This window comes from Martes martes (genome assembly GCF_963455335.1).
Source record: "Martes martes genome assembly, chromosome: 8".
NCBI classification, from domain to species: Eukaryota; Metazoa; Chordata; class Mammalia; order Carnivora; family Mustelidae; genus Martes; species Martes martes.
The window spans coordinates 52,445,503-52,514,637 of NC_137895.1; the positions used below are offsets into that span (position 1 = coordinate 52,445,503).

At 38.6% G+C, this 69,135-nt stretch overlaps 1 protein-coding gene across 1 annotated transcript; it reads right to left on the reverse strand.

Annotated features, from left to right (window-relative positions):
- Positions 1–6,805: 6,805 nt before the first annotated feature.
- On the reverse strand, positions 6,806–48,812 carry LOC308348454 (alpha-2-macroglobulin-like). The gene is made up of 36 exons (XM_080812512.1): positions 48,041–48,812; positions 45,659–45,842; positions 44,683–44,842; positions 44,450–44,502; positions 40,591–40,611; positions 40,145–40,313; positions 39,455–39,539; positions 38,019–38,139; positions 37,162–37,276; positions 36,904–37,013; positions 34,552–34,713; positions 32,199–32,426; positions 31,884–31,947; positions 30,448–30,590; positions 29,687–29,836; positions 28,045–28,212; positions 27,452–27,560; positions 25,975–26,095; positions 25,123–25,351; positions 24,250–24,373; positions 23,739–23,860; positions 23,311–23,362; positions 19,684–19,767; positions 19,231–19,407; positions 18,827–18,914; positions 17,282–17,438; positions 16,686–16,760; positions 16,117–16,297; positions 14,104–14,327; positions 12,018–12,236; positions 11,762–11,889; positions 10,509–10,599; positions 8,734–8,802; positions 7,663–7,765; positions 7,285–7,326; positions 6,806–6,951 (listed from the first exon to the last, which is right to left on the reverse strand). The coding sequence occupies exons 1-36, from the start codon at positions 48,124–48,126 to the stop codon at positions 6,935–6,937; spliced, it is 4,431 nt and encodes a 1,476-aa protein (XP_080668638.1). The 5' UTR covers positions 48,127–48,812; the 3' UTR covers positions 6,806–6,934.
- Between the last annotated feature and the right edge of the window lie 20,323 nt (positions 48,813–69,135).

Here is a 69,135-nt window from a genome sequence, read left to right on the forward strand (position 1 = left end):
AGTGGGGAGCCTGCTTCTCTCTCCCTCTCTGCCTGTTTCTCTGCCCATTTGCGATCTCCGTCTGTCAAATAAATAAAATAAAAAATCTTAAAAAAAAAATAATGTTCCCCAAACTTACCCACATCACGGCACACATGGAAAATGAGAATATTTGCTCAGGATAGTAGTAAGTCAAAGGTTTTGTTTTGTTGCAGCTAAAGGTGACTGCTTTGAGGGCTGAGGGGTTCAATATTTGGGACACACCTTGATACTTTTTGCAGCACATTAATGTAGTTAAGAAGTGATTAGCATTTCCCTGAGCAATATTTTTTCACCTTTTACAAGTCTCCTCTCCCAACACTTTCTTACAGAGGTCTTTCCTGAACCCCTATGCAGAGCTGTAGCCACGCCCCATCCCTACTTCAGTCCTTCCCGTTTCCCCCTCCATAGCAGGAAACATTTCTTATTTGCAATTTAAATTTCTTGTTTATATTTTTGTTTTTTTAAAAAATCTTTCTCCATCCTCCAGAATGTAAGTTCTCTGAAGGCAGAAATTTTGCCTTCTGTTCTGTTTCCTGTTGGTCCACAGTGTGGCTGCTCAATGAATGACTAACCATTGAATGAACACGTGGTTCATTAACATGAAAGAGAAAGCAGGAATATTTGAGAGTGGACACAAATGGGGATTATGAGGCTAGATGCACAGCAAAGCTGTAGGAAATGTTTGTTTCCCATGACAATTACAGTGTGGCTGGATTAACTCTCCTGTCTTCCTGCATTCTAGGAGTCTCCGTCTTGTATTTGAACTTTATTGGAATAAATGACACGAGAATACATTAGCCGCACTTTGCCCGAGTCCTACGGTGGCTGAGGGACATTTCATCTAGTTAAATTTTAACTGCTTTCAAATGCAAAAAGCCCAATAAGTGGACAGGACCATTTTTTTCTTCTTGGAATGCCAGCCCAACTATGCTATGATGTTAACTCTCTGTACTTGTTTTTATGGGAAGCTAATCCGAATACACAACGTGAAAAACCTAATAAACATTTTTCAGACCATTGTTATTCATCAGGTTATAATTCTTTCATTTTAAAAATGAATTTGGTAATTTAGGTAATTTCATTCATTTCTAAAAGTGATAAAAATATACTTTGGTAACCGTGTCAACCTCTGAGCATTAAGATCTTGTTTCTTTAATGTTATTCCCCAAAATGACTCAAGCCCATTGTCCAGTGAAAACAATGGCTCGTTTAATCCCCTGCAAAATTTTTGACTAGGGGAGTTTTAATATCTCTCCATCTTGCTTTTTTTTTTTTTTTTTTAAGGATGCATGAAAGACATCTTTTGTGATAGTCCACAAGCATCGGGTCAGTTATAGAGGGCTAAAAACAAAAACAAACAGACAATGCCTGGAATCCAAACCCAGCCTTTATTATTGTTTTCAGCTTTTTTCTGGGTTGTAAGGCAAATTAAACAAACTGACTCACTGGACATTTTAAATGCAAATCAATTGTATTTACTTTTTTGCCTAAGGGATTGCATAAACTTCCCATCGATTTTGCTGAATTTTCTCTTTCCTTGTCCCAGCTGGGTAAAATCTGCCATTTATGTGTAAAGAATTAAGAATTTCATCTAATGGAAGAAGAGTTTCTGAATGTTCTAATAAAAAATCAGAGATAAATTCATAATCACAATTCACAGGTGTAGTAATAACAATGTTTCAGCCTTAAATATTGCTTATAACTTGGGGAAGCCATTCAGCATTTAAAAACTGACAAAAGTAACATATGAATACACACTGGGTAAAAATGCAGAAGATTAAAGAGAAAAAAATAAAAAAGGCTTCCGTTCATCAGTCCTACTCTTCTACTTCCGGATTTAGAAATATCCACTGTTAATTTATTTTGTTTCTCTCCAGGAAGTTTTTTTCCTATTCTTTTAAAAGCATAGAAAGCATACTTAGAAAAAAAAAAGGATGATTGCAAGTGAAGAGAAAGTTCTCTGTGACTACCCTCCATTTGCTGTCTTCCACACTCTCCAGAGAGATATTTAGAATTAAAAAAAAAAAAAAATCACGGTGTGCCTGGGTGGCTCAGTGGGTTAAGTCTCTGCCTTAGGCTCAGGTCATGATCTCAGGGTCCTGGGATGGAGCCCTGCATGGGGGGGGGGGAGGTCTCTGCTCAGCAGGGAGCCTGCTTCCCTCTCCCCCTCTGCCTGCCTCTCTGTCTACTTGTGATTTCTCTTTCTCTGTCAAAGAAATAAGTAAAATCTTTAAATCTTTAAAATCACTATTTTACATCCATCTATGTGTCTCAAGAGAAAAAAACTCACGGCTGTGTGTTTTTTTTTCTATAACGGTAGCATTATGCATATAGTCAGTCTGAAATTTGCTATGTTCTCCCAGTTGTAGTGTTTCACGAGCCATGTATAAAGAGACAGATAATTCATTTTAGCAGCCCTATAGTGTTATATTGTGCAATACTACATTTTATTACATTTCAATATCCAAATTGTGGTTCCTATTTTTTTGTTTTTCAAAAATTGGTGGTAAAAAATATTAGTATAAAATTTTCCATTTAAACCATTGTTTGTTTATTTATTTACTTATTTATTTATTTTTCAAAGATTTTGTTTATTTATTTGACAGAGAGAGAGAGATAACAAGTAGGCAGAGAGAGAGAGGAGGAAGCAGGCTCCCTTCCGAGCAGAGAGCCTGATGCAGGACTCAATCCCAGGACCCTGAGATCATGACCTGAGCGGAAGGCAGAGGCTTAACCCACTAAGCCACCCAGGCGCCCCTTAACCATTGTTTAAATGTACATCCCAGTGACATTAATTACATATGCAATGTTGTGTAACCATCCCTACTGGTTCTGAAGAAGACTTTTTCTTTTCTTCTTCTTTTTTTTTTTTAAGATTTTATTTATTTATTTGACAGAGAGAGACACAGCTAGAGAGCGAACACAAGCAAGGGGTGCGTGAGAGGGAGAAGTAGGCTTCTCACTGACCAGGGAGCCCGATGTGGGGCTCGATCCCAGGACCCTGGGATCGTGACCAGAGCTAAAGACAGACGCTTAATGACTGAGCCACACAGGTGCCCCTGAAGAAGACTTTTCATCATTCCTAAGACATAAGACAAACTCTACTCACTATGCAATAGCCGCCCCCCCATCTTCCACCTTCCCCCAGTAACCCCTAATCTACCTCTTGTCTATGAATTTGTCTATTCTAGCTAACTTCATACAAGTGGAATCAGGCAGTGTTTTTGTCCTTGTGTGTCTGGCTCAATTCACTTGGCATAATGTCTTCAAGTTTCCTGCAGTTGCAGTGTGTACCAGAACTTCATTCTTTTTATGGCTGAATAATGTTCCAGCCCAAGTATACACCACATTTTGTTTGTCCATTCATCTGCTGATGGACGCTTGACTTCTACCTTATTGTGAATAATGCTGCTGTGAACAGTGGTGTACAAGTATCCGTTTGAGCTCCTGTTTTCAGATCTTTGGGGTGAGTTGGTCCTTAGGAGTGGAGCTGTTGAATCATACAGTAATTCAGTGTTTAATCTTTTGAGGAATCACTAAGCGTTTTCCTAGTGGCTATGGATTTTACCTTCTCAGGAGCAATATATAAGGGTTACAATTTCTCTACATCCTGGGCAACGACTTTTATTTTCCTTTTTTTTTTTTTTTTAATTACTCGTCCTAGTAGGCATGAAGAGGTATCTCATTGTAGTTTTGATTTACATTTCCCTGGTGACTAATGGTGTTGAGTGTCTGTCGTGTATGTATTTGTCATTTTTGTATCTTCTGTGGAGAAATCTCTATTCAAGTGCGTTGACGTTTTTAAACTGGGTTCTGTTTTTGTTGTTGATTTATAGATCTCTATATATTCTGGATGTCATACCCCTATCAGATAAGTGATTTGCAAATATTGTCCCCCATTGTGTGGGTTGTTCTTCACTCTTTGAAAGTATCCTTTGGGGGAGCCTGCCCCCACCCCCGCCTGCCTCTCTGCCTACTTGTGATCTCTGTCCGTCAAATAAATACATAAAATCTTAAAAAAATTAAAAAAAATGAAAGTGTCCTTTGATGCTTGAAGTTTCTAATTTTAACGAAGTTCAGTTTACTTATTTTTTCTCTTACTGTCTGTGTCTTTGGTATCATATTTCAGAAACCATTGCAGGAGCCCCTCAGGCTCAGGCCTGATGCACCCTCTCCTCCTGCCTTGTCACCTCCCCACTCCCTTCTCTACCAGCACAATGAATACAAGGACATTAACCCAATTACTTGCATTCTCCAATATATTTTTAAAGCCTCAGATTTCTATTAACTCTGTGCACAGGAAATTGGAGAAAATGATTGGACTTCAAAATGTAATTTTTAGGGGCGCCTGGGTGGCTCAGTGGGTTAAGCCTCTGCCTTCCGCTCAGGTCATGATCTCAGGGTCCTGGGATCGAGCCCCACATAGGGCTCTCTGCTCAGCAGGGAGCCTGTTTCCTCCTCTCTCAGCCTTCCTCTCTGCCTACTTGTGATCTCTCTCTCTGTCAAATAAATAAAATCTTTAAAAAAAATGTAATTTTTAAAATGGTAAGCCATTTCACATTTGCTTTTTTGTAGTTAATTGCTTTCCAGTGCATGGTTATTATTGTTCAGAAACGACCTTGAGCTTCCCCATTTCGGAACAGATTTCCCTTGGACAGATCATGTTATTACCGGCAGGCTTTAAAAGATCATTTAATTGGGGCGCCTGGATGACTGAGTTGGTTGGGCATCTGCCTTCCACTCAGCTCCTGGGATCGAGCCCCGCATTGGGCTCCTTGCTCGGTGGGAAGCCTGCTTCTCCCTCTCCCTCTCCTCCTGCTTGTGTTCCCTCTCTCTGTGTCTCTGTCAAGTAAATAAAATCTCCCAGTGGGTGTCTTTGCACCCTCACACACACCTGTGGAGGGTGATAATGTTTTCCTTCTTTACAGACGAGAAAACTGAGTTTTTGAGAGGTGTTAAGTGTGGGTAAGGTTCCATAGGTGCTAAGTAGCAGAATTGAATTTTGAGTCCATTCCATTTTCCACATCTTTGAAGACGTGTGCTTTTTTCCTACCATATGACACTGCAAATAATGTAAAATGTGGAAGGGAGAGGATTCTCAGAAGAGGGAAACCCAGTCCCTGACCACTTCACCATTAGGATAATCATTTCTTCCCTGTTTTTGGAAGGATTTTAGCTTGGCCCTGGTTGTTGAGTTTGTGCTGAATAAATCTTATGCTTCCTCATCGCCGTGAATTTTTCTGTGTGGGGTCTCGGCTGTGCTATTGCAGCTGGGCAAGCGATCTGGGATTCAAGTAGAGGTGGGGGAGGGGTGCCTGAATGTGTGGAATTCAGTGATAGCTTTTATCTTTTACTTTTGCCCAGTCCAGGGATAGAGCTAAGAACGCTTGAACTTCAAAGTCCTTGAGAGTTCTTAGCTGATACCATCCAACCTTCAGTCACACTAACCCGAATGAAGAAGACACGGACTCCTAGGACAACTCCAGAGATCTCCGTGAACTTCTGAGGCTTCTGTCCCTCCGCCCATAAATAAACGCTTTCAATACTTACCACAGAGAAAATGTAGAGACTGGGTATTCTGGAGACACTGATTTCTTTTTTTTTAAAAGATTTTATTTATTCATCTGACAGAAGAGATCACAAGTAGGCAGAGAGGCAGGCAGAGAGAGAGGAGGAAGCAGGCTCCCTGCTGAGCAGAGAACCCGATGTGGGGCTCGATCTTAGGTCAGATCATGACCTGAGCCGAAGGCAGAGGCCCTAACCCACTGAGCCACCCAGGCGCCCCAGGACAGTGATTTCTGCCTCTGAATTCCTCCTTGAGTTTACACCTATCCTTTGATCCTGGCTTGATGTTCTGGGAAAAAAAAACATTCCGATATAACATACTTATTTGGGCTTTTGAGTCCTATATACCCTTTCTTCTAAGAGAGCTCACTTTTTTTTTTTTAAAGATTTTATTTATTTATTTGACAGACAGAGATCACAAGTAGGCAGAGAGGCAGGCAGAGAGAGAGGGAGAAGCAGGCTTCCCGCTGAGCAGAGAGCCAGATGCGGGGCTCGATCCCAGGACCCTGAGACCACGACCCGAGCCGAAGGCAGAGGCTTTAACCCACTGAGCCACCCAGGCGCCCCAAGAGAGCTCAATTTCTTTTGAGAGAAAGAGTTGGGAGGAGGGGGCGTGGGAGAGGGAGAGAAGGAGAGAGTCCCATTTGGGACTTGATCCCATGACACCAAGATCATGACCTGAGCCAAAATCAAGAGTCCGGCAACTCATCTGTCTGAGCCACTCAGGCGCTCCTAAGAGAGCTTGCTTCTAACGCGTCACCCTTTCAGCATTTTCCATCTGTCATCCTTTATTGAACCTGAGACCCACAGTTAACTGACAAATCACTTGTATCAGTCAATGGCAGATTTGGTTCTGAGGACATGTAACCCCTGTTCAGGTAAAGTTCTAACTAATGATGATGCCTCCCAATGTAACTTATCCAACATTGTATTTCATTATTTCCCTTTAATGTGGAAATTCTTTTCTAGTCCTAAAATGCACGCTGACTTTTTCTTAGGGTATTCCTGTAACCAAACACCCTTCACACTGTCCTAGGGCATAATCCAATACTTTCTTTGGAGCCCCTAATGAAGGCTGCTCAGACCAACATCGCTGTAATAGTTCTCATTTTCTGAAGTCCCTCAACCCTTGATTGCTGTGAATTTTTAACCCCAGGAACCTACCGGGAATTATATGGAAATGTAATAAATGTTCAATGAATGAATGAGGAAACAGTGATAAAGATCGACCAGAAAAAAAGGTTTATTTCAAATCTTCATAGATCACAAAAATTCTTTTCTTCCACAGAGACCTCAGTTCGTGGAACAGGGACCCCAGCAAAGTGGTTTTCATTGTCGTTCGTGATCTTCAGGCATTTCCATGATCTGTGATAGTGGAAAGAAGAGAGAATCAAGATGGACTCGGGCTTCCTGAGCCGTGACTCTTCCATCCCTCAGATCTGGGTAGCATACTGTCTAAGGAGGCCTGATTAGTATAGTGGGAAGTGAGATTTATTACTTACATGTATCCAACAAATAATCCTATGAGCTATATGAAGTGTGACCATCAGTAGCCCTTTCCCAATAAATGCATTTTTCTATAATAAGTTGTACTGTGAGCAAGATGATGTCTATGAAAAATAGCCAGAATTTTATGGAGGGATGTAAGGGACAAGCCAAGGGCTTCTGATTGCATTTGGAAGAAAGTGCATTACTTACCTTTGCTGCAAGGAGCATCATACTCAGCAATTGCAAACTCATCTGAATGAAAACAAAACCATTAGGTGAAGTGAGAGGGATTTATGGAATACAGGTCAGTTAAAAAATATTTTATTATGGGAAGAATTGTATCAGAAACACCAGCATCATCCATTTCATACATTGCTTGCTGTTTTATATGTTAACTCTTCAAATACAGTGTATTTCTTTCGCCTAAACTTCTGAAAGACAGTTCAATATGTATAGAAAACGGAGAAGAGTCAGACTTGATGGGGACAAAATTAAAGAACAGTGTAATAAGTTGCCCCCACACATTTCTCAAATCTAAATTTTTGTGACCAGAAATTTAATTTCTAAGTCAAAGTTGTTCACACTCACCTGTCTCATAGTAATCATAGACTTTCACTATGGCTGGCTTCAGCTCTCTCACTGGGACATCTTGCAGAACCATGAAGGACATGCTGAGTGTCTGATTTGTCACCTAGAAAGCAAAAGGGAATTACAAGCTTTCTTCTCTCTTCTTTGAATGAGTTTATAATTAGTCATCTACTTTTGGAGAGAAAAACTTTTTATCGACTGACAGTGTCCTTAAGTGGCACAGAAAGCTCCCAGGGTGAATGAAAATATCCCTAAATTTTGCTTAAATAACCCAAACAATTCATATACTCTGATCAATACTGGTCCATGGGCTCTGTGTAAAGGGTAAATGATACATGATTTTGTTGGATGAATGGCGATATTTGTTTTTCCATATCCAGAGATTTGGTATAGTTTTACTTCTCTATCTTGTAGAAATACTGTGTTGGCTTAACAAGTCATATAAAAGATCTATCATTACAACCTTATTAAAATTTCACAAAACTTGTAAAATATAATGTCCGTAAATATAAGAACGAATAAATTGTTAGAACACAGAACTATAAAATGAGATTGGCTTACTGGTTGACTGATCTTATCATTTTATGGTGTATCCTTGCTGAAATGGTCAGCATTTCCCTCTTATACTGTTGATATAATAAATGAGATATGATTATATAATTGATATATTTGAGGTATGATATATGTAATGTATAACATCAATTATTATGTTGATGTTGATATAATAATGTTAAGGAAGAAGCCATTGGGTTTCTTTCTTACATTACTTGATATCTTCAAAATAGCTTATGTACATAAACACATGGTGCAGAGAATTTTTTGTTTATGAGGTCCAAGAAGTATTCATATCCCCGTATTATAATAGTCATTTTTTCCCAGTGTCTTACATGAATTGCAAATAAAGGAGAGGAGAGTATTTACTGGAATTAATATTAGAATGCTCCAACTTTTGCCATGGAGGCAATGTCTCCAAAATGCCTTCATTCACTTCCCTTAGCACAGGATTAGTGTATCTCCCTTCGAGAGATTATTATCTATATTTTTTTGCAATTAGATTGGCGGGGCTCTCACCTTATCCAGATAAATCAAAACATGGTTGTTGCTGACTTCTGTTCTGCTCACATGGTTAGATCTTTCAAGCTGAAGAAAATTAATACATCACAAATGTTAATAAACAGATGAAGCCTCTGGGAAGACCAGAGAAACGAAGAATTTTTATTACCAAATTAAGCCTGAGGGTAAAGTTTCTTCAAGGGATTTTTGTAAGTGAAGGTGATAATGTTTTTAAATTAAAAATGAGAGATAATTGGGAACCTGGGTGGCTCAGTGGGTTAAAGCCTCTGCTTTCGGCTCAGGTCATGATCCCAGGGTCCTGGGATCGAGTCCCACATCGGGCTCTCTGCTCAGCAGGGAGCCTGCTTCCTCCTCTCTCTCTCTCTCTGCCTGCCTCTCTGCCTACTTGTGATCTCTGTCTGTCCAATAAATAAATAAAATCTTTAAAAAAAAAAAAAAAAAAAAATAAAAATGAGAGATAATTGGGATGCAGGGTTTGATATTAGTAGGACACATGACCTACGTGTAAAGTCTATATATCTGAAGAAAAGTGAAATAAGTATCCTAAACTTGGGAATTTTCCATATTTCAATGTTCAGTGTATATTCTATTCCTTCATGAAGGAGGGTTTTTCTTAAGACCTTTTTTTTTTTTTTGCTTGCTCTTACAGTAATCTCATTTTTCTCTGAACTTCTATAATAGAGTTTATATTTATTGGTCATTTTTATTTATTGGTCATTTTTGTATTTTTTACCACTGGTACATAAGCTTTATCTTCTTTTTTTTTTTTAAAGTTTTATTTATTTAAGTAACCCTCTACACCCAACATGCGGCTCAAGCTCATGACCCTGAGGATCCAGAGTTTCATGCTCTTCTGACTGAGCCAGCCAGGCCCCCCTAAGCTTTATCTTCTTAAGTATCTAAGCTCCATGAAAGCAGGAGCTTGCTGACATTCTTCTTCTAGTAGATGTGGCTCTTGGATGAGAGCTGTTTGTAACGTGAAACAGACAGTCTCTGTGGGTGTCATCAAAGCAGTGGACGGGAAGCCTGCTGGAGCTGGCAAGGTCACCACGTCTGCCCGGAGAGCTCAGGAGGCTCAATGAATTTATCCCTAATGCCTGCCACCCCAGTCCTAACCAGCCGTAGAAGAACGATCACAGTACTGTGTGTCTCAATTGGCCATTTAAGTTTAAAAGGAAGACTGGTTAATGATAAAAATGCCCCAGAAAACCTTCGGAGGGAAGAGAGAATGTTTTGTGGATCATTCATTTGTGTATATGTGCGTGTGTGTGTGTGAGAGTTTTAACTTACTAGTTTTAAAAACAAGTACTTTCTAATGGGAGCAACTTGACCAAAAAAATCTGTCAGAGAATTTTGAGACCCCCTAAAACAAAACTTAATGAGGGAAAAAACCACACAAACCAAAAAACCTGTATAAAAACATGTTAAATTATATTTCTGATTTTGGAGAAAGTATTTGTGTTTGATAGAAGTGATTGAAAATATTTTTTTTTAAAGATTTTATTTATTTATTTGACAGAGAGACAGATCACAAGTAGGCAGAGAGGCAGGCAGAGAGAGGAGGGGGAAGCAGGCTCCCTGCCGAGCAGAGAGCCCTATGCGGGACTCGATCCCAGGTCCCTGGGATCATGACCTGAGCCAAAGGCAGAGGCTTTAACCCACTGAGCCACCCAGGCGCCCTGATTGAAAATATTTTAATGTTTTCTTAGTCTGGAGATACCTAAAACATTAAATAAAATAGAGCCTACTGGACGTACACTAGACAGACCTACCATTTTCACTGTTGGTTTCAGGGGAATGAAGCCGGACACCATCTTCACGTCAATAATCACCATGTTGGAGGCGGGACGACTCCCGGTGTAACTGAAGATTCAGGGAAGAAAGGAGTTAGGGTTTTCTGTGTTACTAAATATTCTCCTTTGCTATGTCCAGAGCAAGCCCTCACTGCCCTCAAAGGTACATAGAGGTCTTCCTAAATGTCCTCCCCAAGCGGAAGCATTACAACCTCCAGGGAATGTGTTGAAGCCACAAAGACCAGGCTGTACCCTAGACCCGATGAGTCAGGACTTCACGTGTGTGGGCTCGAGGTGGTGCAGTTTGAGAAAGCACATGACGCAGAGCTGGGTGAGATCTCTAATCTCTGCCAGTTATTTGTGACATATACTTTAAGTTTTTTTCCTGAATAGTATCCCCACCCAGGTTAGAATATTCTTGTGGACAGATACATTTTTTTGGTTAGCCCTGGAGCCATCTGAATACTGCTGCATATATATCTTTTTTCCCCCAAATTGATTATTTTGTATATAATTTGAGATTTATTTATTGCCCGTAGGAATTCTAACTAGAGAGTCACTACTTCCTTCTACTCATGCTTTTCAGGAATTCTCCATCTCTGCCATGGATAGAGCAAGGATGATATCAACTATCAAAAGGTCTACCATTACAGCCTTATTAAAACTGCATAAAACTTATAAAATATAAAGTCCATAAATATAAGACTGAATAAATTATGTTAGGACACAGAGCTATAAAATGAGATTGGCTTATTGGTTGACCGATCTTACCATTTTATGGTGCATCCTTGCTGAAATGGTCAGTATTGACATTCTATTACAATATTATAATATTCTATATTACATGTACATATACATACATGTACACGTACACATAGAATATACATTTTACATTCTGTAATAGAATGAAATCCGAGAATGAATCAATGACATTAGTATTAAATCAGGAATTCAGGTCAGAGGCAAGGATGAATGTTCTCTGTTTTTAGCTATTATTGAGGGGAATTAATCTTTAAATAATGAGGTTCGACAAGCAAAGATCCTGGAGACAGGGGACGTACAATGAATATATACCCCACCACGGAGAAATTCTGTATGAACCCGAGGATACACTGCTTTCTCAATAAACATAGTGCAGATATTTATGGACATGCTGCTCAGCTTAATGATGAACTCCAGTAAGAGGACTGGTTGTTATAACCAGAATTAGATGATTCAGGCAGAGGTCTTACCTGACATTCAGTGAGATCTGGAAGCTGGTGTGGGCTTTGAGTCCATCGCAAGTTTGGGGCAGAGTCTGTACCTCCAAAGCAAATGGGAACTCTGCTTTTTCTGGCAGAATATTGTATTTCAGGGATGTCTGTGGAATATCAAAGACAAAAATCTGTGTTTCTCTCTTCTCCTCCCAATTTCTTCAACTCTTTCTCTGACTTGCCCTCTCCTCTGCCGAGTCAGAGATTAACAGCTAATGCAGACCGAGTGTCTCACCTGGAGGTAGACACAACCTTCTCCTGTCACCGTCATGGTATATTCCTCAGGCACCTTTGGCAGTGAGGTCTGCTGTAGTAACAGGCGGTTGTCGTCGTCCACTTGGAATTTTGTGACAAGTGTTCCCGAATGTTGGATGGTCACCTGTGTAGGCTTCCCAGTCCTGGTGAAGGTGGCTGCTCCGTATCTGGACAAGGCCTGGAGAGCCACCACTGTGTCCTGTAAGAGAGGAGTGAGAGAACCTACGTAGGCTTGGTAACCTTCTGAAGCCCAAAGGCCCACGTCAGCAGCCATAACGGGGGCCTTGATTCCCTCTCTCCTGCTCCCCTCACTACTTAAATGCTGGAGTTCTAATTTCAAGATTGATTCTAATCCTTAGATAGAACCGTAACAGTCACATATCTGCTTTAGGAGCACATTTTATTTCTCAGAAAATTGATCTTTTTCTATCTATAAATACTTGTGGGATATGGAATGTGGAAAATATACATGAGTTGGAATCAGTTATTAGCACTAGCTGTTTGCCTAAGAGATCCTACTTGGTAACTGTGGTCATACCCGCCACCACTCAGCCAAAATTCAGTCTGGCTCTCATCCCAGATGAAACTCTGCTCTGCGGCGTGCCCTGAGGAAGCCCAAGGTCCTTTGCAGCCATGATCAGGGTCATGCTTAATTGTAATTATTTTTGGTTCTCCCTTTTTTATTGGAAGTCTGGATTCCTCCCATCCCCACATGTCATATTCTCCATTCTCATCAGCACTGAACCTGAATGAGTCTTTAAATAAATAATAGATTTCTTTTTTTTTCCAGGTTTTAAAAAAATTATTTTTATTAACATATAATGTATTATTGGCCCCAGGGGTACAGATCTGTGAATCATCAGGCTTACATATTTCACAGCACTCACCATTAAATAATAGATTACTAAGAAAGAATGGCTTGTAATAAAAGTATTCAGTTTTTTCCATTCATATGGAAAAGTAAGAGATAAATTACAATGGAAAAAAGATGGGATGCCATTTTGTCACTTTCTCTTTTAGGTTTAGCCTGTAGGCTAACCTCTAAATTCTCTGAAGATGAAATGTCCTGCTGTGTACTTATTGATGAATTTTTCAAATATAAGATTATAGAGTTAGGCTTAGGATGTTGGCCCAGTAAAGAAAATTCTTCATGCTCCTGGTGAACAGATGTTAGTATAGTAAGAGGTGAATAGTGGAAGTATAAAATGTGTCCACTTTAAAATGAGCCAGTTAAAGGGGACCTACGAATGGAGAGATTTGCAAGGAGAGGTTATTGGGTTTTGAGCAGCATTCCTGGGAACAGTTTGAAAGGCACTTTTGAAAGGCACTCTTAGAACTTCCAGAAGTTTCCAGAAGGTAGTTTTGTTGTTGTTGTTGTTTTTTAATTCATTCTGCTGTGGCCATTGCATACCAGGTCCCATTTCTTTAGGGAGGTAGAGTTTTTATCGGGAAGAGAGGTCCATGATGGTAACAAGGATGGGGTCCCAGGATTGCAGACATTTCTTTTTAGCCCTCTTTGACTTTCATTTTTCCTTATTTCTCACTATCCCTCAATACTAGTAATATTTACCTCATTCAAGTTATTCTCAACTTCAGTTTTTCTTCTTGAGTGTCTTTATAGCTTGTTCAAAACTTTTTTTTAAAAAGATTTTACTTATTTATTTGTCAGAGAGAGAGAGCGAGCGAGTGCACAAGCAGGCAGAGTGGCAGGCAGAGGCAGAGAGAGAAGCAGGCTTCCTGCCAAGCAAGGACACTGGGATCATGACCCAAGCCAAACGCAGCAGCTTAACCAACTGAGCCACCCAGGCATCCCCAGAACTTTTTTTTTAAAAAATATTTTATTTATTTATTTGACAGACAGAGATCACAAGTAGGTAGAGAGGCAGGCAGAAAGAGAGGAAGGAAAGCAGGCTCCCCACTGAGCAGAGAGCCCGATGTGGGGCTCAATCCCAGGACAACATGACCTGAGCTGAAGACAGAGGCTTTAACCCACTGAGCCACCCAGGGGCCCACCCCAAAACTTTTGTTACCTAAAGGTGAAGTGAAAGGTTCTGGGAAACACAGACCTGGGTGGAGGAAAAGCCCCCGTGGGAATTCTGTTGCTTTGTGATCCACTTCACGATGCGCGAGGCTGAAGTCAGCTCCTCTGACGTTGGGGCAGGCTGGGCCGTGAGGTAAGCCAGGAGCACATAGGATGTCATCTCCACCTCAGCTGAGGGAGCCGGGGGTTTGTAAAAATGCTCCACTGGTGCCCTGGGTTTCTGAGGTCGCTCCCAATGGACAGAACTCTCTGGAGATGAGAAAAAGAGATTTATGAGTGACTACCTATTCTTATTTAATTTAAGTGAAAGTGCCTAAGCCAGAGCTGAAATGAGGAGTACACTCTTGAACCTTATCTAGATGCTTTTCCTTCTGTGTAAATCTGAACTTGGTTTGTTTCGGTTAGGTGACGGCAGATTTGTTGCTGGAGTCAGAAGCCCACAGCCATCGAAGTTTCCAAAAAGTTGCCGTGGTTGGGTTGTCGGGGAGAAAGAGCAGAGCGAGATCCCTCACCAGCTGGGGGGATTTCCTCTTTCTGATGTTAATCAGACCTTATCTAGGCTTTGTTAAATTTTCTACACATTTTTCTATAGAAGTTTCTTGTGAGGATCACAGATGACATGAGATAACGGAGTTCATACTCCTTAGGCCAGAAAAAGTACATAGTCTTTAAAATACCAAAGGCTGATGAAGATGGGAAACAATGGGAACTGATTTACGCTGCCGTGGGAAGGAAACTGCTCTTTGGAGAGCAATTTGGGAATAACCAGCAAAGAGGAAGATGTGCTTAGCCTGCTAATCAGCAATTCACTTCTTGGAAGTGTAGCTTAGAGAAACTCACACAGGTACAACGAGGCATGTTTTTGAGTGTTCACTGCAGCATGGTTTGCAATAGCCACAAATAAGAAACGAGAAAACATCCTCGAGGGAGACTCCTTACTATAAATCATGCCCTATGTATATATCATGAGATATTACGTGGCAGTGAAAATAATGAACTAGAGCCACAGGCACGCATATGGGGCCTCCTCTTCCCACAAGGTTCAATGTCAAAAACAAAAGGCAGACAAATAGGCAAGAAAACAAGATGCAGAAAGACTCAAAAGTGTGATACTGTTCATGTAAAGATGAGGAACATGTAAAAACTCCGAATATTGTTTAGAAATAGGTATGTAGGAAAGATAAAGAAACCCAGGGAAATTACAAAGACAAATTCAGGATAATGGTTACCTTTTGGGGTAGGAGTGGTACACAGGGAATTTTTCCTGCCCTGGTAATTTCGTATTTCTTAAACTGGGAGGAAAGTATAAAGTGGTTTACATATCTGAAATATTCCCAATACATTTTAAGGATAAGCAATTAATGGCACTGTCAAGGGCGAAAGGTAGAATATGTTTTACTGGATAAAATATTATTTGCATTAATATTTTCTATTTCTTTGACCCCTCATATAGACCACCGTACACATAGAAATATCGTGAATATGAATAGATTTGTCAATATTATCAGACTTTTGATATGAGCATAAAATACCAGAATTTATTTATGAGGTTACTTCCTTCAGTCTTTTCTTATGTTTAAGAAGATATGACGCACCAGGAAAGGACTGGGTGTATCTTAAGAATGGCTTTTAAAATCACAATAGGTAATCCTTTCACAGCTCTTACCTGTACCATATTATTTACTATGCGCTTTGCTTGTATTCATTCATTTAATATTGACACAGCCCTATGAGGTAAATACTATTATCCCCATTTTATCATTGCAGGAACTGAAACACAGACATGGTGAGTGAGTTGTCTAAGGCCTCGTAGGTTAAGACGCTTTGGAGCTAGTCTCTAGAGGCTGGGCGTCTCACTACTACACTACACTGCCTCTTATCTTTTGATGTGACTTGCTTAAGAGAACCCAGATTTTATAGTGATATAGACAAAAGAAGACAGGGGAAAGGGGTCACAGGATGTAGGTGTGGGGGTTTTGTTGTACGGTTCTTGATACAGAGAATGGGGGCTGGGAGAGGACCACAGATGTGCGCTCACCTTCCTTCACGGCTTCCTGATGAAGTGAGCTGAGTGCTTCTCTCCTCCTCTCCTGGTTCCCTGCCAGGGCGAAAGCATAGGCCAACAGTGCCTTGGTGTAGACATGCTTTCCATGGGGTCCTTCATTCGCTGACTTCCAGGCTGACTCCAGGCAGAACAGGGCATTGCGGACAACGGGGTGCTGGGGTGGGGAACAAGGAGGGAACCAAGTAAGCACAGGTCAATTTTCAAATGCATGTGTTCATCTATTCTCATTCTTGGGGATGGAGAGAATAGTATCTTCGTGTTATCATGACATTCCTAAGTCAGGAACACAGGCCACATTTTTAGAATTCATTTTGGGTGTGTCTATGGCAGCAGTGGGAGGTCTCTAGGGGAGAAATCGCTTAGGGGCATCACCGGGATGGTGTAAATCTTAGCGGATTGTCCAAATTTTCTGTTGATCTGGGAAGCACCGTCCTGGCATAAAAGGAGAGCTGACACCGGACTTTTAGCAGAGGGATGGTTCTGACAGCAGGGCAGCGATGTCACTGCATCCAGAACTATGCAGGGGAGGAGGCGGTACCTACAGTGGCAGGGAGAGGAATCTCCAGAAGGGCAATGGTGACGTAGGCAGAGAGGGTCACTTCGTCTTCCACGCCACCCTGTAAGTGAGAGTCAGAGGGAGAGATCAGAGTGATTTAACTTCTGAGCATGCTCTTCATCAGCTCTTTGCCTTCCGCTGTGTCCTGGAGCTTATCCTCACTCATATTCATCCCCATTGGGCCAATTATCACAATCAAGCTAAGTCCCATCCCCTCTTTCTTGGTGCTATCCAGGTTTCATTTATTTATTTTTTAGTTAGTTAGTTAGTTACCTTTGCTAAGGAATTCCTATATTATTACCTCCTCTCATCCTTGTGAACATCATAAATGGACAAATCAAAACTAATTCCAAGGGCGCCTGGGTGGCTCAATCGCTTAAGTGTCTGCCTTCAGCTCAGGTCATGATCTCAGGGTCCTGGGATGGAGTCTCACATCAGGCTCCCTGCTCAGCAGAAAGCCTGCTTCTTCTCCCTATGCTGCTCCCCCTGCTTGTGCTCTCTCGCTCTCTCTCCCCCAAATAAATAAATAAAATCTTATTAGAAAAAAAAAAAAAAGAAAAATGAACTGTGAGAACACCTCACCTTAATGGCATTGTTGAGCAGAGACCCGGAACTCCTGAAACAACCATTGTCCTTCTGCCTTTGGGAGAGCCAGATGAGGGCTTGGGTGATGTATGCATTCTCGATAAAGATGTAGTTTTGAGCCTGGGCAAAAGTCTTCATTACAAAGGCAGTGAGCCTGAGCAGGGTGGAGGAGATGATATTTATGTTGTTACAATAGTTTTATAACTGTGGCACAGAATATGACACTGCTTACATTGATGTGAGTCACCTGACAACTATTCCTGTGTATTTAGAACTCCCATCGCCTTTAGACTGCTTGATTCGTCGGCTACATCTAGTATTTCCTTGCTGACTGATTTTCTCATTGCTATAGAGAGTCTAAGAACTTCTTCTTCTTCTTTTTTTTTGAAGATTTTATTTATTTATTTGACAGACAGATCACAAGTAGGCAGAGAGGCAGGTAGAGGGAGAGGGGGGAAGCAGGCTCCCTGATGAGCAGAGAGCCCGATGCGGGGCTCGATCCCAGCACCCTGGGATCATGACCTGAGCCAAAGGCAGAGGCTTTAACCCACTGAGCCACCCAGGCGCCCCATAAGAACTTCTGATGTTACTTGTTTTTACTTATTTGAGTAAGGCTTTCTTCTCTTTAGAGATTTCCTTCTGTAGATGGCAGAATCTCCTTACTTAGAAGATTGAATAAAAAAAAGAATAAAAAAAAGAAGATTGAATAACTTCAAACTGCTTTGGTTTGCCTTTGGGATTTTATTTATCCATTTATTTTTAAGTAAGCTATACACCCACCTTGTTGCCCACCACAGGGCTTGAACTTGTGACCCTGAGATCAAGACCTGAGCTTAGATCAAGAGTCAGGTGCTTATCTGACTGAGCCACCCCGGTGCCCCATGCCTTAAGGATTTTAAAACAATGTTGCTTGTCACTGGGTTCTCCTCTTTTCTTTCCTCCTATGAGTGAATTTATTCACAGTCAAGATGACTGTGATCTAAAAACATATTAAAAGCTGAAGTGAACATGGTTTATCCAGAAGTTAGATGATATGTTCACTGGCCATATATTAAAAAACTCATGGCTATGGGAGCTATTCTAGAAAAGAAGTAGCCATTAAAAAGATAGCTGTTTCTGGGTGTCTGGGTGGCTCAGTCAGTTAACCACCTGAAATTAACTGTCTGACTCTTGATTTTTGACTCAGGTCATGATCTCAGGATCATGAGATCGAGCCCCACGTCAGAGTCTGTGCTGAGTATGGAGGCTGCTTAAGATTCTCTCCCTCTGTCCCTCCCCCTGCTTGTGAGCTCTTCCTCTCAGAAAACTAGCTGTTTTAGAAAGAATACCTTGGTTATTACTAACAGGATGAATTTGGGGGACAAGTCTAACATATATTTGAATGTCAGCTTTTCTGCTTGTTACCTTGCTATATTTGTCGAGTATAACCAACTAGAGGTTTAATAATACATATCTGATAAGTTTACTGTGAATGTAATTGTGATAATATACGTAAAAGAGCTGGCAAAAAAACAGGACCTCAAAGAACTGTCAATCACTTACCAGGTATTGCCCTCATTCCTGCCATATTTCTCCCCAAAGGTGCTATAGGAGCCATCATGGTGCCTGTAACTCAGCTGCCTCTGGTAACCTGAAGTGGAAGGTTAATGAAACAATATGACAGACTGTGTATGTTGCGGCCAGAGAAATTACTAAAATGCTTTGGTTTCTCTTGTGGTATTTCTTAAATTTTGCTGTCGTATGTTACAAGGCTCTGCATTTTAAACATTTATTAGAAGTTGGACCCTGGATAATAAGCTTAAAATTAACTGTCCTTCTTATCATAGTAACTATGATACTATGATTCGCTAACATATCATAGACTTGGTAAGTAACTCAAGCCTATTAGGAAATCCAATCTATTGTTAAAATGACACTGTGAAGTCTTCACTCATTTAATCACTCACCAGTATTGAGGTAGCCAATGGCCTTGGACTTGACTTCTGGAGTCAGCTGTTGTGTTTTATTTAGATAATTCAGAACATGGATGTTGGGAGCGAAGAGGACCATATTCTGCTCTCCGCAGCCATAGGGCATTCGGAGGAGATTTTGTATGTTTTGCATGGCAGAGCCCAGTATGTCTCCTAGAGAGTGAGAGAGATGGGATGTCATAAAGCTTATAGATTATAATCTATGTGAATCATTAAGAAGAAATGAATAATTTTAGGAAGATTGAAAAATAAATATTTTTAGGAAGGGTGAGCTGTCCGGGGACAGAAGTATGATTGGGAACAATACACAAGCCCAAAGAAAGAGGAAGAACCAAGTTAATGTTACAATTGTGATTTCGAGTATTTATGGAAAAGAATACAGGAAAAACTATCAATACAGCAGAATAATTCACTAGGGCTGGAGCTTACCCAATACGAAGGTAGAGGCTCGGGCAGATTCTTCTACTACATTCTCTGGCAACTTCAAAGATAATTGTTCAGATACCTCAGCACCTAGAGAAATAATGGAAATTACTTCTGCCAAGTAACTTCTTGAAGAGCTCCAAACCCAGAAGCCAGAACTGTGCCTTACACTTAAACTTCTGAAAAGTTGTCACTCTTTTAATATGCTTGTGTTATGTGTGTGTGTGTGTGTGTGTGTGTATTTATCTTAAATGTGTAGGAATGGGAAACTGAGATTTCCAGAAATTCTCCTTCCTCATCCCTCTTTTTCTCCCATATGTAGAGTGCATTCCAGAAAAAGGCTACAGATTGAGAAGTGTCCATGATGTTGTGACTCTGTTGTGGTCATCCTGTGGCTAGCATGAGACGGTTATCACAAGATGATCTCTTTAGTGTTCATCTCTAACCTCTTTATTCAACAGTGTAATGAAAAAAACCCTAATGTATACATAAGCAAAGAAAAAAATCTCTGAAAGTTCCTGAATTCTATAATAATGCTCTGTCCTTACTGTCATCAAATTTCACCAGATATGAAGATAGTATTTTTATGGAAGACGTGGAAGTAGGGGGTGAAGATGAACAATGTTTGACTCACTGAAAATAAAATAATTGCTGGTGACAGGCATATATGTACCGCCGTTTTAGTACTGGTAAATTTCAGGATGATGAGAGAGAAATGTAGTATTTATTTTCATGCTGCCCGCCCTTCCTCATGAAATTAATATTGAAACTTTTGTTAAAGGGTACAAAATTTCAGTTATGCAAGAGGATTATGTTGTAGAGAACAGTGCCTACAATTTAATTTAAATTCAACTGATTAACATATAGTGCATTATTAGTTTCAGAGGCAGAGTTCAGTTTCATCAGTCTTATATAACACGCAGTGCTCATTGCACCATGTGCACTCGTTAATGCCCATCACCCAGTTACCCTATCCTCCCATCCCCCTCCCTTCCAGGAACCCTAAGTTGGTTTTCTGCAGTTTTTTTTTCTTTAAGATTTTAAGACAGCACAAGCAGGGGAGAGTGGCAAAGGGAGAGAGAGAAGCAGACTCCCCACTGAGCAGGGATTGCGATGTGGGATTTGATTTCAGGACCTGGGATCATGACCTGAGCTGAAGGTAGACGCTTAACTCACTAAACCACCCAGGCGCCCCTGTTTCCTCTAGTTAAGAGTCTCTTATGGTTTGTCTCCCTATCTCATTTTGTTTTATTTTATTTTTCCCTCACTTCCTCTATGATTCTCTTTTGTTTCTTAAATTCTACATATCAGTGAGATCACATGATAACTGCTTTTCTCTGACTGATTTACTTTGCTTAGCATACTACCTTTTAGTTCCAACAACATTGTTGCAAATGGTTAAGATTTAATTTTTTTGATGGCCGAGTAGTATTCCATTATATATATATACACCATGTCTTTTTTTATCCATTCATCTGTCAATGGACATCTGGGCTTGCTCCATAGTTTGGCTATTGTGGACATTGCTGCTCTAAACACTGGGGAGCATGTGCCCCTTTGGATCATGTCATTTTTATCTTTGGGGTAAATACCCAGTAGTGCAATTGCTGGGTCATAGGGTAGCTCATTCTTAATTTTTTGAGGAGCTTCCATTTTGTTTTCCAGAGTGGCTGTACCAACATACATTCTAGAACAGTGCCTACTATTAACAATATCATACTGTACACTTAAAAACTTAATAAGATAGATCTCACATTAAGTGTTCTTATCACATAAAAATATAATAAGAGATATATACCTGTAATACATACTGATGTATGTATTATTTATATGTTAAAGAAACCTCTCTTACCTTCATTCAAAAAAATAAGAAAACAGATGCCATAAACAAAGGTAAAAGACAAATTGCCAAGTGAAAAAAAATTGCAACTTATTCGATAAAGAATCAGTGTCATACAGAGAAAGCAGAAAGAAAGACAAACCACTAGAACCTGAATGGTCAAGGGATATGAAGTCATTCATGAATATGTAAAAATAAGCTCATATTCACTTGTGAGTATAGAAATTAAGATCGAAACAACACTATTTTTCATGCAAATTTTTCAGGAAAATTGAAAACTCTGATGGTTAAAGATGACAGTGATTGTGCAGGACAATATAAACTGGTGGGGATATTAACACATTTAGGTAATAAAGGAAAGGTTTTTAAGTTCTATTAAAATTTAAGAATATACATGTTCCCTCTTAGGAATTTCACATTTTGGTATCTACCTTAAATATACTTGCATGTGTATATAAGGAGGCATTCATTCATTCATTTATTCTGGCAAATAGTTAAAAAAAATTGAGCAATAGCTAAAAAACAATCAGAACCATGATATATTGATAGTATGGAATTAAAAGGGACTAAAAAAGATTACCTAGTTCTATAATTTAATATGGCTAGATTTCTAAAACAGGTTGCTCAGTAAAAAGTTATAAAATGTTAGTTATAGAACGAAACATATACCATTTATATAAATCACATATATATAAACAAATTCATGCGCATATTATTTCTAAACATACATGGATGATCATTAAAGCATTGAAAAAATTTCCCTCTAATATGAAGTTTTGTTTTATCTTGTAAAGGAGAATGTGTTTTTATATTACATGGGCAATTAAGTTAATTTTAATAGAACTACTTGATGATTAGCCCTAGATACATAAGAAATAAATAAAAATGAAGAGCTCAGTAATGGAAGACATACCAAGATAAAAGGATTTGGTGGCAAATTTACTTAAATGTAGAAATAAGGCTAAACAACCAGGCAATTACGTTTTTAGAACACGTTTTATATATTTGAAGTCTTGAGAGTATAATAAGCATAATAAACAGAACTGTTTATTATACAAACAGAAGAGAAATATATACATAAATATTATATAAACTGAATATTATATAAGCTGAAGAGAAAGGCAAAAAAGACATATATGATATTGATTTGACATTGTTTGAGGTGAGACCATATTGTGCTGATAACTTTCTTAGTGTATTAACATTCTGTGTTTTTGTTTAGACTAGAACACTCTCCACCAAAATAAAGTTATATCTTCGGCTGTGAGTTTCTTTAGTATCTTCTCAAATGACTGATAGAACATTAGGTACAAGATTGGCATCAAACAAATATTGGTATGACAATAATGGTACAGGCTAAGACAATTCTTTCTTTAGGACATAGCATGGTGCCATTATCAAATGCTCTTGCCTATGCAAAACTCAATGTTGAGGTGGCCTGAATTTGGCTACCCATATGGTATGTAACTGAATATTCAAGGAAACATTCCTTTTGGCAATATTCATCGATTCTACTCACTTTCTATGTAACCATGTCATACATGGAAGGACCTTTGGGCGTTTGTACAGGTGCTGTAACAGATAAAAATTTGGAAAGCATGGGCTAGGGATGGTCTCCTGATCAAATTACGTGGCTTCTCTAAGAACTAGTTGCCTCATTTATCAAATGGGTCAATGGTTCTTTGGGTCTTGGCTCATAGGGAGGTGTAGGAATAAGATACAGGATTCTCTGAACTTTAAATATTATAGAAACTTTAGTCAGTGCTATTCTAATTATGATGAATGACTCTTACCTGATGGACAGAACAGGGAATTAAATGTTGCTTCCTTCTCTAGTCCTTCAGGCTGTAGATGGAAAGAAAGAAAGGTGGAGGTGAGAATGGACAATTATGTTGATAGTGGAACCACCAATTTCTTGCTCATGAAGAGAAGAATTGGAGCTGACTTCCAAATGTATCACATAAAGAATCGATAAGTATAAGCAATATGAAGGAGATAGGTTGATAGAGGAGAAAATGAGGAAAAATTATGTAAATATCGAGAGAGAAAAAAAGAGAGAAATTGAGAGACAGAGAGAGGAGAGACAGAGAGAGGAGAGACTATTGTCAAATATTCTGTGCTTATGTATTATTTAACCCTTCTTATCTAAAACTTGGAACCTTCAAAGCACCATTGATTTTACTGGCTCACTGTGACCTACCAAATAGTTAGGCTTACTTACTTCCACCAGCAGGGACTTAATAATGGTGTCCTTCTTGCCATATTCAGGGACCTCTGCCACCTCAGTCCCACATAGCTCTTCAGACTCCTGTGCCTCTGCACTCACGGTGAAATTCACATTTCCTAAAAAAGGGGCAATACTGATGAGCACCATCTCCTTCTTTCTCTATGCCTCCAAACCTCAAGATTTATAAGTGTTCATTATTTTGCAACTTTTTTTTTTGTTTTATGAAAACACAGGAGCAGGAATGGAAGCAGCATCAACTAGAGGCTAGTGACCCTGAGAAGCCAAGGCAGACATAGATGGAGGCAAGCAAGGGGGGGGGAATAGTCTTCTAGACATTCTAGAATAAAAGACAAAGGAAAAAATATCTACAAGGCAGTGGTAGCAGGGGTGGGGTGTGTGTGGGGGGGTAATGTCTTTGCCTGAGGGAAGTAGCTTTAGATGTAAGTATCCAACTGATATATACAATCCTTGAGTAGAGAATTGTCTCTAGGAGACTTTTCCTCACCTAACGCCTTTGGCCTTACTGCCCAGGACACGGTTTGCCGGCTGTTCCCACAGATGCAGTGAGACTCCTCCTGTTCCTTCTCCTGGACTAGGAATGCAGGATTCAGGTCTAGCTGCACACTAACCTGAAACCACAGGTGAGACAAAGAGACAGATCAGAGGGAGAAGGGAACCAAAGGTAGAATGGTTTGAAATAAAGCATATTGGGGGACTGGTTAGATATTAAGTTGCCTAATACTGAAGCTGATCTAAATATAGACTGACTACCTAACAGTGGATCTAACATTGAAATCTTTGTATTTTCATACAAATAATCTGCTCTTTTGTGGGGTGACACAAGAGGTCAGGAAAAGTAGAACCCCCCTGTCTGTGGGACTTCTACTTCTTTGGCTGGGATCTTGACCATTCCCTCAGCTCTCTCAGCAAAGTACTCAAGATTTATATAAACTGTTATGGGTTCAGCAGAGGTAAGATGCTCACAAATAACTTTCAAAGTAATCTAATTAATGCTTTATGATGTAATGCTTTATGGTGATATATAAAAGTTAAATATGTGGAACGTACAAGTCGAAAACTTGGATCTAGGACATGAGAATGAAGCCTACCGATTTTTGTTCACTATGTCAGGAATCTTCATACTGTGCAAACTTCCTAATCTTATGGGGTTGGGGCAAGGGTCAGAAGCTTGTTTGAAGTTGCAAGTATATGGAAATATCAGCAACCATAGCTTCTATCCCATCTGAATATCTCAGAGTATTCCTCCTTGGGTAAGAGCCCCTTATACACAGGAGTTTGTCAGTATTTCAAAGAATAGGATTTTTAATTTACTTGACTGCCACAACTTGTGTTCAATTTAGGAAAGAGAGTTCTTTACCCGGATGCATTTGGGAAGGTAGTTGAGGACAGTGGCCTTGAGGGTGAAGGCCTCTCCGCGGATCACAGAGTAGGGCATTGTGAGCTCCACAAAGAAAGGCTGGAAGGCTCGGAGGGAGGCAGGAAGAGAGAGACCAAGTCCAGTGTCGTTGGACAGGCAGAGGGCCCCTGCCTTCCACTCTGTGATGGTGTCAGGGACTGTTACTGCCACTTCGGCCACTCCTGATGAGCTGGGGAGGATGGCAATGTGAAGAACAGAAAGTGAGCAGTTAAAGAAATCCTTTCTAGGAAGAGAATCCCTATAAATACTTCTATTGTCATGACTTATGCACCCAGTAGAAATGTCAATAAAGGAGAGTATCATCAAGACTCAAAGTGGGAAAGTATAAGAAGTCCTTTATTTCCAATTCTGTTTTCAATTCTAGTCTTTACCAGAATTTCCTATAGACACAGAATTATAGCATTTTCTATTATAGATACTATTGTTATGAAATAAATATGTATTTTGAGATTGCTCTTAAATTTTACTCTTTAAAATACTGTTCTAATGAGGGCAGGCTTTTTAAAGGTTTAATTCTACTACTACGGTGTGTAGTCAGCCTGACTGATTCTGTTTTTAACTCAAGATTGTTGGCCAGTGAAGAATCTCTTATAGGTGTTAGTCTGTGCAGGGCCTGGTCATATTTACTCCTTATTCCCATTTTCTGGAAGTCTTAGAATTAACTGTGTGCAAAATTTGTCAGCTCTGATGCAATGTGTCTAAGAGATACATGGGTATTGAAAAATTGGCTAAAAATGGAAAATTGTGAGAAGTCTGTATCATGGCCTTTTATATATAAAGAAAGTTACTTACTCTAACACCACCAAGTCCCAGATCCACGTCTCAGGGAAGTACTTTCGCACACTCTCTGCGGGAGGCTCGGAAACAGAGGCCATCTCTGTAAATTCATTGCCTCTTTGCAATTCAGATACGACTATGGTGGGTGAGGGGGGGAGACAGAAATAATAAATATGCAGATAAAGAGATTATAATACATGCTACAAAAGAAATAAACAGGGTGATGGAATAGACAAGAACGGGAGAGGATGCTTGGGTGATAAGGGAAAGCTTCTTTGAGGAGGTGATCTTTTTGCTGAATCCTGGAGTCTTAGGGTCAGTTCTAAGGGAGCTGGAAGAAAGAATCACAAGCAGAGAGCAGAGGCCTAGAGGCAGAAGGAGCTTAGGATGGCCTATGGAGCAGAAAAGAGAGTCCTCTGTGGTCACTGCACTCTGTCTCAAAAGGAAAGTGACAGGAAGTGTGTTGGGAGGAGGACAGGACTCAGTTTCCATTTGGTGTGCTCCTCTGTGGGATCAAAGAAACATCATACCCAAACATGAAGACAATGGCTCTGAGAAAGTTTATAGGAGTGAGGGATCAAGGATTAAAAAAATTCTTTATTTCCACATGCGCCAGAAAGTCAGTCAGGTTTTCTCACCTATTTACCTTCTGTTAATGGTGTACTGGTAAATATTCAACAATCAGTTCTCTGAAAAAAACTTGTACATATATATATACCTTGTACATACATAAGTTTACTATGAATTCTACTGTAAAGGATGGTAGACTTTTATTTATAAATAATAAAAATATATAATAATATTTACTTAAATTCCACATAACCAGTTAATTTTCACCAAACGCTTTCCTTGATTTTTGACACATTCTCTAGATGTACTCAACCTATATTCCACCATGATCTGACGATATCAGACTAGAAATAAATGGTTGGTTACTATCTGATTCACCAGTAAAGTAATCCATTTCACTGACAAATGAATGTGACTTCAACATGAATATTGGCTGCTAATTTCGGTAAGTTAAAGAGCTTCCTTATCTAACCAGTGAGAATGTAGTCCCAACTTGTAAACATTTGTTTCAGTTTATACCCATCCTCTGGAAATTATCTTTCCTTCTCAACCTCACCCATTCCCACATCTCCATTTACTAGAGGCAGATTCTTTTATGAATGACTTTCCTGATTGCTCAGTCAGAATTAACCCTTTCTTTTATTTTGCTTATCTGCCCCTCTTTCTTTTTTTAAAAATGGAAGTATAGTTGACACACGATGTTACTGTACCTCTCAGAAAACATCTTAGTCTGCCTCATGTTCTCTTCAGCATGTGGGGGCTTGACACAATCAGAAATTTGGGGTTTGTATCGCTATGTGATCTTGAGCAAGAACTTCAATATATCTGAATCACAAGGACTTTTTGGTTAATTTTATCACATTTTATCTTTTAAAATATTCTTTTATTTGACTCAATATATTAACTTTCATTAGTTCTCTACCTGGAGAAGCGAATAGTCTTCGAGATGCGTATACTGCTTTGTGTTCAGGCTGCGAACATACTTTGGGTTTGTGAATCTTTGTGTTGGTGAACACCTTTAAGCCCATATCCTGTGAAGGAGATTATCACCTAATCAGTACCTAAGTATTCTAAAATATATATAGGCACACATTTCATTGCCTTTCACAAATAATTCAATTAACTTAATACTAAACTTCCAATGTTCACATCTGTAGAAGGGATATTGGTATACATATGGAGGTAATTTTATTCTGTTGTTAAAATTTTTTTAACAGTAATATTTTATATATATGATTTTATAAATAGCACAAGGCAATGAATTTCAGGAAAATTAAATTAAAAAAATTAAAACTAAAATTTAAAAAATACTTGATTACTAGTCCAAAAAATTCTAGCCCTGGCTCTGTTGCTATTAGCAGATCTGCAACTATCAGTGACCTTGTAGAAGTCACTTAACCTCTCTGTGTCCCATTACCTTCAATTATGATATGAAGACATTGTAATAAATAACTTTTTCATATATAATATTTTGTAAATCTTTAGAAGGGATCATCTATTGTATAAGGAATTTACCTGTAGGAAGCTATACATATCTTTTTCATTTGTATTTGATACAGGGGAATACATGACCCCACTGATATAAACATTATGGCGATTGACACAGTCTCTGTCATCTTCCTCCTGCTGATTCAAGCTTCCAGGGAAACCAGTGAGGTCCTTCACGGGTAGCAGGTTATAAACCTGTACAAATGCAAAGGACAAAAGGACAAACTTATTTGTGGCTTATTCTTCTTAAATGCAAAGAGAAAAGAATAATCACCATCAGTCTTTGAGTGCCAGTGTTGCTTCAGTCATTTACAGAGATGACTTCAAAGCTGTTTTAAGAGTTTTTCTTTTTAAAGATTTTATTTATTTATTTGACAGACAGACATCACAAGTAGGCACAGAGGCAGGCGGGGGGGTGGGGAAGAGAGAGAGAGAGAGAGAAAGCAGGTTCCCTGCTGAGCAGAGAGTCCGATGCGGGGCTTGATCCCAGGACCCTGAGATCATGACCTGAGCTGAAGGCAGAGGCCTTAACCCACTGAGCCACCCAGGCGCCCCAATAAATATGTGTTGAATGGATGGCTTATGCTGTTGGGAGCGAAGTGTTTCATTAGTAAAATGTTATCAAGGCTGGGGAGGATTGGGCTAGTGTTCTAACCCAAGTCTACTATTAACCACCTAAAAGTTTCTGCTTTTTTTTATTAACCAACCAACAGGAAGGACATTCTGCCTTATCCATCTGCCAACACTGTTATAATTTAGAGAAAAACCCTGAGAACTATAAAATTATGTTATATAAACATAAAACATCGTTATTTTCCCACATATCCTCTTGTTCCCATTGAAATTAGTAGAATTCCAATATTTTCAATTAAATTCCATTTGGAAGGACCAAAATGTTAAATGTCTTTTCTTATAACTTTCTTTTTCAGGGAGTAAAATATTCATTTCCTTTTGTAAAATTTTGATAGTAAGCAAAAAAGATACCTTTAGTAAGAGGTTATTTCAACTGACCTCATATTGAAAATTGGAAGATGTAAGCAGGCTACTGTTAACTCGTGTTGTTGTTTCTCATTGTTCTATTCCGGCCACACCCTTGTGCTATGTCTTCTCTTCACCCAACATTTTAAAGGATTTCATTTACCAACGTAATTGGTAAGTGAAAGTAATTCATTTTTACAAATTTTTATTCATCAGAGACGGTGTTTCTTCCTTTAGAAATGGTGTTCATCTTGGGACATACAGTGTTTGATATAATTCTTATAAAAAGAGAAATGTGATATTTAATATCAGTTTCAGTGCAGGTCAGTGCACCACTTTTGTTAGGCTTTTTCAAACATTACAACTAGCTTGAAAACGACTGTTACTAGTTTCATCAAGCTCTAGGATTTCAGGAACTTCGAATGGTGCATGATTTTATTAATATATATATATAAAAACATACACATATATATGTTTGTATAAGCATGTATATAAAGTTATGTAAATAAATATATATGTATTCAAATGTAATATATTTCTTATCAAAAAAGTGCCCATGAAAGAGATAAAAACTATGAACTCCTAGATAAATAAAAATTTAATAGATCCGATCTTACTCAGGTAGGCATTTCTCCTTGCTCTGAGCCTCTTGTGTGGCCTTTCCTGACCCCCAAAGCTGCCGGGAACTCACCGAGGCTGCGGACAGCTCTGCTTCGGGCTTCATGAGCAGCACACTTTGGTCCACTGCACGGAGGGCGCACAGGGATTGAGGAGAAGCTGAAACTCGCAGGTGGGCATGTGAAGCCGGAAGACTTTTTGCTGGGCGGAAGCTCAGGTCCACCTATGGAATTGGAGAGAATGGTCGAAAAAACAAATGTCCTCATTTAACTGTGCATTCACAAGCATTTCCTGAGTGTTCCTCACATTCAATACACGCTCACTTTGTTTGACTTGGTGGTGGTTGGCACCATGTGAATCTTGGGGCTTTTGTCCCTTACACATCATTCTGATGCTCAAGAATCAGTTGAGCCATTATAATGATATGTAATTATTCTTATAAATTGTTAAATTTGAGATGCCAGTTTTTACCTTTGGCACATGGTAAGGTGTTTATCAAGTGCGGTTGGAATGCAAATGGTTCTAAATGCTCTTGTATTTTTCTTTTGGCTCTTTAGTAGCCTTAAAAACTCGCTTACATATTTTCCAACACTTCATCATAGAAAGGAGCAAGGTATTCTGAACTGTCTCATATAGTAAGAGACAATGCATGAGAATTTTGAACCAAGAGTCAAATGACATGTCTTCTTAGTGTGACTCTGCCATTACCTTGCCGAGAATCTCTGGAAAATTCATTTAATCCCTATGGTCCCAGTGTTCACACACAGAACATAATTGATAATAATATCAACTTTTGGTTTTAAATGTTGAAAATTTCATAATAAAGAAACCCACCTTGTTGGCTAGACAGTTTTCAACCTCGTATTTTGCAGAATCCCCGACCACTTCCCCATCAGGTAAAATGGTGAAGATGAGCAATCGAGCCACGGGAGCAATGTCTGTCTCCACAGGGACTGACACGGAAAAACGGCCGTTCACTGGAGCAGAGACAGAACGAGGAGGTGATTACGGCTTAGACAACTCCCCAGGGCTGAAATGAAATTTTTCTGTTGCACAGAGCCATTTTTAGGAGCCTGGGCTGGTGAATGACTGTTTCTTCTAGCTGGTATAACAGATAAAAGAAAACTTAGATGTGATAAACGAATGTTTATGTCTATGAATTCTCTACCTCTAAGACCTCTAGCTTTAGAGAAAACTTTATTGAAGTGTTCTCTCATAAATCACATAATGATTTCACACCAATTTTCAGCTTTAGCTCATCTCTGTAAAGTTCTGATGCTATCTGAGGATATGGAGACATCCACTTGGCTACTATTTGATCTAGACTTCACACTAGAGGAGGGAAATGAAGTTGTGTGATGTAATCGTCAGAGTTCAGCACATTGTATTTATCCTTACATCTTCTTTAACTTTCTATGAACAAAATATTCTACTTTTTTTTTCTTAAGGGGAATACTGTGCTCCTTTGATAGTTGTTTTTTGATGCCTACGTAGTCATATTAAGGTTCTGTAAGTAAGGCTACAATGGTGCTTTTCTGTTGCTATGAAGATGCATCAAAAGAGTAGCTCACTGATAGTTAAGAGAGTAGCTCACTGATAGTTAAGAGAGTAGCTCACTGATAGTTAAGAGAGTAGCTCACTGATAGTTAAGAGAGCAGCTCACTGATAGTTAAGAGAGTAGCTCACTGATAGTTAAGAGAGTAGCTCACTGATAGTTTTCTTGTAAGTGGTCTTTCAAACTTCCTTAGAAGAGCAGAAAACTTCACAGGTTTATATTGCTCCATATTTGTTCATGCGAGAGTCCAATTCAATGGTGGAAGTATCCAATTCAACTTTCCATAAATCAGAACTATCTTCAAAAAGGAAATATGGTACAAAGAAATGACTCAGCCAAAGACCTAGTGTATAGGAAGCATTCCAAGATTTTGCCTTCTGTTTCCTGAAACAGTTCTAAAATACCATTTTGAGAAGAAGCTCCGTGAATATTTACAGTTTGAAAATCTGGAATAAGCATAGATTTTAAAACAACCACCTCAACATTTTAAGTAATCTGAACAGAAGAAGCTGAAGGATAAGAAAAAAAATATTTCATAAACAGCAAAATGGACGAACAAACAAACACCCATTCTTTCTTTCCCCTCTCAACTTCTCATTTACTGGAGTTTGATGGAAATCACCACCATTTATTTGAAACTTTTTCTGGTATTTCTGCAACTTAAGGCTGACTATGTCAGAGTGGGGCAGAAATGTACGATTGTGGAAATACTCACTATCTCCCTGTTCCACAGGCAGCACATGCATCCCATTTCGGACAATGCCTCCCTTTGCCATGATCTGCAAAAAACGAAAGGAAAAGAAATTTTGTTTGCCTGACAGAAATCTTGTACCCCACGTCCTGCCCTTCATGCGTTATGTTTGTTGTACTGAGCTCCAGCTGGCAATAATTAGCCCTAAGAGAAGTCGAACCTTCAACAGGAACTTGGATAATAAGTCAGAGTAGTGATGGCTAAAAGAATTTCGTAATTCCTTGCCTCACAGAGGACTTTTGCCTATGGATGAGTCAATGAAGTGGCCTTCCTTCTTACCAGATAATAGAACACGAGCTCCTTCAGCTCCTGCAGGACCCGTCCATTCAGAATATAATGTGCTTGAACTGTCTGAGTTTGGCCACAGGGCAGTTCACCAGGCATGGGCTCTAGGTGGACAAAACTCTTGCTTAGGGAAAATACAAGATTAGCAGTGTGATGAGCTTCTTTGTACTCTGCCGACAGCCACTGGTAGCCGTAACAGGGACTAGGATCCTTGTGTTTGACCTAATGAATTTAAAAAACGATATTATTTTCTAGATCGTATGTCATAGAGAATCCGTGTTCTCACAAAACTACATTAGTTCGCTGAACTCCCTTAATTAGTACTTAGAAAGCTTTTGCTCCACAGTAAAAAGTGAGAGAATGTTTCTCTGTATTGCAGAGCTTAACCCTGCAGAGGCTCCTTGGGTTGGTGTTCAAATTTTTGAAGTGCATACATGGTGACATTTTTTGCTCTGCTTAATTTGCTCGCCATTTTTGGGGCCCCCTTACCTATGCAGACAGAGAGGCTGGAAATATAAAACCTCATCGAGGAGATTAAATACTCTCCAGAAACTGAAGAACAATATTCCAGAAACCTATTTATGATGGGTTTCAAATAGGTACTATGAATAAATGTGATACTGCAACCATAGGGATCTGGGAACATTTTCTGTCAATGGCTTTGGTTCATGAGTTGGGTTGGTGAATTAGTTGACATCGCTCTCTCCTGGGCTGTCCTAGGCTGGTTATTTTATTTTTTATTTTTATTTTTTAAAGATTTTATTTATTTATTTGACAGAGAGAGAGAGATCACAAGTAGGCAGAGAGGCAGGCAGAGAGAGAGAGAAGGGGAAGCAGGTTCCCCGCCAAGCAGAGAGCCCGACGTGGGGCTTAATCCCAGGACCCTGAGATCATGACCCGAGCTGAAGGCAGAGGCTTAACCCACTGAGCCACCCAGGTGCCCTAGGCTGGTTATTTTTAAAGCTTTCTGTGGTTCTGGACTCTCAAGGTTTATAGGTGCTATTTGAGTTACACTTGAGTTACACTCAAATAGCACCTATAAATTCAGAAAAGTTACTCAGTGTAACTTTTCTCCATGTAGAAGTTATTCCTTATTACTTATTCTCATCCTCGCCTCCCAAGCAGTGTGAATGAATCCTTGTGTCAGCAAAACACTTTATATTTTAATATATGTTCTAGTGTTAACAGGTAAATGATTATCAAAAAGAGGGAGCATTTAAAAATAATTTTTTGAAAAAGATTTAATTTATTTGACAGAGAGAAAGATCACAAGAAGGCAGAGAGGCAGGTGGGGTGTGGGGTGGGAGGGAAGCAGGCTCCCCACTGAGCAGAGAGCCCAGATGTGGGCTCGATCCCAGGACCTGAGATCATGACCTAAGCCAAAGGCAGAGGCTTAACCCACTGAGCCACCTAGGCGCCCCTAAAACTAATATTTTGAGAACATCGCCTAGCACATAGAAAACATCCAAGACACTTCTTGACTGAATAAATGAATGAATGCTCAGTTTTTAATTATTAGAAGATATCTGAGGGTTTTGAGGGGGTGGGGGGGTGGGAGGTTGGGGGAGCCAGGTGGTGGGTATTATGGAGGGCACGTATTGTATGGAGCACTGGGTGTGGTGCATAAACAATGAATTCTGTTATACTGAAAAGAAATAAACAAAACAGAAACAAACAAAAAAAACTAGCTGGTGGTGGGTATTAAGGAGGACACGTTTTGCATGGAGCACTGGGTGTGATGCATAAACAATGAATCTTAGAACAGTGGAAAAATAAAGTTAAAAAAATTAAATACAAAAGATAAAAAAAAGAAGATATGGGCTTTCATGCCATCTATTTAAAGTGCAGTCAATAAAATATACTATTTATCCTGTTTATTTATCATTATTATGTAATATCTATTGTATATCCATATATCTCTTACTGTATATCTACATTTCTATGCTATACCAAGTTAAGTTATATGGGTATAAAAAAAACCTGGAGAAAACTAGAATAGCAGGACAAAAATAAAGTAGGAACAACAATTTAGAGTATATATACTTGAAAGCAAATGTTAGCGATGTTAAACTGGACTTTTACAATGATAGCCAAGGTAAAGGGAGCTTGCATTATCATTTCTTATAAGTAAATTTTTATTTATTTTTATTTCAAAATAACACATCAACTGTTAAAAAAGAAATTAAACATCACATTTAATCCCACCACCCTGAAAACTGAAGGGTGTTTATTTATTTATTTATTGTTTCCATAGGACTAAATACAACTTGAAAGTATCATCACCTTTAGGGTGCAACCTTATTTCCAAGACTACTTCACGTCATTGGTAACTTCTCTTCAAACTTACCCTGACAGTGAGAGAGGTACTCATAATGTTGGTGGTGTTGATAGAGAACTGAACCAGGCCATGCTCATCAGTGGTGGCATTGGAGTTATAGTTAGCTTCATTTGCTGTGATGAAGACAAGTTCATTTGGCATGGGGACACCTTTCCCATCCACTAGTTGCACCTGAAGATTAAAATCTGTGGATCAGTTATATGGTTAATACCCAGTAGTCACCAAACATTCATTGTATCACAAATATTTATTATGTCCTATATATTGGACGTGGTTCCAGGGATTGAGGCTACAGTGGTAAACAAAGCAAAGTTCCTGCCGTCATAGAAGAGAGATATATGTTAAATAAACACATAGATGATATATATTTATTTAGTAGTAATCAGCCCTAAGACAAAAAATAAAGCATTGTGGGGATGCCTGGGTGGCTCAGTCAGTTAATCATCTGCTTCTTGATTTCAGCTCAGGTTGATCTCAGGGTTGTGGGATTGAGCGCCACATCGGGCTCTGCAGCCTGCTTATGATTCTCTCTCTTCCTCTCCCCTGCTCCTACTTCCCCCTAAATAAAATAAAATAAAGCAGTGTGAAAAGATTAAGAATTATGGAGCTGATGACAGGGGTGACCTGTAAAAAGGATTCCGTGGATATTTTGGAAATGCCATGTACTATATAGAACTCTTGGAGAGTTACAGAGCGACAAGTGCCAGATAGTAATAAAAATTTTTAACTCCTTGGCCAAATTTATTTCTTTTTTTTTACCTTAGCCAAATTTAATTGAGCTCCAAACACTTATTTTATGACCGACCCTTAACTTTCTATGGATTAGTGTTCTAAAATATAAGTGCACAAGATAGCAATTGCTAATACATTACCTTGTATACTTTTCTAGTTGTTTTTTTATACATCTGCTTCTCAATCCAGAACTTTCAAACTTTTGGAAGGTAGGCAGATATTATGAGGGACTTTCCATGTGAAAAATGCAAAGTTGAATAGAATCATACAGTATTACATAAGGGCCTAAAGTCAAATTACTGTTAATATTGAACTCAGTAGATTAGTAATCTGATTCAGATTGTAAAGATGATTCTTTTTTAGTAGAAGCTACTTTTGGTAGAAGGAAGCACAACTGGGAGACTTGGATCCATATTTGTAGTTGATTAATAAAATCTCAGTTTGCCAATGAAATATTGGCTGCACGTACAAATTCAAGGATAGGTACAAATTTCTGATTCTCTTTTGATGAAAGAGTCTTATGACTAATGGGGTAGTTATTTAGCAGGAATGAAGTATCAAAAAAGTACAATATACCTCTCAGAAATTAAAAATAAATGGAATGTTCATTTTGGGAAGTGACAAAAACTTCTCAAATCTTTTGCTGTCATAACATAATCAAAACATTCTAAAACATACTCTGCCCCTCTTTAGTCAGGTCTCGTCCTTCTCTGCTTTGGTCTCCACACCTACAACCTCATAACATTTCCATTAAGAATATGACACACAGGGGTGCGCCTGGGTGGCTCAGTGGGTTAAAGCCTCTGCTTTCAGCTCAGGTCATGATCCCAGGGTCTTGGGATCAAACCCCACATCGGACTCTCTGCTCAGCAGGAAGCCTGCTTCTCCCTCTCTCTCTCTGCTTGCCTCTCTGCCTACTTGTGATCTCTGTCTGTCAAATAAATAAATAAAATCTTAAAAAAAAAAGAATATGACACACAATAATTACACATTGATGGACATAAAACTGCCATCTCAGACTTCTGGAGTCAGAAAGATCCATCTGCACATCTGCTTATAATACAAAAAATAACAATACCAGATATTTTGTAGATACATGAGAAAATTTATATTTTAAAAATCTGGAAGCCTTAAATAGAAATATTTCACCCTTTTGTGCACTGTTTTTTAAAAATATATTCCAGCTGCTATAGAGAAAATAATGTAAATATAATATCCATGAAAGAAACACCAGGTACAGTAGAATATTTTATACTTCAAAATAAAAAAGCCACCTACCCACTCATTTCCATACAAAGTTAGTGATAGCACGGTAATTTAAAAGGCCACCATAATTTCTGAGATTCTTGTGAGAAAATATAAAAATCCGAAACTACTGGTAAACCAAGGAAAGACTGAGTGATATCACACAATGTTGTTCTAAAGGTGAAAAAAATTTTGAAGGTGTTTTAGAATAATTTTGTAGATTTCATATACTAATTTACAGAGGAGCAGATTTGTTTTTATGTGGTTTTACACTTTTGGTTATGCTAATCAATAGATAATAAACCAGGTCTGATTTTAGCAGAATATAATATGCTTATTAAGTGATAGTACACAATTTGATTTGTGACTTAGAAAATACTTCACCTGCCCAAAGAAGGGGATCCCTCGTCTAAAGTATGGGTCCACTTTTATGAATGAAAGTTTGGTTATGGTTCTTGTTATTTCAGTGGATCTTTTTCCAGTTAATTCTACCTCTGGAAAAAAAAGAAAAGAAAATATAAGTTTTTCTGGAAGGATGATCTCCCTGAACTTCTTACACTACTTCCATTGCAGTTCATAGTTCAGCAGAGGAAATAAATCCATGTTCATTTTTTTTCTCCCATACCCACGCGGTATGCAAACCTGTTCCTTCTTCTTGGATCTTGGCCTCCACTTCAAGTTTCATTTCATACCCTTGTCTCTTCATCTGGAAGATCTTGGTTTTTACTTGCTGAGAGACGCAACCCTGGCTGTTTAGCTAGGTGGGGATAAAATACAAAAACATAATACTGGACAGATCAGTCGTTGAATAATCCAGTGGGATTTTTGGGGGACAATATAACCTGGGATTTTCTATGACAAGAACACAATACATATTCTCTAGAGATTAATTATGATTGCATTTCATAATAGTATCTGGTTTAAAATGGATATATTTCTTAGCATCTGATATTCCCTAGAGTTAATGTGATAGAAAATGTCTTAAAAATTTGTGGGTAATCCTACTGTAGCAGGGAGCTAAGTTTTCACAAGTCGAGCTCCCCTTCCATAGTATCCAACTGTTGCTGGGAAGGGGCTGCCCATCTGGAGACTGAGTCTCCTATCTCTGTGAGCCCTAGGAAGGGCCATGTGACAAGTTCTTGGTCATGGAAAGAAGGCAAAACATATACCCCTCCCAGCCAAAGTGATTAACAGGTATAATGCTTTTTCTTCTTCCTTCATACAAGTAGATGCCCAAGGCAGCTCTGGATGCCAAGTATTGGAGATTGCTCAACTTTCATTATTCTGGGAGCTTGGTGAGCCAGGAACACCCACAGTGGAAAATTACAAGAAATAAATAATTCCTATTGTGCTAAATCACTGATATTTAAAAATCATTGTAGCCAACATAGAATTCCCTTACAGATTGCTCTCTTCCTGAGTTAGTACCATGTTGTAATTCATTGCTTATTAACAATGTGTCCATTGTTAGTCCCTGGAAAGAACAGTTTTTCACCTACCTGGTGACTGAATTTCTCACAGACAGCCTGTGACTCTCCACTATAGCAGTTAGAAGGGTTACTGTATTTTCTGCATACTCTCATAGTCATATGTCCCGGGACGGGCTTCCCATATGTGTATCTGTCATAAGAACATTGCCAAATGAACCAAAGCAGACATTGAACATCTCCATTTTCTATTTATTTCCATTCCCCTCTTAGCAATAGTATGTTTTTACCCTCTCTACTTCTAATCTCTGCAGGTTGAGAGCAGTGTTGAGAGCAAGTATGCTAAGTTATGACTCTTTTTAAAAAAATCTCCAGTGCCACATGCTGAAATTGACTACTGTCTTTGATCATATTTTTCCCCTTAATTTTTTATTTTTAATTTCATCTTTAAAAAGATGTATTTATTACTAAAGCTACACCTGTTCTTAAAAGAAAAAAAAAACAGTATCAACAAAATGAAAATGAGAGAGAGAAGAGGACCTCAATTCTACCTCGGAATACAAACTATGAATATGATGGTGTTTCCTTCCATTATCCTCTTCCAATGTGCAGCTCTATTTATATGGAGTTTAACTTGTCTACTTTTTATAAAAATGGGGTTGTGGCATATATACATGTAGGTCATTGATGGTTGGTGTGTTTTCAAGGGTATTTGTTTCCTTCCCTACCTATCTTTATTTGCAAGAGTATTGATCACCCATTATATAGGATCAGAACTTGGTGGCAATTGCTCTGAGACAGTGCAGGGACCCAGGTGAACCGTGGGTGCATTACATGTGTGGTCTTTAGGCAGAGCTGGTTTCTTCAGTGCTAGGGCTCCTTTCTGCTAGTGCTACCCCTGGACTACTGGAGATGGGCATGAGATTTTTAAAAACATGAATTTTCAAGGTTGGAAAGGACCAAGACTGAGAGATCATGTCCAGTCTCATCAGTAAAAATGGCAGTGCTGAGAGGTATGTGACATGCCTTTGGTAGACCGATGACTCAGCTGAGATTTGGGTAATATCCCTATCTCTACAAATTCTGAATCTAAGCTGTTTTTCCACTATGCATGCAAGGTCAGGTAAATGATCTGTTGATGACAGAATTTCCTCTATAGCCTAGAGAAGGGAAAGTCACTATACTCTTCAACACTGTCCCATTTGTGTGTGTGTATGTGTGTGTGTGTGTAGCTTTGTCACTTTCAGAATCAACCACTGTAGATAGCTTCTCTAGGAACAGTTGTTTTCCCCATGATAGTTATAATAATACTGGTTAAGGCCGTGAAAGGAAAAAGAAGGAAAAATAGAAAAACAACAGGTGAGGAACATTCCAGAGATGGGATGATCCCATGTACTTAAAGTATTTGTACTCTCACTGCTCCTAAAAAAAAGTAAGTCAAAATAATCCCAAATAGTGAGTCTCCTTTATATAATTCTCTCAAAAGATTAAAAAATATATAAACTCACAGGCCACATACTGATACATTCACATCTTCTTCCAAGATAGTGATTATCCTTGGCATTGTTATTTGCACTTCAAACTTGGGAAGCACTGTTTATTGGAGATAAAGGAAGTTAGTGATTATTTTTCAACTTTTGGGGACTTAGTATTTTCAGTAAAATTCCCTAATAATATTCTAGGGCTCTGAAAAGGTAGCTATACTCTCCAATATAACCACCTTACTATCAATGGATTTTTTTTTTAAGATTTTAATTAATTATTTGAAAGAAAGAGCAAAAGCAGGGGTAGAGGCAGAGGGAGAGGGATAAGCAGATGCCCTGCTGGGCAGGGATCCCTGGGATCATGACCTGAGCCCAAGACAGACGCTTAACTGACTGAGCCACCCCTCACCATTTAGGTATCCCTAAAATGGATATTCTGATAGAAGGACTGTACCCTTAATGAATTATGGAAGACTTGTCTAAAACAAGGATGTTTTACATATTTTTTGAGATTAAGTTATTACAAAAAATAACCAAGCTATGTGAAGTTCTATGCACCGATCACTGATAGTCTCATTGGAGTTAGATATAACTGATTCTCCTCAAAGCTCAACCTCACACATAGAAAACAGAAGGACTCTAAATAAGCACCAACAGTAGGCCCTGGAAGTTTAGATATGAAGAAAATGCTCCATGACTTTTCATAATCCATACCAAATTCCTCCACAGTGAAGGCGTGCATTTTCACTCCACCTGATTCCTTCTGTACCACCACCTCATAGGAGCCCTGAAAGGGCTCTGACGAGAGGGGAAAGCTCAACTGCTTGAGACCATTCTCTAATAGGAGTTTCTGCCATTGTGCGATGCGATTTCCTTTCGGGTCCTATGGATACAGTAATTGTAACTTACAAAGCTTAGAGCATCAGAGACAATAAAAGCAATCTATGGAGACTCCTATGTTATCCACAAAGAGAACCAATGCCTTTGGTAGTGGTGGTGAGGGGTGGGGAGGACAGATGTTAGAACCATCTAGCGCTATGTGAGCTCAAAACGTTTCTCCCTTAATGACAAGTTTCTGGTATACTGGAAGAACCTCTCAAATATGAGCATTTTCTCTAAATTTATTTAATTCTGTTTATGGAATGTTTCATGTTGCTTACCCGAATGTGTACTAGTGGAATCTGAAAGACAAAAGAGAAATAAAGGAATGCAGAATTATTCTCAAATATTCTCAATTCTGATTTATAAAAAAGACAGCTTTATGATTTATAAAAAAGACAGCTTTATATAGACATAACTATCTGTAGTAAAACAGAAAAAAGAGTCTGGGTTAAATTTTACAAAACTTAGGGGGAGACGAACCATGAGAGACTGGACTCTCAGAAACAAACTGAGGGTTTTGGAGGGGAGGTGGGTGGGGAGATGGATAAGCCTGGTGGTGGGTATTAAGGAGGGCACGTATGGAGCACTGGGTGTGGTGCACAAACAATGAATCTTGGAACACTGAAAAAATAACATTAAATTAAAAAAATTAAATTAACGTTAAATTAACTTTAAATTTAAAAAATTTATAAAACTTTCAATTAATCTATTTTAAGCAATTAATAATTTTTTTAAGGATTTTTATTTATTTATTTGTCAGAGAGAGAGAGAGAGTGAGCGAGCACAGGCAGACAGAGTGGCAGACAGAGGCAGAGGGAGAAGCAGGCTCCCCACCGAGCAAGGAGACCGATGCGCGACTCCATCCCAGGACGCTGGGATCATGACCTGAGCCGAAGGCAGCTGCTTAACCAACTGAGCCACCCAGGCGCCCCATCAATTAATAAATAATGTTAAGGACTTATTAGGCCATGAGCAACAAATACCCATGTGCACAGCCACTCATTTAGAATGGGACTTACTAATATTACTTAAATACTAAAAGGATCCTAGTGAGGAACACTCCTTTGTCATGAAATTTTATGGATTAAGAAATAAACTAATGGAACTATGAGAATTGTACTTCGTCCCAAATACTGAGATAGTCATGGAATTCTTAGTTCTAAGACTAAAGAGGAAGAATAGCTCCTTTACTATCATCAGTGGTTAGTCATTTTAAAAAAACTAGTATTTATTAAGTGCTTACCATGTGCTGTACATCATTCTAGGTGCTGGAAGTATAGCAGTGCACAAAAGAATGATGTATTTGCTCTCATGGAGCTTGTATTCTAATAGGGATCGATATATAAGAAACACATACACATACACATATATATACACACATATATGTATCTGAGAGATATATATTTTATATATACTTAACATATTTATTCTTTGATATTGATATTTATTTGATATTCAGTATTTATTTGACATATGTATCAATGATATGGCATCAATCCTATATCTCAAAGATAAAAAATGTATGATAAACATATATATGTGTACACACACACACACACACACACACACACACACCCGATTTATATTAGGTAGTGAAATGCTGAGAAGCAAAACGAAGCAGGTAAGGCTGCCAGAGTGATGGATGAGGTGTTTATTTTAGATAGAGGAATGGAAGTAGAAACTAGAAGATCAGCTTCAAGGTTACTGCAACAGCCTTGTTTAGAGGTGATATTGACCAGGATGAGATTGTGGCAGTTCAGGTTGTTGGAAATAGAAACAGTATGGATATATTTCAAGCTAGCATGATTTTCTGATAAAGTGGATATAGGTATGAGAGAAAGAGAGGAAATAGGGATTATGCAATAATCTTTTTTTTTTTTAAAGAGGTTTATTCATTTATTTTAGAGGGAGCGAGAGTGGGAGTGGGAGGAGGGGCAGAGGGAGAGAGGGAGAGGGAGAATCCTCAAGTGAACTCCTCACTGAACACAGAGCCGACACTGGGCTTGATCCCAGGACTCTTGAGATCACGACCTGAACCAAAATCAAGAGTGGGTTGCTTAACCAACTGAGCCACCCAGGTGCCCCAAGATAAGCTTTTGTTTTAGGAGTTAGAAGAAAAGAGTTGCCTCTGAGATAAGAAGATGTGGTGAACTACAAAGCTGTGATCACCAAGACAGCATGGTACTGGCATAAAAACAGACACATAGACCAGTGGAACAGAGTAGAGAGCCCAGATATGGACCCTCAACTCTATGGTCAAATAATCTTCGACAAAACAGGAAAAAATATCCAGTGGAAAAAAGACAGTCTCTTCAATAAGTGGTGCTGGGAAAACTGGACAGCTATATGTAGAAGAATGAAACTCGACCATTCTCTTACACCATACACAAAGATAAACTCGAAATGGATAAAAGAAAAGACCTCAACGTGAGACAGGAATCCATCGGAATCCTCGAGGAGAACATAGGCAGTAACCTCTTTGATATCAGCCACAGCAACTTCTTTCAAGATATGTCTCCAAAGGCGAAGGAAACAAAAGCGAAAATGAACTTTTGGGACTTCATCAAGATCAAAAGCTTCTGCACAGCAAAAGAAACAGTCAACAATACAAAGAGGCAACCCACGGACTGGGAGAAGATATTTGCAAATGACAGTACAGACAAAAGGTTGATATCCAGGATCTATAAAGAACTCCTCAAACTCAACACACACAAAACAGACAATCATATTAAAAAATGGGCAGAAGATATGAACAGACACTTCTCCAATGAAGACATACAAATGGCTATCAGACACATGAAAAAAATGTTCATCATCACTAGCCATAAGGGAGATTCAAATCAAAACCACATTGAGATACCACCTTACACCAGTTAGAATGGCCAAAATTAGCAAGACAGGAAACAACGTGTGTTGGAGAGGATGTGGAGAAAGGGGAACCCTTTTACACTGTTGGTGGGAATGCAAGCTGGTGCAGCCACTTTGGAGAACAGTATGGAGATTCCTCAAGAAGTTAAAAATAGAGCTTCCCTATGACCCTGCAATTGCACTACTGGGTATTTACCCCAAAGATACAGATGGAGTGAAAAGAAGGGCCATCTGTACCCCAATGTTTATAGCAGCAATGGCCACGGTTGCCAAACTGTGGAAAGAACCAAGATGCCCTTCAACGGATGAATGGATAAAGAAGATATGGTCCATATACACTATGGAGTATTATGCCTCCATCAGAAAGGACGAATACCCAACTTTTGTAGCAACATGGACGGGACTGGAAGAGATTATGCTGAGTGAAATAAGTCAAGCAGAGAGAATCAAGTATCATATGGTTTCACTTATTTGTGGAGCATAACAAATAATATAGAGGACAAGGGTAGATGGAGAGGAGAAGGGAGTTGAGGGAAACTGGAAGGGGAGGTAAACCATGAGAGACTATGGACTCTGAAAAACAACCTGAGGGTTTTGAAGGGGCGGGGGGTGGGAGGGTGGGGGAACCAGGTGGTGGGTCTTAGGGAGGGCACAGATTGCATGGAGCACTGGGTGTGGTGAAAAAACAATGAATACTGTTATGCTGAAAATAAATAAAAAATTAAAAAAAAATTTTTTTTTATTTACTTGGAAAAAAAAAAGAAGATGTGGTGAAGCCATGCATTTGGGAGAGAAAAATTAAGACTTTCTGCTTTGAAGTCTGCATTAAAATTGAAAGAGTTGTTTCTTTTAAGTATCAGGTGTTAGTCTCAAAGAACAAACACTGATTATACTCTTCCTTGACAGAAGAGGTTCTGGTAGGTGTGTTTAGAAAAATTCTAAAACTTTGAGAAGTTATTTGAATTTAACTTATTTCATGGTGTAGGCATGTCTATTATTTAATATATCTTTCTAATTTGCCTAGTGGAGAACTTTATAAAGAGTAAGTTTGCTTGTGTGACAACTAAGTACCAGTACCAAGCTGGAAAGAACTAGCTACTTCCTTGACCTGAGATTCTGGTTTAAACGAGGATCATGCACTATTGTAATGCCAGAAACCACTGCTAATGATACCAGATTCTTTCTCTCCGTGTCTTCCCCCAGCACCAAAAACAGGCATCCAGATTGTTTACACAAATAATGATTCTAGATAGGTATTTGGAGACTTACCAACTCATTCAAGGGGTGAAAGTTTTCATCCAATGCAACAACACGAAACTTCACTGAAACAGAAATATTTTCCATGAGTCCCAGAAACCTTAAATCAGGCTTAGCAGTTGGTAAAACAAAAACAAAAACAAACTGTTAAAGAACCAGGTCTATAGAGCCATTCACTGGGGAAGATGCGGGGGAGGAAGGTCTTTCCTTTTGGGAGTTGTTCTGACTATAGGGCCTTTTTGTACCTGTCTGCCCTGGTTTGTAGATGGGCTTGTCTGTCTGGACAAAGACCAGGTTCTCTTTGTTTTTAACCACCACTGTGGTCCGCCTTTTGAATTCTTGGGTTGGTCCTTTCACTTGGATAGTGAGGAACATGACCTCTTCATTGGATGGAGATCTTGGGACCTGAAATATAGGACAGACCATAAGAACCCATTCAGTCTTGCAAGTTTTCTCCTCCCTTCTTTGTTCCTCTCCTCCCTGGAGATCTGGTCCCTTTACTTCACTGCACCCCCTCATTTTCATCAGGGGGAAGTTGGCATGGGCAGGAATTACTTCTGTTATTTTACAAATGGGGAGACAGAACAGAAGATGGAGGAAAATACATCAGTAAAAGAGGTTGTAATTGAGACTTACATCTCCTTATAGATCAGCCAATATGCCTTGATTCAAATATATGATGAACTTTACCAAGTTGATGTTCTGTGTTAAAAGGGCATGGTAAAAGCATATTTAAGTCTATGGAAAATGAAGCCACCATATTTTATTGGCCATAGGCTGTAAGCATTTTACATATGGGCAACTCTGAAGAGATACTGGATATTTGCTTATGGTAATTTCTACAATTTTCCCTGTTTAATATGGGCTGATGTGTTCCTGCCAGACCACCACTGGAGGCTTATGTCATGGATTAATCCAGCTTGCCTTATTAATATTTTTTCCATTTTAATGTTAAGAAGTCCCATTTTCCTTTTGTCTAGTGCATACTGCTTTTTCCTCCTGGCTAACAGAAATTTTCTTTGATCATCAAGTTGATTTTTAATAATTTGTCTCCCATTGGAAATTCATGCATTGCTTCTTAATTTCTACACACTGCTGCCACACTTTGATTTCTTTCTGAAGTCTTTGCCAGGCTCTCCAAGCTTTATCTTGACTGAATTCTAGATGCCTATTATCCTAACTAGTAGAATCAAGTATGTGAAGTCAAACAGGCATACTCACAGTGAAGGAGACACAGTGGAATAAGTCCTTCTCTACCACCAGGTCAGTGAAGAGGCTCTTGTTCTCCCTGAGAGACTCCAAGGAAGCACTCACAGTCACTGTCTCATTCAGGTAGCTTAAAAGGAGGCAGCCCTTCTCAGGAGTTTCAGAGTGGAGCAGGGAGGGGACCAGGACCATGTACTGCCTGGAATGGGGGAGTCCCGTTAGCAGAAAGTGTAGGAGGAGAGGTATTGCTATCACCAGCATTATTTTCCAACACAATGATTGTTACTAACATTAGTGGGATACCAAGAGAGGATATATTGATGAACATGACATTGGTCTCTGTTGCTGAATGGCATGCATGAGAATTATTCCCTGTTCCATCACCAGTGCCCTGGCAGTGAACATTTTGCTGGAAGTGAGCTTTAAATAGATTAAAATTTGCTAGGATACTTCACTTTAAGGAACACAATATGCGAGCATCTGAATTCAAATAAAAATATGCTAATTATGTTTATTCATGTTGTAAATCTATTTTACATGAGGATTGCTGTAAAAAGCAAGCAAAGTCTCAGGAGAGACACTATAAAAATCAATCAATAAATAGTATTTTCATTGGATAAATATATTCAACAACCCTGTGAAAATGATTAAGGCAAATACTTGCTTCCACTTTACAGATATGGAATCCAAGTCTCAAAGAAAGTGAGTCATTAGTTTAAAGTCTCAGTTGTAAGTAACTAATGAAACCTTCATGTTACCTAACCCTGGCTGTTTGCATTTTAAATATTTGCCATTCAACTCTTGGCTAGACAATGGCTCCACCCAAAAATGGCCTTCTAGTGATAGAATTTTGGGTCTTGGTAACCCATGAGCTAGAACAGAAGCTTTACCAATACCCTCATATATAATTTTGACTACGTAGTTTTCAAACATTTTTGCTTACAGAATTCCTAAAATAATTTTTAGACACTATGCATTCCGTACATATTTTCAAGTAAACATTTACATTTTTATCACAAATAATAACAAAAGATATTATTTTTGATGAAATTTTAAGTTAAAACTTAGTCTTCTATAAGTTTTCAATGGATTCTTAAATATCAGTGATAAGATACCCGGTATGACCTACTTAAAAAGTACATCAAAAGGTTCTTTTTGTAATGATCAGAAATTCAACATCTTTCCTTTTTTTTCCTCCTTAAACTTGAATTACCATGCCACTTACTACATAGAAGTTTATCCTAAGATTTTTATGCTTCAAAATATATTTATGAATAGCTCTTGCTTCTTTATTAACTAGTTTCTTTATTAACTATACATGTATATATATACAGACATATACTCATATATATGTAATGTTACATATGGATGCTTAATTTAAATTCAACTCTTTATGTGATCATAAAACTGTTAAACATTTTCTTCTGGACTGAATTATTTTCAAGTCTTACTAGTATATAACTGATCAAAACAAAATAAATGTATTATAATATTCATACATATTAGATAAAAAATAAAAATGTTTTTGAAACACATCTTTAATAAGAACAATGAGCTTTTTTTCTGTATCCATGGATGGATATTCCTTAATTGTGGGAATTAAAGGAGGCTTAACATTAATTCTGTTGCTATTTTTAGTTTGTATGGACACTGAGTGCCACAAAAAATTATTTACATAAAGTAAATAAAATACAGATAAAACAATTATATCACTGTTACCAGTTCTTAGAACTCCTTCTGCATTAGGTACCAAAAATCACCCAGTACCTATTGCTTCTAATCATCTATCAGCTGGTGTTTCCTTTAGATCCCCCTTCAACTTTGTTGAAACAAAGAATTCATCACCACGTAATCTGCAAAAGGATTTTCTCCCTCCTTGTTAGAATCCTTGCTTTCTCAACGTCAGCATCAGTATTTCAAATTATTCCTTTATCAGTATTTCAATATTCCACCCTATGGGATTTTTATACTCTAGGACAATGCTCCACGGTGACATCTGATTGTGGGAAAGATTTGTCTTTCTTTTTTTTATAAAGTGGAAGATGGGCAATTAAGAAAGAAGTAAGAAAGGATAAATAGCCTGGTCTCGAGCAAATCAATCTGAAGGTGAGGATCTGAAAATTGATTCCTTTAAAAGTATCAACTGCCAATGCCCCTCAGAAAATCTTTGTATAACCCTAGAAAATTTAAAAAGTCAGAGATTCAGAATTGGAGAAAAATAATTAAGAGTAGGTAAAGAATGAATAAACCAGATTTATGAAATCTCATCATTGGAGGAGACCTTGGGGATAAGAAGGTGGGAAAGACTTCCGTGGGAAAGACATATGAATAGTCTAAATGAGAATCAAAGAATTCTCTCCTAAGGAAAAGATTCTTCACGTCCTCTGTGAAACTCACGGTTTTCCAGAGACTGAGGCATCTGCAGGCAGGATGACCAGAAGGAGGAGAATAAGATTTGGATGAACGAGTGTGTTCTTCCCCATGCTGCAGGGAGAAGGGCCCTGAGCAGACCACGCTGTATTGTGCCCTGCTCCTTGCAACTGGTCTGGTCCCAAACATTCCTCAGAGCAGCTAGGCTTTATGCTGCTCCGGGTGCAAACAGGAAGTTCCACCCACACATGGTGTCTAAACAAAGTAGAGGTTTCTGAACGGTCTGTGAAAGGGTCATCGCTCTCAGCGGCCTAATTACAGTCAAGGTTATTTCTGGGTGGGGTGAATAGAATTCCTGGAGGGATAAAATCCACATTCCCGTTAAGTGCTCACTTTCTCTGGGTTTTACTGTAAAGCAGCTAAGCGGCTTTTCAATCCCTTGTCTCTCTTCTCCCTCGGTCCACTTCCCCACTGCTCCTTTTAAGGCTTTCCTCACGTCTCCTGTCTAAATAGTTGGCAAGGGAAGCTACAATTTAAGCAACACTGGACAGGCTCAAAATAGCTATTTCACTTCAAGTCAGAGCGCCTGCGAGTCCTCCATTAGATATGCCTACTCCAATGTTGAAGCGCTTTCAAAATTCAATAGTTCCCTATGGAAATGGTATTGGATTACAGTACTAAGTTTTTGAACTTAGGGATAGTACCTGATTGTGGATGATGAGCCAGACCCTGAAAGAATGACAATAGGGAAATATTTTTCCTGTATTAAGAAAGTGAAAAGATGAAAAGAGAAGAGGCAGGACCTAAAAAAAAAAAAAAAAAAAAAAAAAAAAGGAAAGCTTTGACCTACTGTTTATAACAAAGAACCCAATTTATCATCTACTATACAAATAAATTTTGTTACAGCCTTCTAAATATGCTACTCCCTAACAATCTCTAATTAAATAAACTATCTCATCCATTCATCCATCCATCCATCCATCTGGTTGTTTTATAAGTATTTATTGAGCCTAGTAGGGCCAGGTATCATGCAAAATTATGGAGATGGTGTGGTCAATTATGTAGAAACAGATATGCCCCAAAGGTTTTATTTTCTATGGGTGTGAAACCAGACAAATAAGCAAGCAATAAAAATACAGGAGGCAAGAATTATTTATTTGGACCCCTGAAATATGAATGTTTATTTATTTGATCCTGTACAAAAGATTCCTTAACTTTTCCTCTTTTTAAATTTTTTTTTTCTTTTTTTGCTCTTCAGCTTGGGTGCTTTCTATTTTTACCTTGTCTTCCAGATCTCTGATATATTTTTCGGCATCTCCTAATCTACTCTTGATTTCCTCTAGTGTAGTTTCATTGGTTATTATATTCTTCAACTGTGATTGGTTCCTTTTTATATTTTGTGTCTTTTTATTTGGGAATAGCAGTGCAATGAATCATTCATGAAGCCAGTGTTGATTGCCAGGATCACCTTTTGGCCATGTTCCTGTATGGAGTGTATAACATGCAGCACAGAGCGCTAAATACAGTGTTTTACTAAAATCAATGGTATGGTTTAATTCACTCAGATACCACTGTTACCAACAATTGTGCATGTTTCTTTTAGGAGTGTGTTACATGCTGCCCATACTGCTGAGCAATGTGTCCATCAAGACTCTCCTGATTCTTTCAAACATCTAGCACTCCTACAAATATCTTTTATACATGGACTTTTATGGAAGGTTACTTATCTATTTACTTTTTGAGTATAGTTGACACACCCTGTTACATTGGTTTCAGGTATACAACATAGTGACAAATTTATACATTATACAATATGCTATACAAGTGTCCCCATCTGCCCCTATATATTGCTACACAGTATCATTGACGATACTCCTTATGCTGTGCCTTTTGTTCCTGTGACTTACTCATTCTGTAACTGGAAGTCTGTACCTCCTATTCCCCTTCAGCCATTTTGCCCATCACGCCTTCTCTAGCTCCCAAAGGAGGTAGGGAATACAGTTTATTCTCTGAATTTATAGTTCCCATTCTTCTTTTTGTTTTTTATACATTTGTTAAAGATTCCACTTATGAGTAAAATCATATGGTATTTGTCTTTCTCAGTCTGACTTATTTCACTTAGCACAATACCCTCAAGGTCCATTCATGCTGTCTCAAATGGCATGATCTTATCCTTTCGGTAGCCAAGAATAATTATTGAGGTCCAGGATGCTGTGGGAGCACATAAGAGGGGCACATAATCCACTCTTGGGCTTTGGAAAGGAAATCTATGGAAAGGAAATCAAAGCAAAATTTTAATTAAGCTCTGAAGTATGAGTAGTGTTTAGCCAGAGGAAAGAAGGAGATGAAAAATGCATTCTAAGCACATAAGGAATGACTGATACAAAGGTTCAGGAGATGAGAATAATCAAGACCCATTTAGTGAAATGAAAAGTACTTGGTATAGAAAAAAGTGCCCATGTGTTCAGGAAAGTGGTGAAGCAAGCTGGCCTCAAATCAAAAAGGATCTTGTTGGCACTATTAAGGTATGTGGGGAGTGATCAGTGGAGTCACTTCTCCGGCTTTTACTGAAATTTGGAAGACTGACGGGAGGGACACAATCCAAGAGGCAGAGGGGCCAGTTTGGGAATTGATACAATTATTGTAGGTGAGAGATGATGGTATCTTTGAACTAGGGCATTCATAATCACATTAGAAAAAGACTGATACATTTATATCATATTTAAGAGGTAAAATTATAGTACACAGCAAATATATGTATGTGATGAAATGTGCCTTTCAGTTTTCTTGGCTGGTCATGGAGTGGATTGTGTTGCCTTTAATTGACTGAAAGGAACAGAAGGAATACAGAGTGGGAATGAAGGACGGAAGAAGGGCTGAGGGCTGGGAAGATAAGGAGTCTGGTTTTAGAAAGTGCTTGTAGGGGCACCTGCGTAGCTCAGCTGGTTAAGTGTCCCACTCTTGATTTCAGCTCGGGTCCTGATCTCAGGGTCATGAGATGGAACCCCATGTCGGACTCTGCACTGGGCATGAGTCTGTTTGGGATTCTCCCTTTCTCTCCCTCACCACTCCCCCTGCCTGTGTGCACACACTCTCTCTCTAAAAAGAAAAAAAGAAAAAAGAAAAAAAAGAAAGTGCTCACGGAATATTCAAGTATTAATTTTCAAAGGGAGTTTGACGTTTGCATCCAGAGTTTAGAGCAGTATGGCTTAATAGAAATACAATGTGAGCCTCCTATGTGATTTTACATTTTTTAGTAGCCACATTAAAAAACAAAAATAAGACAATTAAATTAATTTTGATTATCTATCTTACTTAATATAGCCAAAATATTGTCATTTCAACATTTAATCAATATAAAAATTGCTAAGATACTTCACGTTCTTTTTTGTACGAAGTCTTTGAAATCTGGTGTGGGGGTTCTATACTAACAACACATCAATTTAGACTAGCCACATGTTGAGTGCTCAAAAGGCCGTGTGGCTACTTGTTACCATATTTGACACAGTAGGCTTAGAGCAAAATTTTTCAAATTGTGGGTCATTATCCACAATGAGCTATGGTATGATTTAAAATACATGATCTAGAATATAGTAAAATAGGAAATACTGTAATGAACAGAATAAGTAAAGATATTGATTTCAGAAACATTCATTTCACATCCATGCAGCAGAAACTGTTGGTGGTATCCTATGACCCTCTTCCCCAATTCTATCTTTATAATCTTAAATAATAGAACTCCTGAGGGGTTGCCTGGGTGGCTCAGTCAGTGTCAGACTTTGGCTCAAGTCATGATCCCAAGGTCCTGGGATCGAACCCCAGGTCATGCTCCCTGCTCAGTGGGGAGCCTGCTTTTCCCTCTCCCTTTTCCTCTCCCCCTGGCTCATGCTCTCTTTCTCAAATAAATAAATAAAAGCATTAAAAAAATAACAGAACCCCTGAGTTTTAGCTGCACACAAGCTGCATAGTGAAAACTTTCATTTTCTAGCCTTCTCCTTTGAAGCTGAGTGTGGCATATGACTATGTTCTGGTGACTGGATTATGAGTGGAAGTGATGGTTGCAGCTTTTCATGACTTCAAAAGGAAGAGTTGGGTTTTGTGCTTCCCTTTCCTTCCTTATCACTGGCTGTAATGTGGGCATGATGACTATACTCATAGCTTCTGTTGTAGACCTTAAGATGGAAGCCACGTGTCAAAGAAGGCAGAGAAACAAGCAAGACACCGTCTGAGTTCCTGAGTCATCCAAAGGCCGCTGTAGCCTAGACTTTCATGTAATTGAAAAATACTTTCTTTTATTTAAGTCATTGCATTTTGAGATCTCCTCACTGGAGCAGTAAAGCTTATATTCTAACTAAGTTATTTCTTTATCACTATCTCTGTCTCTCATAATCTCTATTCTTAACTATGAATGTACTCATACATGTGAAAATGTGATTATAGTGTTTCATTATGAGCTGTCCAATGAGGATATACAGAATTTATTATTGCAGGTTAAAGTTGAAACGACCTGAACACTGCCAGTTTACTGAGATCTGGACTACTTATACTGATTAGAGATTTCTTAGCTTGTTGGGAAAGCTGATGCCATGGGAATGGATGAGAATATCCAGATAGGATATGTTGGTGAAAAGAGAAAAGAGCCCAGGACAGAGCCCCAAGGAACCCCAGGGTCTACGTGATGGGCAAGGGCAACCCAATGGAATAAGAAGTTCTCAACAGAGAGAGAAACATAGGAGTGTGTAGGTTCTCTAAGCCCTCCCTGACATGAGGACATTTTTTAAGAAAGGAAGAGTCAAGAGAAGATTTTTCCTAGTTGGAGTTATTAGGGCTTGAGGCTAAGGCATCTATTAATGGCATACAGAATTAGAAAAAAAATCATTTCCACAGTTTACATGATTTTATAATGTGTTGATTCAAAATACAACAGAACCTATATTGTTTTTAAGAAAGTAGAAATAACAGAGTAGAGAGCCCAGATATGGACCCTCAACTCTATGGTCAAATAATCTTCGACAAAGCTGGAAAAAATATACAGTTGAAAAAAGACAGTCTCTTCAATAAATGGTGCTGGGAAAATTGGACAGCTATATGTAGAAGAATGAAACTCGACCATTCTCTTACACCATACACAAAGATAAACTCGAAATGGATAAAAGACCTCAATGTGAGACAGGAATCCATCAGAATCCTCGAGGAGAACATAGGCAGTAACCTCTTTGATATCAGCCACAGCAACTTCTTTCAAGATATGTCTCCAAAGGCAAAAGAAACAAAAGTGAAAATGAATTTTTGGGACTTCATCAAGATCAAAAGCTTCTGCACAGCAAAGGAAACAGTCAACAAAACAAAGAGGCAACCCACGGAATGGGAGAAGATATTTATTTGCAAATGACAGTATGGAAAAAAGGCTGATATCCAGGATCTATAAAGAACTTCTCAAACTCAACACACACAAAGCAGATAATCATATCAAAACATGGGCAGAAGATATGAACAGACACTTCTCCAATGAAGACATACAAATGGCTATCAGACACATGAAAGAATGTTCATCATCACTAGCCATCAGGAAGATTCAAATTAAAACCACATTGAGATACCACCTTACACCAGTTAGAATGGCCAAAATTAGCAAGACAGGAAACAACGTGTGTTGGAGAGGATGTGGAGAAAGGGGAACCCTCTTACACTGGTGGTGGGAATGCAAGTTGGTGCAGTCACTTTGGAAAACAGTGTGGAGATTCCTTAAGAAATTAAAAATAGAGCTTCCCTATGACCCTGCAATTGCACTACTGGGTATTTACCCCAAAGATACAGATGGAGTGAAAAGAAGGGCCATTACCCCAAAGATACAGATGGAGTGAAAAGAAGGGCCAAGAACACCCCAATGTTCATAGCAGCAATGGCCACGGTTGCCAAACTGTGAAAAGAACCAAGATGCCCTTCAATGGACGAATGGATAAAGAAGATGTGGTCCATATACACTATGGAGTATTATGTCTCTATCAGAAAGGATGAATACCCAACCTTTGTATCAACACGGACGGGGCTGGAAGAGATTATGCTGACAGAAAAAAATCAAGCAGAAAGAGTCAAGTATCATATGGTTTCACTTATTTGTGGAGCATAAGAAATAACACGGAGGACATGGGGAGATGGAGAGGAGAAGGGAGTTGAGGGAAATTGGAAGGGGAGGTGAACCATGAGAGACTATGGACTCTGAAAAACAACCTGAGGGTTTTGAAGGGGCAGGGGGTGGGAGGTTGGGGGAACCAGGTGGTGGGTATTATGGAGGGCACGTATTGTATGGAGCACTGGGTATGGTGCATAAACAATGAATTCTGGTACATGAAAAAGAAATAAAAAAAATAAAAAATTTAAAAAATAGAAAAAAGAAGAAACTAGAAACAAAGAAATGCTTACTTGCAAGATTAATTACTTAAAGGAGAAGGGATTATTAACATTAAAAGCATTAATTTGTTGCCTTATAAATTACAAAGATGATCTACAAAGATTTTTACTGTTAAATCCCTGGCTATCCATGTCAAATACCACAGTGAAATCAAATAATAGATTAAATGATTTTTTTTCCCCTCCCTAGTTTTAGGCACAAGGAGAACACTGGGACCCAGCATTTTTGGTGTCTATGTTGGGCAGAATCCTAATGACAGCTTGTGGAGAGAGAAGAAAACTGAGAGCCAATTTTGTTGAGTGCATCTGAAGGGAAGGAGAATGATAGGGCAGTCTTTGGAGACACGTTGGGTGACGGGGAGTTTCTTTAAGAGGAAAGAAACTTGAACAAGTTTAAATGAAATGTAGCTTCTATAAATGCTGAGTGGCAGGGTCAAATGAAAAGGGGGAAGCTCAATATTGTGCTGTGAGAAGGGATAATCCCAAGAGAAGGCTGAGGATGTGTAAGGAGGATGCTAAGTGAGTGGACAGAGAGATTATCTTCAGGAGATATGACATCACTTCAGTATAATCATAGAAGGTAAGTTTTATCAAAAATGTTCCCTTCAACATACAAATGGCTATCAGACACATGAAAAAATGTTCATCATCACCAGCCATCAGGGAGATTCAAATTAAAACCACATTGAGATACCACCTTACACCAGTTAGAATGGCCAAAATTAGCAAGACAGGAAACAACGTGTGTTGGAGAGGATGTGGAGAAAGGGGAACCCTCTTACACTATTAGTGGGAATGCAAGTTGGTGCAGCCACTTTGGAAAACAGTGTGGAGATTCCTCAAGAAATTAAAAATAGAGCTTCCCTATGACCCTGCAATTGCACTACTGGGTATTTACCCCAAGATACAGATGGAGTGAAAAGAAGGGCCATCTGTACTCCAATGTTTATAGCAGCAATGGCCACGGTTGCCAAACTGTGGAAAGAACCAAGATGCCCTTCAACGGACAAATGGATAAAGAAGATATGGTCCATATATACTATGGAGTATTATGCCTCCATCAGAAAGGACGAATACCCAACTTTTGTAGTAACATGGATGGGATTGGAAGAGAGTATGCTGAGTGAAATAAGTCAAGCAGAAAGAGTCAAGTATTATATGGTTTCACTTATTTGTGGAGCATAACAAATAACATGGAGGACAAAGGGAGATGGAGAGGAGAAGGGAGTTGAGGGAAATTGGAAGGGGAGGTGAACCATGAGAGACTATGGACTCTGAAAAACAACCTGAGGGTTTTGAAGGGGCGGGGGGTGGGAGGTTGGGGGAACCAGGTGGTGGGTATTAGGAAGGGCACAGATTGCATGGAGCACTGGGTGTGGTGCAAAAACAATGAATTCTGTTACACTGAAAAGAAATAAAAAATTAAAAAAAAAAAGTGTTCCCTTTACCCAAAATGGAGCTTTCTCTTCTTGGGAAAGGGAAAAATGAGTATAGAGGAAAAAGTGTCTGGATCGGTTGTCAGGACACTGAGTCCTAGCTCTGACCCAGTTATGAGGTCCTGGATAACTGAGTTGACTGTCCTGAGCTTCAACTTCCTCACCAAAAAATATGGGGTTGGTGATGTCTGTACTATCAGCTTCCTGGGATAGTTTTAACACATGATGTTATGTGGAAGAAAGTTTTTTTTTTAAAACTGTTAACCTTAGTGAACCCATGAAAATGAATATTTATCTTTTGAATCTTAATGACTGAAGAAGGGCTCTGGGCTTTGGTCTAGAATGGCATCCAAATAAGGAAAGTTAGGGTACCTGAGTAACAAGTTCTTGACAGAGAAGAGAACAGGTTCTATACAAGTTTGAAGTATTTTGCAAATACTTATTGTATTTACTGAGTTAAAAGGATAAGATAGGAGCGAAAGTAGGAGAAAGAAAAAAGTCAGTTCCTGGAAAAGAAAGCAAGGGAGGAAAATGCAGGAAGACTCATGCCGTTAAGAACAAGGGAGGATTATTTTGGAATTGAGAGAAAATAGGATTAGGGCTTATATGGGTCTTAACAGAAATGCAAAGAAAAAAATGTTTCCATTGTATTGGTATAATGCTTACCAGGGATTGAATACAGCTCGTCTAGTGGTAACAACCGTTATACTCAGTTTACTCTGTGTGGGTGAAGAAAACCATCAGGATAGTGTAGCTTCTCACAGTGAAATCAAGGACATTTCAGCTGATTCCATGTTAACCGCCTTCAAAGCCAGAAAGCTTAATGAATGGCCTACTATATTCACTCTAGCAGAGAGTGCATTTGCTTTATCTTGGCACAATTAGCTTGAGGAAAACTTGGGAGTTCGGACACTCTGTATCTCTAGAGATGGTCTCAAAGATCAGTGTTTCAACTTTGTGCTATCTCATTAAGCTTCTTTAACTTTTGGTGGGAAAAATATTTGAATGTACAAAAATAAAAAGCCTTACAAACCCTCAGATTGTTTCTACTCAGACAATATGCTTAATATAGTTTCTCAAAATTATCAAAACCTCAGTGTTTTATCTTTTTTTTTTTTTTTTTAAGATTTTGTTTATTTGACAAAAAGCACAGGCAGGGGGCATGGCAGGAAGAGCAAGAGGGAGAAGCAGACTTCCTGCTGAGCAAGGAGCCTGACATGGGACTCAATCCCAGGAGCCTGGGATCATGACCTGATCTGAAGGAGATACTTAAGCAACTGAGCCTCCCAGGCACCCCTCAGTGTTTTATCTTTTAAGTTAAAGTCCATTTGCTTCTTTGTATTTCTAAAGAGTACTGGTTAGGGGCAGAGGGAGAGAGAATCTCAAGCAGGCTCCATGCCCAGTGCAGAAACCGATGCAGGGCTCAATCTCACTACCCTGAGATCACCACCTGAGCTGAAATCAAGAGCTGGATGCTTAACAACTGAGCCACCCAGACACCCCAGAACCTTCATTTTAGAGAGTTATATTTAGTCTAGGAGAAAACAGTAGAGTCAGGTTTTAAGAATGGGAAATGTTGAAATTACATGTCAAGCTTTAATTACTCGGATGTTAAAGACAATCCTAACAACAACAATAGAGATGATAGCTAGTAATTACATACTACATATTATAAAGACACACTGAATAATGTTCCAAGAGCTTTAAGTGTTCTAATTTATTTGTTTTTTTGTCATGCCTAAAGGTTATTTAACCATTAGTTGAATTGTGGGTTATTTAAATAACCCACAATTTATAGTAGTACTATAGCACTGTGTAAGAAATAAATAATGGAATATAATAATTTGTGTTAATTTTTGTATGTTATATAAGATAAGGGTCCAGCTTCATTCTTTTGCATGTGGTATCCAGTTTTCCCAACATCTTTTGTTGAAGAGACTGTCTTTTCCTTCTTGAGTGGTCTTGGCACTGTTGTTGAAGACCATTCGATCATCCATGGGAGGATTTATTTTGGGGCTCTCTATTCTCTTTCATTGATCTCTGTATATAACTTTATGCCAGTACCACTCTGTTTTGATTACTATAGCTTTGTAATATTTTTGAAATCAAGGAGTGTGAGTCCTCTAAATTTGTTCTTCTTCTCAAAGCCATTTCGTGTATTTAGGGTCCCTTGAGATTCCACATGAATTTGTTACGGGTTTTCTTTTAAAAGTGTAATTTTACTATACTATACATTTTACTTTACATTTTTTTCTCATTAAAATATACATGGAAGATAACTCTGTTTCCCAGAGTGGCTATGCCAGCTTGCATCCTCACCAACTCTTTTGAGTTTATTTTTGTGTATAGTGTAAGGAAATGGTCCAGTTTCATTTTTCTGCATGCGGTTGTCCAGTTTTCCCAACACTTGTTGAAGAGACTGTCTTTTTTCCATTGGACATTCTTTCCTGCTTTGTCAAAGATTAGTTGACTATAGAGTTGAGGGTCCATTTCTGGCATCTCTATTCTGTTCCATTGATCTATGTGTCTGGTTTTGGAGTACCTGGGTTTTTGAAGAGTAGTCTGAAAGGTTAATTACTAGAAGTAGACATATTGGATCAAAGGGTTAATACTAGGATAGAAGTTTCACAAGGGGAAGGATTTTGTTCTTTGCTATATCCCCAGAGCCTAGAATAGAACAGTACCTGGTATGTATTAGGTGTTTAATAAATATTCATTTAATGATGATATATATCCTAAATTCCTAGGATATAGTTCTTGGGCTCAGTCTCAAAAATTGAGAAGATATTTGCCAAGCAGACCATTGCAGACACTGCTCATTGGCTTAACTACTCATGCAACATCCTTCTCCCTAGCATCTTCAAGCTATGGGTCTAGCTTGATATTCTGACCAATGACATATAAGTGGAAAAGTGCTGCGGGGTGGGTTTATGGAAAACTTTTGCTCCCTTAGTAAAAAGAAAAAAATTCAGTAGTCACACAATGAATGTTTTTCCTCATTCTTCCTGTATGGAAATGTAATGCTTGAGAATTCAGTGACCATCTTGAGACGAACCAACAAGAGGAGGATGAAGGTCTGCATGCTAAATAAGATAGAAAGGGCCTTGGTCTCTGCCGGCATTATTGGGCAATTGCATCAACCTTGAAATGTCAACCTATGGACCTCTTTCTTATTTGTTTAAACAACTACTAGTTGCTTTTCTGTTATTTATTGCCAGAGGGATTCCTAGCTCACACAGAGACAGATGCAAAATATATTCTAAGTAGATAGGTCAGTGTGATGAAAAACATGGGTTTCGAAACAACATGGGTGTTAGGTAATCTGCAAGTACAGAAAGGAGTTCAGCTTGGCTGCAGCTTAAGGATAAGACGAGAGAGAGAGAGAGAGAGAGAGAGAGAGAGAGAGAGAGAGAGCCTTTTGTGCCATAGGGAAGAATTTGGATTTCATTCTGTAGACAACTGTGTAGAAATGAGTTAGACATGGAAGAAGTATGATCATCACTCTGGTAGGAAGGTGGTACACACGTTGGAGCAGAGCTTATAGGAGACAAGAAGACCAACCAGGAGACTATTTCAGTGTTGCAGTGAGAGAAAGTAAAGGCCTAAAGTAAGGTTGAAACAGCGGGCAGAGGGGGGAAAATATGGATTTGAAGTATACTGAACATGACTTAATTACTAGTTTAATATCGACAGGCATAGTGGAGAAAGTTATATTACTGCATTTTATCACCTCTAAGATATCATTGATATAAAGGACACCATCATCCAAGGCACTATTTAAAGAAAAGAATCTCATCTAATTGAATTAGAATATACCACTGATTGTAAAACACATTCTGGTTTCAGAGATGTGAAAAGATGTGTATCTTAGAATCACTGAAAGTTGGTAATAGCTAATATTTATAAGTGCTTTGTGCCAGGCATTGTGCTGAGAATCTTGCTTTAATTATTTCACTTAATATGCTCAAAAATTTGTGAATTGTTCTGAGTACAGAAAAACAAAAAACTCCAACTTCTTTTTATGAGCTGGGTATAACAACTATACCAGACCTGGCAAAGATAACATAGAAACTAATCTCACTCAGGAACATCGACAACATGTCTTTTTTTTTTTTTTTTTTGACAACATGTCTTAAATGAAAAATTTGTAAGCATGATCCAACAGCACATCAAAGAAGAACTGATTTTACATCATGACCAAGTTGACTTCATTTCCACAGGTGTAGGAAGAGATTTAAACCCACTCTTTATAAAAACTCAGTAAAAGAGTAATGAATGGTTAATTCCATAATTATATATATGTGTTATCTTTTCTTGAAAGTCAGGACCATGCTTAATATGAAAATATTAAAGTATTTACAACAGGGAAGACTGAAGACAAAAAGGCTATTTCTACTATTCTAAGTTTGTTCTACACATTTCAGCAAATACAAATAAAATAAAATAGAGGTATTTTTTAAAAAAGATTTTATTTATTTATTTGGCAGGCAGAGATCACAAGTAGGCAAAAGGGCAGGCAGAGAGAGAGGAGGAAGCAGGCTCCCTGCTGAGCAGAGAGCTGGATGTGGGGCTCAATCCCAGGACGCTGTGATTGTGACCTGAGCCTAAGGCAGAGGCTTTAACCCACTGAGCTATCCAGGCGCCCCAGTATAGAGGTATTAAGTACAAAAAGAAAAGATGAAATGATGATTATCTGAATATGAGATAATTTATACCTGGAAAATATAAGAGAACCAACTAAGAAACTACATTAAAGAGTAGGAGAATCAGTAAGTTAGCTGGACATAAAATTAATATGCAGCAATATTTGTCATTATAGAAAACATCTCTCTATCAAAAATAAATCACAAAACACCCCTATAAGTGCACAAATTATTTGACTCAGCAGTTACATTTCTAGGAATTCTGTCTATTGCTTTATCAGCACTCTTGCAAAATGGTGTATGTTCAAGATTATTCATTGCTGTATTGTTTGTAGTAGTAAAAGACTGGAAACAGCCCAAATTTACACCAGGAGGCAGCAGGTTAATAAGATTTGGGACATGCACACAATATAATGCCTGAAGCAGTGAAAAAAATCTCCAACGATATGGAAATACACTTAAGATATATTTTGTGAAAATAAAAAGTGAGTTTATGTTACCTTTTATGTTAACAAGGCAGAAAGAAGAGTGAATAATCATATTTGTTTGGGTATTGAGAGTTTGGAAAATAACATAAAACACTAAGAAAAGGGATTGCCTACAGGGTGAGTGAGAAGCAGGTAAATCTAGAGCAAGGGTGAGAAGCCAGCTTTTTACTGTATAAAAGCCTTTTTTTTTTTTAAGATTTATTTATTTATTTGAGAGAAAGAGAGAGAGTATGTGCAAGTTGGGGGGGAGGGAGAAAGAGAATCTCAAGCAGTTCCCTGCTGAGCACGGAACCTGATGCAGGGCTCCATCCCACAACATGGGATCCCACAACCCCGAGATCATGACTTGAGCTGAAATCAAGAGTTGGAAGCTCAACCAACTGAGCCACCCAGGCACCCCCACTGTATAGCTTTTTATATGTTCTTGTGTTTGAGCTATGTGACAGCTACCCATTTAAAAGAAAAAAAAAACCCCATACTGTAAACATTTTAAGGAAAACAAGCTGAGTGACTTTTGAAAAGTTTGCTGAACCTTGAAAATTTTCATTTGGATTATCTGAAAAATATCTTTAGCAGCACAATTTATAGACCCAAAACAAAAACACACTGATTTGTGCAGATTGCTGACGGCACTTTGTGTAAACAGGTCATTCATTTCACCACCATTTGTTTGCCCACTTACTCTATATGGGGAGCGCTGTGATTCCTGAGGCTGAAAAGCCCTGAGAGTACTTCACCTATTGAGTGACAGATGAATAAATAAATGATGACACCGTTGTGTATCAAGTGTCCTGGAAGACTTAAATCTAATTAGTGTGTTGGGGAAGCGGTAGGGGGACACCTAAATCTGACAGAGAAAAAGTTCCTGGGGATAATTCTCATGGACCTGAATTTAGAAGGAAGAGCAGAAGTTATTCAGCTAATAGAGTAGGAAGAGGAGACAACACATGGGGATGTGAAGGGCATGGACTCCCTGATGCCCTGCACACAGTCAAGGCCACCTGTGAGGAGCACAGGTGGGGGGAGCTGGGAGCCGAGAAGGAGGCAGGGCCAGAACGTGGGGATCTGGCGCTAAGCTAAAGGTCTTCACCAAAAGATTCTAAAACAGAGAAGTGACACAATCAGTTGTGTGCTCCAGAACTAGCATCCTGGTAGCAACGTGGAAGACAAATTGGCAAGTATCCAGAAAAGGAAAGGACATTTGGCTGATCCCTGAGTAAGAACTAGCCAGGAAAAATTAGAGAAAAGGAGATTTCGAGGCAAATGGGTTAGTACCTCTGAATGACAAAAGGCCTTGGAGCAGTTAAGACACTGGCAGTGAGCCAGTGTGAATGGAGCACAGTGCATAGGGAGGATAGTGACATGAGCTTGAAAAGGAAGGTCTGGATCATGCAGGGGTGTTGGATATTACTCCAATTGTAATGAGTAGCCAGTAAAAGCATTTAAGCAAAAGAGTGGTGTACTCTTATGGACATTAAAAAAACCCATGATTGTTATGTAGGAAATGGATTTAAGAGAGCAAGAAAATGAGCAAAGAGATCAGAAAGGAGGTTCTTACAGGGTGAGAGATAATGGTGTTTCAGGTAAGAATCTAGAATGGGGGGAGAAAGAGTAAATTTAGCTGATTAAGTCATGATCCTGTCATTACCAAGACAGTTCACATAGGAGGAGAGGAAAAGTAAGGAGGAGCCGCAAGAGTTGACGTGTTTGTAAGACATTCAAGTAGAAATGTGTGGAAGACATTTACATCTTTAGTTGGGACATCCCACACTGTGTTCTTATGGTAGGCAGCATAAGTTTCTATTTCTCCCATTTTGGGTAGTATTAAATTTGATCACTTGATTAAGGTGATATGTGCCAGGCTTCTGGTCTACAAAGTTATTTTTCCCTTTATAATTAATAAATATTTTATGTATTCTATCAGGCTATGTAAATGTCTTGCTTCTCATCAGAATATCAATGAATTCATTTATTCGTTTATGCCAATATGGAGTAATGGCTTCTGTTTCATTTAATGGGTTGTAGTCTCTTACTGTCATTATTTGGATACTAAATTGGCCCCCATTTGGTCACTTTTTAAGCTGGTTTCTGAGTCCTTTTGACAGGTCCTCATCATTCTTTGAACAATTCTTTATTTTCAGGTCTAAAATATTTCAAGCTCATTTTATAATTTCCCTTCTCCAAACCCGGTATCATCATTTCTCTAAGGACTTACGTTTTCTTGCCGTTTTTAGAGGATAATATTAAAAATCACAAACTGGGCTGTAGGTATACCAAGCTCTCTCAGCAAACAGAGCTAGGGAATGTATGTATGTTTGGGCATACATACATGCGTACATACATAATCTGGCTTGGTAACCTGATACCTTCTATACTCCACAGAATGCCTATCCCCTCCATAAGAACATCTTCCTCTTCTTATTCTGGCTCTGACAGCTTTAACCAGACCACCTTCCTTGGCCAACAAACACCCTTGTCAGGATAGTACACCCCACTCTACTATGTTACCTCTCTTTCATTCAGTGTGGCAACCAGCTTACCTGGCTCCACCTAGTGGCACTGGACTGAATTGTTCAGGAGAAGAAGGGAAGAGGTAGCTAATTTTTACTTTTGTGACTTACTGGATTTTCCAAATATACTTCAGTAGATATGTACTGCTTAAAAAATGAAAAAAAAAATTAACTGTGAAACAGACACAAACCTAGACGTATCTATTTAAGATTTATCTTGGTAAGTTGCTATTTATTCCGCAGGGGTGAGAATGTAAAGTTAATTTCTTCAGGGAATGCTTAATTAGTATCTAGTTAAAATAGAAAAGAAATAGTTACAGGGGGCACCTGGGTGGCTCAGTCGTTAAGCGTCTGCCTTCGGCTCAGGTCATGATCCCAGAGCCCTGGGATTGAGCCCGGCATGGGGCTCCCAGCTTGGCAGAAAACCTGATTCTCCCTAGCCCAGACCCCTCCCTCCCCCCCCCCACTTGTGTTCCTGCTCTCACTCTGTCAAATAAATAAATAAAATCTTAAAAAAAAAAAAAAAGACAAGAAGTAGTTACAAAAGAAAAGAGAGAAACAGGATGGTAGGTATGGTGAATTGAGCCCCAGGAAAGGTTTTTTTTTTTTTTTTTTAATTCGTTCTTTTTTTCCATAAAATGGGGTCAATTTCAACATATTTATTAGTTGTGGTAGGAGATCCAATAGAGAGAGAAATTTAATACATTTATTTAATAAAGTAAAATATTTAGTTAATAAATTTTAAAAAGCCTGGTGTCCCAAACACAATGGGTAAGATTATCCTCAAAGAGGAGAAGGACACATCTTCTCTGACCCAGAAAGGATGGAAGACAGGATTAGTATAAGTTCTGATCTGCTTGGGATGGCAGAAAGGAAAGTTCTGGTGCTCTCAAGTGATAAACTCTGTTTTTCAGTAAAATATGGGCCAAGGTCATATATTGAGAGTAAGAAAGGAATAGTGGCCAACAGGGTTTGAAAGTTGAAATGGGTGTTTGGACTAATTGTTGAGGTCTAAAGAGAGAGAGATATAGCTAAGAATGCAGAGGCCTTCAACATCTACATGGAGTTGAAAGCTATATATATATTTTTCTTTTAAAAAATAAAATGGACTTTTTCAGAGTAGTTTTAGATTCACAGCAAAATCAAAAGCCCAGAAAGTTCCTATATACCCTGCTCCCCCACATTCAGGCTCCACAAAGAACATCCTCCCCAGAGTGGTACTGCCTTTGAAAATAATGACCTTTGCTGACACATCATTATCACCCAAAGTCCATAGTTTACCTTAGGGCTCATTCTTCCTGTCCTGCATTCTATGGGTTTTGACAAATGTATAATTTATACTTTTATACAATGTATACATATATACAATGTATAAATTATAGTATACAGAATAGGTCCACTGCCATAAAATTCTCTGTGCTCTGCCTACCCACCCAACCCTCTCCCTTAACCACCAGCAGTTACTGATCTTTTGCTCTCTCCAGTTATGCCTTTTCCAGAATGTCCTATAGTTGGGAGTCATACAGTGTGCAGCCTTTTCACATTGGTTCCTTTTACTTTGTAATATACCTTTAAGTTTCCTCCATGTCTTTTCATGGCCTGATAGCTTTTTCTTCTTCGTACTAGATAATATTCTGTTGTCTTGATGTATCACGTTTATTTATCTATTTGCCTACTGAAGGACATCTTGGTTGCTTCCAAGTTTGGCAATGATGAATAAAGCTTCTAGAAACATTTGTGTGCAGGTTTTTGTATGGACTTAATTTTCCAACTTATTTGGATAAATACCAAGGAGTGCAATCATTGGATTGTACAGCAAGAGTAAATTTAGTTTTGTAAGACTCTGCCAAACTGTCTTCTAAAGTGGCTGTATCATTTTGCATGCCCATCAGCAGTAGATGAGAATTCCTTTTACCTATTCTCACCAGCATTTGGTATTTTTCAGTGTTTTGAATTTGTGTCATTCTAATAGGTGTGTAGCGGTATTTTATTGTTTTAATTTACATTTCTCTAATAACATATGATGTGGAGCATGTTTTCATATGTTTATTTGCTATCTATATATCTTCTTTGGTGAGGTATAGGTTTGGGTTTTTGACCATTTTTTAATGAAGTTGTTTGTTTTCTTATTAGTGAGTTTTAAAAAATATTTTGGGTAACAGTGCTTTATCAGACATGTCTTTTATACATATTTTCTCCCACTCCTTGGCTTGTCTTCTCATTCTATTGACAGCATTTTTTATAGAGCAGATTTTTTAAATTTTAATGAAGTCCAGCTTATCAATTGTTTCTTTCATAGATAGTGTCTCTGCTGTATATCTAAAGTCACCAACCATACCGAAGGTTACCCAGATTTTCTCTTATGTTATCTTCTAGGTTTTGATAGTTTTGTGCTTTACATTTAGGTCTATGATAAGCCTTCAGTTAATTTTTGTGACGAGTGTAAGTTCTGTGTCTAGATCCTTTCCTTTCTATCCTCCCCTTCTCTTAACCTCCTTCCCTGCCCTCAGACCCAGACCCACCCACCCTTCCTTCATTCCTTCCCTCCTTCCTTTTTCTTTTCTTTCTTTCTTTCTTTCTTTTCTTTCCCTCCCTCCCTCCCTCCCTCCTTCCTTCCTTCCTTCCTTTCTTTCTTTCTTCACCACTGGTTGAAAAGGCTGCCCACTCTATTGTATTGCTTTTGCTACTTTTTTTTTTTTTAAGATTTTATTTATTTATTTGACAGAGATCACAAGTAGGCAGAGAAGCAGGCAGAGAGAGAGGAGGAAGCAGGCTCCCTGCTGAGCAGAGAGCCCCATGTGGGGCTCGATCCCAGGACCCCGGGATCATGACCTGAGCTGAAGGCAGAGGCTTTAACCCACTGAGCCACCCAGGCGCTCCTGCCTTTTCTACTTTATCAAAGATCATGTGGGTCAATTTCTGGGCTCTCTATTCTATTCCATTGATCTGTTTGTCTTTTCTTTCACCAATACCATACTATCTTAATTACTAAGGCTCAAAGTTGGGTAGTGGGTATCCTCCAAATTTTTTCTTTTCCTTAAATATTGTACTGGGTGTTTTGCCTCCTTATATAAACTTTTGAATTAATTTGTTGGTATCCACAAAATAACTTGCTGGAACTTCATTGGGATTGCATTAAGTGTGTAGATCAAGTTGGAAAGACTGACAGCTTGACAATATTGAGTCTTACTCTTTATGAACATGGAGTATCTCCTCATTTATTTAGTATTTTGGTTTCTTTCATCAGAGTTTTATAGTTTTCCTCATCTGGGTTTTATATATATTTTGTTAGATATAGACTTAAGTATTTCACTTTACCAGGGGGTGCTAATATAAATGGTATTATATTTTTAATTTCAAATTCCACTTCTTCATTGCTGATATATAAGAAAGCAATTGACTTTTTTATATTAACCTTGTATACTGTGACCTTGCTATAATCATTTATTAGTTCTAGGGGTTTTTTTGTTGTTGTTGTTGATTCTTTCAGACATCTGCACAAGCAATCATGGTCTCTTTGAATAAAGAAAGTTTTATTTTCTTCTTTCCCACTCCATATAACTTTTATTTCCTTGTTTCCTCTTATTGCATTAGCTAGGACTTCCAGGATGATATTGGGAAGGAGTGGTGAGAGGGGATATCCTTCCCTTTCTTCTGATCTTAGTGGAAAACTCAGTGTGATGTTAGCTCTAAGTCTTTAGTAAATATTTTTTTATGAAATTGAGGAAATTCCCCTCCATTCCTAATTTGCTGAGTTTTTAACATGATTGTGTTTTGGATTTTTTCAAATGCTTTTTCTGCATCTATTGATTTGACCATATGACTTTTCTTCTTTAGCCTGTTTATATGATGAATAATTGATTTTCAAATATTGAGCTGGCCTTGCATACCTGGGATTAATTCCATTTGGTCATTGTGTAAAATTCTTTCATACAATGTTGAACTTAATTTAGTAATATTTTGTTGAGGATTTTTACACCTATGCTTATGAGACATATTGTTCTGTAGTTTTCCTATAATGTTCTTGTCTTGTTTTGGTATTAAATTAATACTGGGCTCATAATGAATTAGGAAGTACTTCTCCTGCTTCTATCTTCTAGAAGAAATTATAGAGAATTAGTATGATTCCTTCCTTAAATATTTGGTAGAATTCACTAGTCAACCTGTCTGGGCCTGGTGGTTTCTGTTTTGGAAGATTATTAATTATTGATTCAATTTCTTTAATAGATACAGACCTATGCAAATTGTCTGTTTCTTCTTTTGTGAGTTTTTTGCAGAAGTGTCTTTTGAGGAATTGGTTTCATCTGGATTATTAAATTTATGGGCATAGACTTGTCCATAGTATCCTTTATTATCCTGATGTCCATGAGGTCTCTAGTAATGTCTCTGTTTTCATTTCTGATATTAGTAATTTGGGTCATCTATTTTTGTTTCTTAATTAGCTTCAAGAGGATTATTAATTTTATTGCTCTTTTCAAAGAAGAAGCTTTTGGTTTCATTGGTTTTCTCTATTGATTTCTGCTACTGCCCCTCGGAACAATGTTTTACTTAAACTATAACCCCTGGAGGATTTTACTAGTTTTCCAATTTTTTTTTTTTTTACTAGTTTTACTAGTTTTTTACTAGTTTTACAAGCACATTTAGATATGGCCTTAAGAAAAACATATACTGGCAACAGGTCTTTGGGGAGAAGGACGATGGATATACGACCATGAAGCTGGGCAGCTGGGAACACCTGGCCTGCCCAGGGCAGAACGCCGCCTGCTTCCAGGAAGCCGAGCAGCCGGGAACGCGCCCCCCCCCCCCCCCCCCCCCCCCCCCCGTCAGCTCAGGGCAGAACGAAATACCACCTGCTTCCCTTTTCCGTTATCGCTCCTTTCTCTTCCCAGAAGCGCCCAGTTGTTATTTAGATGAGTCCTTTGAATGTGCTTGGTTAACTATAAACTTTATCCTCCTCCTTGTTTGTCCACAAGACATGTGACTAATGTTTGACCTTCATCGGTTCCTCTGTTGGCTATTGTTTCTATCTAATAAAAGTGAGATTGTGGAGTTGCTGCAGGCAGCAGTCTTTTCGACTGTTGTCCCCTGCTCCCAATCTCTTGTAGCTGACTTGTTTGTGCCTAATTCTTCTCCCGTTCGCCGACTGGAAGAGGCAGATTTCCTCTTTTCAGTTTCACTGATTTTTGCTCTAATTGTTAATTTTTTTTCTAATAATCGCTTTGGATTTAATTTGTTTTCTTTTTCTAATTTCTTAAGATGGAAGCTTAGGTTATTGATTTTAGTGTTTCTTTCTTTTTTTTTTTTCTAAATTTTCATTTATTTATTTGACAGAGAGAGAGATCACAAGTAGGCAGAGAGGCAGGCAGAGAGAGAGGAGGAAGCAGGCTCCCTGCTGAGCAGAGAGCCCCAGGTGGGGCTCTATCCCAGGACCCTGAGATCATGACTTGAGCCGAAGGCAGAAGCTTTAACCCACTGAGCCACCCAGGCGCCCTGTTTATTTCTTTCTAATATATGCATTCAATACAATGAATTTCCCTCTAAGCTCTGTTTTCGCTGCACCCCAGAAATTTTGATAAGTTGTATTTTTTTTAAAGATTTTATTTATTTATTTGATAGAGAGAGATCACAAGTAGG

Bases quoted from the DNA above. Each gene is read 5' to 3' on its own strand.
- LOC308348454 (XM_080812512.1), bottom strand. From the start codon at position 48,126: ATGGGGAAGAACACACTCGTTCATCCAAATCTTATTCTCCTCCTTCTG. The intron at 45,843-48,040 runs GTGAGTTTCACA...CCCCCATTCCAG, and splicing joins GCCTCAGTCTCTGGAAAACC to GCAGTACATGGTCCTGGTCC. The intron at 34,714-36,903 runs GTGAAGTATTTT...TTTAATCTTCAG, and splicing joins GGATCCCCTTCTTTGGGCAG to GTGCAACTAGTGGATGGGAA.